Source organism: Choloepus didactylus, chromosome 6, assembly GCF_015220235.1.
Source record: "Choloepus didactylus isolate mChoDid1 chromosome 6, mChoDid1.pri, whole genome shotgun sequence".
Classification (NCBI taxonomy): Eukaryota; Metazoa; Chordata; class Mammalia; order Pilosa; family Megalonychidae; genus Choloepus; species Choloepus didactylus.
This window is the reverse complement of record NC_051312.1, coordinates 118,747,696-118,819,784: the sequence shown is the minus strand read 5'-3', so window position 1 is coordinate 118,819,784 and position 72,089 is coordinate 118,747,696. Positions and strand designations below refer to the sequence as shown.

At 37.4% G+C, this 72,089-nt stretch overlaps 1 protein-coding gene and 3 pseudogenes across 1 annotated transcript; 2 read left to right on the top strand and 2 right to left on the bottom strand.

Moving 5' to 3' along the window:
• Positions 1 to 25,331: 25,331 nt before the first annotated feature.
• LOC119537277 lies at positions 25,332 to 26,392 on the top strand (annotated as a pseudogene).
• Positions 26,393 to 35,613: 9,221 nt separating this feature from the next.
• On the bottom strand, positions 35,614 to 36,491 carry LOC119537276 (annotated as a pseudogene).
• Positions 36,492 to 36,776: 285 nt separating this feature from the next.
• LOC119535722 lies at positions 36,777 to 38,414 on the bottom strand (annotated as a pseudogene).
• Positions 38,415 to 48,785: 10,371 nt separating this feature from the next.
• On the top strand, positions 48,786 to 58,598 carry MMP13 (matrix metallopeptidase 13). The gene is made up of 10 exons (XM_037838935.1): positions 48,786 to 48,905; positions 48,994 to 49,235; positions 49,892 to 50,040; positions 50,219 to 50,344; positions 52,468 to 52,629; positions 54,057 to 54,174; positions 55,231 to 55,364; positions 56,046 to 56,205; positions 57,760 to 57,863; positions 58,498 to 58,598. Exons 1-10 carry the CDS (start codon positions 48,786 to 48,788, stop codon positions 58,596 to 58,598), a joined length of 1,416 nt encoding a protein of 471 aa, XP_037694863.1.
• Positions 58,599 to 72,089: the final 13,491 nt, after the last annotated feature.

The window sequence follows — 72,089 nt, the reverse complement described above, 5'->3', positions numbered from 1 at the left end:
GTGGGAAAGGCACCATTAGCTGTTTAGAAGACCAGGAAGAAATGGCTGGAAAATTGAGAAGGGGTCATGCTTGCCATGCAAAAGAGCTTGGACAATGTCCTAGAGATAATGGAGAGAGAGTGAAAGGTTCTAAACCAGGGAATGGCACAGAGAGATTTGTATTTTAGATAGTTTAGTCTCAGTCAGGGTCTTTGATGGAGAGGATAGATTTGAGAGAGGCAAGACTGGGGCAGGGGAGTTTGTAGATTAATGCTGTAGAGCAGACCAAGAAACGTTTAGGAGATAAAATTGACAGGCCTTGGTAACAGACTGAGTGTGAGTGCTGAGGGAGAGGGACAAGGTCAAGGATAACGGAGACTGTGTGTGTGCTGATGCTGCTCACCACCCAGGGAACACGTGGTTTCTTTCTTCTCCTAGTTGAAAAGAAACACGCCAAGCCTGAGGTGCCTTTGGACATTCAAATGAAGACGCATTAATTGCTCATCTTCTCACTCCCTTCAGGTCTTTACTCAAATGTCAACTTCTCAGTGAGAACTTCTTGGCTCACTACTCACATCAGCAACGACCCAGCCCCCGAGTCCCTTCCCACATTGTTTCCCTGTAGCACTTTTCACCATATAACATACAATTTATAGTTATTTATTTTTTGTTGTCTGCCTTCTCCCACCAAGATGTAAGCTACTCAGGATAAGATTTTTGCCTATTGTGATTACTACTGTTTTCCTAGTACCTAGAAGAATACCTGGTACATTGTAGGCATTCAATAAATACTTGAGAAATAAAATGAATGAATGAACAAATGTCAATGAGCATAGACAGTTGATCTTATGAGCTTTTCAAAGGCCCTTGTACAGCTACCCTAAGATACTGACTTCCTTGGGAGTATCTACTTCTTGTCACCTTTAATCCACTCTATGTGGCTCTTCCTTCCTTCTCTTCACTCTCAAAAATATCTTCTCATCTTGCTTTCCTGACTGGTTTCATAAATTTATAATGACTGTGGTCCTGATTCCTGGCAAAATCAAAACCTCTGAGACTCTAACCTATAGTTTTCTAAGTGTACAGACACTCTGGTCAACTCTTGGTTACTTTATTTTTCCACAGCTGAGCCATATTGGAGTTAAGTAAACAAAAAAGTATGCTGTTTGTTTGGAATCTGAGTAATTGGTTTGAATACTTTCCATCACATCCAAGGAGAGAAAAGAGTCTTTGAGTCAAAATGTGAAAACAATTTTAAATTACGCAAATCTAAATGGTGATATGATGTTTTGTTCTTTTTTTTTTAATCTTTACCTGTGCTTGTTTCTCTCATCTGTTTCAAAAATGAAAATGCTTTTTCCCAGAATGGATGCTTCTGTCTGTGCATTTGATTTCATTCCCTTGTGACCACTCTGTGACCCTCTTGATCCCTTGCCTAGACTGTTAAAATTGCTTTTGAACTGGGGTCCTCCAGTCTCTGCTCCCTCTTTAGCCAGTATGTGGACATTTCTGAAACATGACCCTGGTCACATAGCCCTAATGTATTGATCCCCTTGATTATGCAAAACCTTCTCTTTTTTCCCATTTTCTGTGGAGTAAAGTACAAAATCACTTAAATGTTATTCCATGTCCTTTATAATTCCACCCTACCTGCCTTTTTTTTTTTTTTTTTCTAGCTCTATCTCTTACTTTATGCCCTCCATACAACCCAGCATATGAGACAGGGTATTCTGGGATGTGAGAGACATTTTAACAAATCTATTTTCTTTTTTTTTAAATGCAGTGTTATTGAAATATATTCACATACCATACAAACCATCCATAGTGTGCAATCACTGCCTCACAGTATCATCACAAAGTTGTGCACACACCCCCATGATCAAACTTAGAACATTTTCAATACTCCAGAAAAGAAATAAAAATAAAAAAGAAAACCCTAATCTTCCTATACCCCTTATCCTCCCTATATTATTGACCCATGGTATTGGTGTGGTGCATTTGTTGCTGTTGATGAAAGAGTCTTAAAATATTACTGTTAACTATAGTCCATAGTTTGCAATAGGTACATTTTTCTGTATATACCCCTCTATTATTAACTCCTTATAATAGTGTTGTGCATCTGTTCTAGTTCATGAAAGAATTTTTTAATATTTGTATAGTTAATCATGGACATTGTCCACTATAGGATTCTCTGTTATACATTCCCAGGTTTTAATCTCCAACTTTCTTTCTTGTGACATACATGACTCTAAACTTCCCCTTTCCACACATTCACACACCATTCAGCATTAATTATTCTTGCAATAATGTGCTATCTCACCTCTGACAAGTCTATTTTCAAAATGATTATGTCATAATGCCAATTGCTGTTTGTTTGTTTTTAATCACCAGGTAAACTGTACAATGGATGTCTCTGCCCCTATTTCTGACACTTGTATCTCTAATTGAGTCTCCCCAAACTTCACCCCATCCTGAGCCAGGATGAAATGCATTTGCACATTTCTTGAAAATTTAAAACCTGAAAGGTGTTTGCTTTTTAGACCAAGCTAAACCTCCACCCCTATGCCAAATTGGTCCTATAAAATGACCCTATCCATACTGCCAGATGTTTGCTGTTCCCTTAGCTTATTGTGAATGCTCACGTTTGTACCTGTGTCGGATTTTGCCTTTGCCTCGCATTCCACCACCACTTTATCATTCCTTCCCTGGTACACCTGCTGTTCTGGTTTGCTAATGCTACCATTATGCAAGATACCAGAAATGAATAGACTTTTATGAAGGGGATTTATTAAGTTACAAATTTACAGTTCTAAGCCATAAAAGTGTCCATACAAAGGCATCAACAAGAGGATACCTTCACTGAAGAATGGCCGATGGCATCCGGAAAACCTCTGTCAGCTGGGAAGGCACGTGGCTCATATCAACTTGTCCTGGGTTGTGTTTCAGCTCCTGCATTTCAAAATGGCTTTCTCCAAAATGTCTCTGGGTTTGACTCTCTTAGCGTCTCCGGAACAAACTCTGGCTAGCATCTCTTAGCATCTCTAAGCATCAGTGTCAGCAAGCGTCTGGGCCTTGTGGCTCTTTTTAAAGGACTCCAGTAAACTGATCAAAACCCACACTGAATGGGCAGGGTCAAATCTATATGGAAACGTTCAATCAAGAGGTCACACCCTAACCAGAAAGATTAATAAATCTGCCCGCACAAGACTGCATTCAAGAATATGGCTTTTGGGGGGACATAATACATACCAACTGGCGCACCTATCCAAATCCTACTCATCTTTTAAACCCCAATTAAAAAGCCACCTTCTCTATACATCCTACTGCTCCCTCTAACTAGCATTAATTCCTTTCTCTTTTGGGTTTCTGAGGGGTGTTGTTCACACCAGATATCACAATCAGAGTGTTTGTGTATATATGCTTTTAGAAACGAATGACTGTTTTTCACTTCTGTTTGTCATGAGGAAAAATTTCCCCTAATCTTGCTGGCCTCTTACCCCTCCCCATATCTCTTCCTATAGAGGAATCACCTGGTTGATGAGTTGCAGCTTTGACCATGTTTCTTAACTGAGTGGAGTTAAACTATCAAGGTCCTGATATGGGATATTTGGTCTCTTTTCTCATTCCCTCCCCACTTTGACCAGTGAGAACCAACAACTGAGATAAGTGTGTCTACTTTGGAAACTCAACCTTTCCCTCTGTTGGGCTGTTTCAAGACCTATTCTAGGAGGTAAGGGAATAAACAGGTAATTTGGGTTTCACACTAAACTTTGTCCTTCAACCTAGTCTTCATTAGTAATAAAGTCGATGTATTAGTTATCTATTTCTGCCTGTTTTTAATTCTATTTCTCAGTTTGTTCAGAATTCTGATGGGGAGGAAGAGGCTATCTATTGGGTCCTTCAACCTTCTCTTCTCTACATTAATTATTAATCTTTTAGGGCTGAAAACCTGTCACATTCATCTTTGTATCTCTTACACACAATTCAGAAACCAGCACATTGCAGGTGCTCAATATGTGTTGCTTGGATTGAATTAAGCAAATGTGCAAGTAAGGACCTTCAGACTCTGCTAAAGCAGAGAAAGGAGGATTGTCCTGCTCAATGTAAAGGGCACCAGCAATTACTTGTATAATTTCTTGTATGCTTTTAGGATTAATTAGCATTAATGAGCCAAAGAGAGTTCCTCTAAAGCAGTGTCTCTGTGTGACGCAGTGAATGCCAAGTGGCCAACCTAAGACCTGAACTGTGGAGATCCCACACAACCCCGAAGGTCCCAGGTTTTGCCAACTTATGAGAACAAAAGTTGCCACATTAACATTAATATTTGAATCTCACCAGCACCTGGTTCCCACCTGTCACTAGGTATCCAGCCTCTTTACGTTATGTCATGTGTCCTCCATGTGGCCGGGCATCACATGTAATTTGGGACAAGTCTATTTTGTGTTCGTTTGATCTGTCCACCTCACAGGCACCTTAACCACTCTCTCTGCTGCCATCACCTTCCTTGAACTGCCTTAGTATTGTTGGGGATGCCAATGCCCGATGCTCCCCAAATCACTAATCCTTGAGTTGCCTTGAGTTGCTCCTGTGCTGCTGTTTGTCACCAGGGAAAGAGTATTGAGAGAATAGCTGAGGCCAGAAGACTGTCTGCACCTGGGAGGACGGTCACACCTGATGAAGGGGAGGAGGAAGGAGGAAGAAGGTGACCAGAGGCAAAGACCAAATTGATAACACTTTCTAGTGCATGTTTGGCAGAAATGTTCAAATATGTTCATTCTTCTAGCAAGTTGCTTTAAAGGATATTTATCAGAGATACTCATAAATATTTATGTGTATGGGTGTTTATTCCAACATCATTTTTATTAGTCACGTCCAGAGTGCAGTTCTGGTCAAATGATAGAGACAGGCCAGACTGCAGTGATAAGGGGGTCAGGAGGAAATGGAGGAAGTGAAATTGGAGACAGAAATGCGACAGTATCTTGAGAAGAATAGCAAAGGGCCCCAGTCATGAACAGAAGGGAAGCCAGCGTGACTAAGGGGTAGAATGGGTGAGGGCAAAGAGGTAGGTGGGGGTCAGACTGCACAGAGCTTCATAAACTGGGATGGAGGGTTGGGTTTTATTTTGGGTGAGATGGGAGATAATTTGTGGCTTTTAGCTAGGGATTGATATGATCTGATTTCCTGTTGAAGAAAAAAAAATTACTTGGGCTATTGTTTGAAGAATAATTTTTTTTTGGAGGGGGATGGAATCAGTGGCAAGCAGTTAGCAGGTTATTACAAAAGATTGACTAGCCAACAATCAGCTTAGGTTCTTTTTAAATACAATTTTATTGAGATATGTTCACACACCATTCCAACTACCCAAAGTATATAATCACTGGCTCACAGTATCATCACAAAGTTGTGCATATATCCCCATGATCAATTTTAGAATATTTTCATTACTCCAGAACAGAAATAAAAATAAAAAAGGAAACCCAAATCCTCCTATACCCCCATCCTCTCCCCATTATTGACCCATAGTATTGGTGTAGCCCATTTGTTACTGTCAGTGAAAGAGTATTAAAATATTAGTATTAACTATAGTCCATAGTTTGCAATAGGTACATTTTCCCCATATACTCCTCTGTTATTAACTTGTTGTAATAGTGCCATACATTTATTCTAGTTCATGAAAGAACTTTTTAATATTTGTACAGTTAATCACAGACATTGTCCACCACAAGAGTCACTGTGTTATATGTTCCCATGTTTAAACCTCCAACTTTCCTTCTGGTGACATACATGACTCTAAACTTCCCCTTTTCACCACATTCACACACTATTCAGCACTGTCAATTATTTTCACAATATCGTCATCAGCTTGGGATTTGTGACTTTTGTCCCCCCCCCCCCCAATTATACTAACAACATTGCATTAAGCATAAGGATTTATGTTTTCCCATATTTTAGGTTTTTTCCTTCAGAGAGAATTCCTAAGTGAAGATGAAAGAATAAAAGATATGATCATTTGCTTTCCTTTAAAAGTGGTCTGTACATTTCTTAACTTTGAGAAACCTTGTTTGTAGTGCTTTAAATAGTGCTTTCCAAAGGCTGTTAGCAATTTACCCCAGTGCCAGTAAAGTGTAAGAGCCTCCATGTCACCACATACCAGCCATCATTATGTTTACAAATACCACATAAGTTAAATTTTTGAATTTTTTTATTGTATGTTTCTCAACCATGTTTCCTCTCTAATATTTTTCTCTTTTTGTATTTTACTTATTTATCTATTGAGGTCTTATGCTTCTGGTATCACTTTGTATATGTTCTGTAAAAATAAGCATATCATCCCCTTTTCTATTCTGTTCACTGTTCATATTTTTCCTCAGTCTGTTTGCCTTTTTAGAAAATATGTGCTTATTTTGCATTTTTATGTCTTCAAATGTATTCTTTTCCATTATGATTTCTTCTTTTGCTTCTAGACTTATAGATTCTTTCTTTTTAAGAGGTCTGAATAAATCTTCTCTTCTTTTTTTCTAGCTTTTCTATTGTCATAGTCATCAGGAATTTCTTTTTAATGGTTCAAGAGTCTTTACAAGATTCCCTATAGGTAAATGAGAACTGTAATTTCTTGTTCTTACCAGAACGCTATAATTTTGAGCAGTTTCTAAAAATTGAGCAACACGCAGCCACTTCTAAAGGAAAAACTTATCTTGGATTCTTAATGATGACAAATTATTTTTATTGTTACTTACATTTATTCAAACTAACACTAGGTTTATATTCTGTAAGCCTACAGTTCTTTTACAGCTATAAAAGCAAAACAAATTTACAAAATATATACGTTCAAAAGTATAAACCCAACAAGTTTTAAATGAATCATGTGACAATCAGCGCAATTTTTCTGCGACTAGATCATGATTCCCACTGTGAGTATGGTCCTGACACTCTCAGTGTAGTGGTGGGATGTAGTTCTCCTACCACCCCAGAGCTTGCCTTCATACAACACTCAAGATGTCATTTAGTTTTTACTTGGCACATTAACTTCTCCTCTGTTCTTTTCTCGTTAATTGTCAATAATTTGTAAATACAACTGCAAACATGGGCCTGAAATCATACCACAGTTCTTGCTTATTAGGTGGTCATCTGAATAATCCAGAGTGGGCTTATGATGATTGATTTGATGATCATTAAAATGAAATCACAAAATAAAACATACTCATGGGAACCTTACAGACCCCTGAGGATATACACACAAACTACGAGCCATGCAGAGACCTCAGTTTGCCAAAAGTGTGATACTCAGTTGAGGTTTGCCTAGGAAATGGCTCTCGCTAACTCTTCCCTTTAAGTTAATGAACTGGATCATGAAACAGATATTTTTCTGGTGACCTCCCTCTTGTTTCCTTTTCTGCTTTATGGTTGACTTCTTCGTGTCTTATCTCCTTCTCGGAGAATCCTGAAGATGCTGAGATTGCTAGCCCAAAACCAGCTTCCTTGCTGCTACTGGTCACTAAAAATGTAAAATGTGAGCTGTGAATAGGGTTTAATACAATGCTCTCAGGACCCAGTGCAAAAGCATTTTTTTTAAAATAACATCAGTTCAGCCAAGGATGTGAGCTGGAAACAAACCAGTCAAAGACCAACAGGAAAGGATAGATTTGCATAAGCATTTGCTGAAAAAAAAAACAATCCCCAACGATGTAAATCTAGACTGCTGTGGTCTTACTTCCCAAAACATCCAGAGTAAGAACCGGAAAGCCAGCAAACCACTTCTCACGCTCTGTAATTTGGAAGAGGAGAGAACTAGATTGCACAGCACTTAGCATTTAGACACCTTTGCTCAACTGTATTATAAGCACATTTGTTTTCTTTGAATTTCTGGGAAAACTAGCATTCCTCTAAAATAAATGCAAGACTTCACTTGAACTTGAGCCAAAACAACAACTACTACTACAAAAAAATTATTTTTTAGAGAATTTATTCAAGGGTTCTTGTGGAAATAAGTACTGCCATCATTGAAATATTCTAAATTAATTTCACCAATGTTTCCTAATGGGTTGAGAAGACATCATCCATACTGATTTATCCTGTGTGCAGTGCCACATCCTGGAACACCCTAGGAAAAGAGAAGACTGCATGGGCACACTCAGTTTGTCTCTTCCCAAAGTAGCTTTGAAGTCAAGATAGTTCAATCAAATAGCCTTGATCATGAGGAGATGAGAGAGTACGTAGCATGGGAAAAGAAATCTAAACTTGAATGCTGGAAGATCTTATTACATTTTCTTAGTTTATTCTACATAAGTAAATATTACCATAAATATTATAAATAAAATCTTACTACATTTTCTTAGCTCTTGTTTTTACATGTGTAACTTGAGAAAATTGATAGCTAGCCTATGGATTATTATAATATTAACTGAAGTAAAATACTAAAGGGTTGCCTGACACACACATAAACATTAAAAAAGGCATATGCACACATACAATAATTACATTGAATCATTTAAAACTGCCAATATTAAACCATGTTTGACCTACAAAAAATGGCAATTTCATATGGTTTACCTAATATGTATATAAAGAATTATGGACAGTGGCAGAAAAGTAAGAAACACCACTCCTTTGGGCTAAAGAAAGCACATATCTATACTTTAAGGAATGATAAAAGACACCTGATCCAAAACATCATGCAGACTCTACCTGGGATAGAGGAAATGAAAGAGCACAGCAATAACTGTCCCTAGTGCATGTTTTAGAAAGGGCAGATTTTTAGGTTCTAATGAATTGGAATAGCTAGCAGTAAATACCTGAAACTATCAAACTACAACCCAGAACCCTTGAATCTTGAAAACAATTGTATAAAAATGTAGCTTATGAGGGGTGACAATGTGATTGGGAAAGCCATGTGGATCACACTCCCCTTTGTTCAGTGTATGGATGGATGAGTAGAAAAATGGGGGCAAAAAAAAAAAAAAAAGCACCCAGTGATCTTTTTTACTTTAATTGTTCTTTTTCACTTTAATTTTTATTCTTATTATTTGTGTGTGTGTGGTAATGAAAACGTTCAAAAATTAGTTTTGGTGATGGACGTACAACTATATGGTGTACTGTGAACAACTGATTGTATGCTTTGTATGACTGTATGGTATGTGAATATATCTAAAAAAATTGAATTATTTAAAAAAAAAAAAAAAGAAAGGGCAGAGCAAGCAAACTGAACTAGACATTAAGCCCATTTTGGCATATAGATGCTCTGCTAACATGAACTCTTCAAAAAAAGGACTTTATGCACTCAAAGAAAGAATATGCCCAACTTTTCAAGGCAATTTAAAGATATACCTTGATACTGTCTTGAAATTTATTTCGGTTTTTCTTTCCTTAATTAACTCTGAGGTATTGTCTAAAATTGATGCCAGGATGTGAGTCATAATGTTTTGCTCATTAGCCTTTATTTGCTCTCACAATGGAATGGGCTAGCCTTGAGACATGCAAGATTACAGATGTTTTTCAGCTTTTCAGACTTGCAGTGAGCAATGTTCTATTAATTTGCCACCCCCACGATCAGTCTCCTGGAAATGATTTGGCAAACCCAGGTTTTGTCTCCTGATTAATGGTCCAGATATTGACTTTTCAACTAGGTAACTTTCCTACCCAGTGGCTGGAAGGATGCATGTGGCTTTGTCCGGTAAGGAGACAAGGGTGACCAGTAACAGGAACTGGGTCAAAACGGTGAGGTCAGGTCAGAAGTGGTTTACTTATTGCACCCAGCAGCACTAGAATGAGGTCAGGAGATCTCGTAGTGGCTATATTGGATTTTTACCCTTTGGATTTAAAAAATAAAGGATGGGGGAACTCAAGAAATGTAACTTCATGGGGACCAGGGAGGGGACTGAACTGTCAGAGAGGAGAACTCAAGGGTGTTTTATACCTCTATTTCCATCAGCTTCATGGGTTCTGGAATTATGAGTTCAGGGAAACCCTCCGACAGTTTAGCAAACACAGAAATTTCATCAGGTTTCGTACCAGAGAAGCACAGACCCAATGCATTGCTCAATGTCTCTATGGCAAAAAAAAATTATATTCTGTGGTGTATGTAAAAGAGGAGAAGCAATAAATGGAGCAGAGCAGTGCCAATTTCAGTTGGTAGCACCATTGTGGCTTCCAGTAACCTAAAGAAAAATATTATTTTAAACCATTTCTCTAATGTGATGCACTTTCTTCAAAACGGAAACAGTGAAATATTTAACTCAATAACAATATTCTAGATCTTATAAGGGGATCTTTGGAACCTTTCTTTTTTAAATTAAATTCAGTTTTATTGAGATATATTCACACATCATACAGTCATCCATGGTGTACAATCAACTGTTCACAGTACCATCATATAGTTGTGCATTCATCACCCCAATCTATTTTTGAACATTTTCCTTATACCAGAAAGAATCAGAATAAGAATAAAAAATAAAAGTAAAAAAGAACACCCAAATCATTCCCCCCATCCCACCCTATTTTTCATTTAGTTTCTGTCCCCATTTGTCTACTCATCCATCCATACACTAGATAAAGGGAGTGCAATCCAGAAGAGGACCTTTATTTTTGCTTGTTTTTATCTTGGTTTTCTTCTAGCTAGTTTGTTGGTTATTTTATAGAAAATGGATCTGGGTTACCAAACTTCCTTATTTTGCCTTGGAATTTTTTTCTGCCCAAGCTTTAAGGAACTCTGCCCCAGTAACTATTTAGGACAGGTTTAGACATGTAGTATCTCTGTGATTTAACTTCTATGAACTTCAGTTTCCTCATCTGTTAGGAGGGGGTGATGAAAATAATAAAACCTAGTTAAGTATTGCTACAGAATTAAATGAGACTAGTCCAGTTACTAAATGGATGTTAGCAATCATTATCATCATTCTTCTCATTTAATTTCCAATTTAGTGATTACAATGCAGCACTGTTGCATGGGGATAGATTGAACAACAATAAAGGCCTTAATAGCAAACTGATTAATTTAAGTGATATCCTTTTGGGAATTATTTTTTGACTCTGCCTTTCCCTTTTTGCCTATCCTGTAGTGTCTTTCTATTCTAACAGGAATATTAGCCAACCCTAGTGGAAAACTGAAGCAGCTGCAATATTTTAAAGTAGTTAATGATTTGCTTAGTATGTACCATACCCATAGTGCCCTGTCCAGGAGCGACTCTTTACTCATTGGTTACATACTTTATATTGGCCACTCCAACGTCTCCCTGGCCAACTAACTTAACCAGGACCCTTGAGCCATCTGTAGGTTTGCCAGTGGCCAAAGATGGGCTTGCTGGAAAACTTTATGCAGGAGAGCACCTAATGAAACTATACTGGCAAGTATCTAAATGAAACAATGAAATTGTCTTGTATATCTCATGGAGAGAAAACGACACAATAGAGTAGCTGAAAAACCTAGAACTAAGAAGGTAATAAGCAGACACATTGGGGCTGTAGAAGACATAAATCAGCAGAATCCTGGGATAAGGAGAACCAGGAGAGTCATGAGTTGGCATAGGCAGTAGAGAGGTAAGCAGGAGCAGAGACACATACCAAGGAGAAAAGAGGCACAAGTGCTACAGTGTCCCTAGGCTAGTGACTGGCTTTGGTGAGGATATCACCAGTCTGGCTGTTGGACAACTAGAATTATCTTTGAATTAGAAAAGAAGTTCCAATTCTCTGCGAGGACTGGCTAGATGATTGTAGGTATGTTTCCAGGACTGGGGACCCCATGGATCCCTTCAAGTCTTCCCAGATAGTGACCACTTAGTCAATCTAGGTAACACTAGCCCCTATAGTGACCCATACCCCAAGTTCTGACTCTCCAACCGCTTTCTTTTTTTTTTTTTTTTTTTTTTTTTGGCTAGTAGATAATCTGCCAACATTTGCAGGTCTCTGTGTGCAAACATCCTGACAGCACTTATAATCACATTTCACATCTTCAGGCATCTTTCAGGTTGCCCTTTATTGCACATCTACCCAAGGGTCATGGCCGATGAAGAGAAAGGCCAAAGAGAAGACTCCTATGAATGTGTCAAACAAGAAAGAACATGATTTATCAACTCAAAAACAGCTTATCTCTGTGCACCTGCCACATATCCTATTTCCTGTAGGCAGAAGGCTCTTTGTCCTATTCTCTACCAGTCCAAGTCCCTTACCATACCCCTGCAAAGGTAACCAAAATTGACCACCTCCAGGAAGTGTTTCGCAGTTGACAGACTTCCACCTGATTACCTTGGCTATTGATTATTTCTATTGATTATTCTATAGGTATTGAATATACCTATATTAGAATGCAGTGAGAGAAATGTGACTTTCTAAAAGGGATTCTGGACACTTATATTTTCTCTTGTGTTGTATTTAAAAGATTACATCTTTTATTCCTTGAATAGCTCCTAAAACTTTAAGTACTATGCTTCATGCATAATTATGCTCAAAAATATTGACTAACCTTTAGTAATAACAAATAACAAATAACAACAGCAATAACTGACACTGATGATATTAATTATTGAGAAACTGTTATATATCAGGTAAGGTGCTGTTGCTTTACTTATTTTATCTCTAATCCTCATATGGATATGAAAGGAGGAAATTTTTCATTGCCAGTTTACAGTGGAGGAAAATCGAACTCAGAGAGGATAAATAATTTTACCAAAGTCACACAACTTTTAAATCACACCATCAAGATTAAACTCAGCCTTATCTAACTCCAAAGAAAATGCTCCTTTCCCCTATGCATTGATGGTTAAAATTTTCAGGCACTGTGTTACACTGAAGGAACTATACAATGTATCTCTATTACTACTATTGCTGATAGCTTGAAATATGAGTTTTAAAATTCTCTATTTTGTTTTGAAAATATTTTGCTTTTTTGAATGAAGATGTATCTTCTTTAATTGGTTTCTGAGGAAACAAAGAGCCATTTATTTGTTTACTTATTTTCTACAGCTCTCTCTCTCTCTCTCTCTCTCTCTCTCTCTCTCTCTCTCTCTTTCTCTCTCTCTTTGTGGTTGTGGAAAACCCAGTGGTGATTCATAGGTACAAAATCAGTTTCAAAGCTTTTACCAAAGGTATGCAGCACCTCCTCCCTGTCCCAAGGGCATGGTTCACAAATTCTCCGTATCATTTATGTTTTCATCTTATGTAAGCCCCAAATATTGTCAAAGTTGGAGCCAGAGAACATGACTCACATTATTTAATAACTCTTTGTATCTAAAAATCTTATCAATTTACAAGAAATTATAAACAGCTTCTTTCAATTATATATATTAATGTCGATAGTATAATAATATTTATATCACTAACATTTTAATTGAATAAAGCTACTTAAATTTAAATTGAATTTGGATCTAGATAATCTTTCTGTTTAATCCATCTGTCAACCAAGAAATGTTTGAGCAATGACTCTATAAATTTAAAAAATTTATTAAAAAATAATTTCAAATAGTATGTAATCCACAAAAAGACAGTTATAAATTATAAAGAGGTTAGATTCCCAGAGAACTCACAGAATTCTCCTAAGACAACTGAAAAGAAATCTCTAAAGCTTCCTTCTAATTAAATCCTGATCAGAGTGTCACTTATGTCATATTTTGTTGTACTTATTTCTTAGAGACTCAAATTTTTGTATACCAAGGAAAGCAATTGCATTTAAATTGAAGAGCTAAGAGCAGATAAATATGCTTTATAACAGGTAACCTAGGCTCTGCTGTCTGGGATGAGAGAGCAGTTACAAAGTTCCACCAGTGTTCTGCCATTTATCTTCTTACCATGTTTCTCCTGCTCTAGGATCCTTTACCCTAAAAGTCTTCTTCAGATCATGCAATTGAATATAGACCAGACCTATTCACAAGCAACTGAATAGTGCTCCAATGTTAATTGAGACGGAGAAACACAACTGCTAGGGAAAATAGTTAATCATATCTAATAATCTGTATATTTTCTTCCACCGAGAGACACCTATTTGAGAAATATAACCAAGACCAGAAGTTTTCCTAGTTAGTTTGGAGAACAAGCAGAAGGCCCTGTGTGATCTTACAGGATGGTTCCCTCAGGCCTGGCGTGTCCCTCTCCCCTCCCTCCCAGACCAGGCATCTAGATGTTGCTGACCAGGACTCCAGATGTTGCTGCAGACACATTTCCCTATGACAATTCTTACTCTTTGTTAAAATTATATAAATTTAATAAAAGTGGTAAAGTGCTACAAAACAAAGAATGGGAGGGTTAATTAGCACTTGAGAGATTTCAATAAATTTCTGTGATGAACCAAAGGACAATACTGGTGTTTCAATATTTATGTCATGAAATTCATAAAATTCTGTTTAATACTACATTTTATTTTTAAAAAGTATTTGTAACATTCCTACAACATATAGAACATGTAGAATTTATAGTATTAAGAAAATCATTGAAACTAAATGCTTAATGCATTTCAAATAATAAAATTTATAAATATTATAGAACATCAAATTTATAAACATTTATCAAATATGTATTATCATTCTATATAAGTTATCAGGTTAAATCATTAAAATAAGGTATTATTAAATAAGAAACAAAATACTCCCAAAAGTAAAGAAAATGTAATTGATCAAGGAAATTAAAAATAAAATAGTATTAGTAACTTCTTTTTAAAGCCTCTATTCTTAAAAAACATTGTGCTTCAAAGGTTTCATTACTAAGTCATGAAAACTGATATACTCCCCAGTACTAAAAAGCTTTTTCATCCTATACCCAAAATTTAAAAGCATAGTAACATAGTAAATTTAAGCATAGAGTTAATAACACCAGATATTTTCCTTTGATTCTTTTATCTTAAAATAATCCTGCCTTTTATTTGATAACTTTGAATATACCTTTTTAATTGACCTCCCCCATCTGGGACTGCAATCTTTTCACTGTAGTTTCTGTTTCAATGAAAGTGCTTTGTGTTCATTTTCATAGTCTTCAGTTTCATCATCTATAGATGGAGGTTTCTTATACAGAATTCCCTATGTTAATTGTAATACTGTCATGTGTGTAGCCTAAGTTTTTGGAAAATCCTCCAATTTGCTGTCATAACTCAATAATGTTTCCATCAATTATATGAGGTTAGTCATGAAGAAGAAGAAGAAAGTACTGAATTTTTCAAATGATTTACATTTTAAAATTTGTTAGATAAGATTCTAGGATATGTGTTACAATAACGTCACTCTCACTGCTTTCCAGTCTCTTTTCTTGCATTGGGGAGAAAGAGGTAGAATTCCAGCCAGTACACTGTGCAGCTCAAGGAAGGGGCAAGGCATGTGAATGCCATCCCTCACTTGGGAAGCAGAAAATAGATTGGGGATGGGGAAGTTACCCAGATCTCATCAGAAAGCTGTCTTTAGCTGCCACTGGTTTCTGGGAACCACTTCCTGACCTACTGTCTAGGTTTTGAGGGATTCACTTTGTACTTGGGATTATGGCCTGTCCTCATCCTTATCAAATGACCGGATCTATAAGAAGATAATGAATAATGAGGGAAAAGCTGGTTTGAAGTCATTTGATCTTGATACAACAAAATACCCTGGAAGCAAATGAAACATTCGGATGAATGTCCAAATGTTCACTAGTTATGCAATGTGCTTGTGTCTTCAGGCTGAAAGCACTCTGCAGTCAGCCAGGAACAGGCAGGTGTAGGGTTTTCCAAAATGTGTAAAGCCTTTGCTGTAATAGGAAAAAATGGATCAAATTTCAAATCCACTTCCTTGCTCAATCAGTTTCATCAATTGGTATATTTGTAAAAGAAGGGATCAGATCTGCCTAATCATTTACATTTTGTCAATGTATCGGACATTTTGGAAATAATTTATCCTTGTCACTTGAAGACTGCTAAATAATCTCAAAGTAAAACCAAAATATCTTGTCTGTCAACCAAGGTGATGTTACTATGCTTTTAAATTTTGGTTTTGGAAAAAATTGACACCTATCCTCAATAGTGCTTTATTGGGCAAATTTTTCATTTCCTATATCTGGATTATAGTACGCCACTTGGGATTGGCTCATGATTAAATTGGTCCTGGCAGCAAGGATTCCCAAATTGAGGCAAACTAAGAGTGAGGGTCCTTGGTTCATGAGATGTTGGGAAAATTCATCCTAGTCCTATAGCCCTGTCTGGTGCTGTACACATCTTCACCTAGGCATCTGGGACAGACGTAATTAGATTTCCTGCCACTCTCCAGTAAATGATAGTGAAAGCACTAGGATGGTAATTGTCCCTTTGATTGTTTCAGAATATACTCCATTTCCTTTCTAACCTACCTCCCTTCTTCCCTTTTCTCCTTCCTTCTTTTTCTATTCCCTTGCTTCTGTTTTTCATTCCATCCTTCCTCCCTCCCTCCCTCCTGCCCTCCCTCCCTTCTTTCCTTCCTTCTTTCTCAGAGGGCAAATTACAAGTTTGTGCTGCTCAGTCAGCTTAGTGAGGCTCAAATTATCTCCCGCCAAACCCCCACCCCTAAACGAGGGTGTCTGCAGATCCCTGAGCAACAGAAGCAGCCACGTTTGTGCCAATGGCCTTTCTATTCTGGAATCTGGCTATCTGATGGCCCTTACCAGTCACCAACTCTACTTTGATAGAACAAGATTCCCTCAGCAATGTGGAATTTCTTCTTGGAGAGGTAGCAGGACCCTCCTCTTGCTGTCTTCCTTATTTAGTACATTGTTTTCCCATTTAATGGGCATGATCATGTACTTTCTTTCTAGCACTATTTGGAAGTCTTGTATCAATTTTCCTTGACATCAACTCATATACAGAAGAGAAACTCCTAACTCCTGGAGAACAGACTCCAGCATACGCAGGCCTTCTTTGGTCCAGAAGCAAGTAGCCAACTGGATGTGAAACCCTAGACCTGACGAAGCAGACAAGGTGTGGATTTCCTGATGTAGTAGAATACAATTTGTTTCCCAAAGAAAATGAAGTAACCAACCAATAACGTCCTATTGGTAAAGAAGTTGCTCATAATTTTTCCTTTAAAATCTGCAGTGCTTGCAGATCATGTACTTTAGTGTTAGGCAGTTTGGAGTAATACACAATATCCTGGACTATCCTAGACATGTGGCTGAGATTCTATTCCCAGCACCAACTTCATGTGGTTTTGAGAAAGTTTCTCAATGTCTTTGAAACTGTTTTCCAACTGTAATAAAAAGAGATTGAATTAGATGATCTCAGAGGTCCTTTTGAGGTCCAAAAGTCTATCTAATCCCCAAATTGCATTCTTATGTACTCTAAACCAATCCTTATCTCTGTTACTTGAAGTCCTGAGTTAGTTAAATCTTTTCTAGGTGGCTTAAATTATCTTAGGAAAAATAAAGTTTTTAAAATTAGAAAACATGTAGAGAGCTAATAGTTTCAGGTTTTCCCTTGTATGATCATTTTTAATAAGAATTGATTTTTAAGGAAAAGTTAGAAACCATTGTCTCTTTTTTTTTGGGGGGGGGGTAATTAAATTCAGTTTTATTGAGATATATTCACATACCATACAATCATCCATGGTGTACAATCAACCGTTCACAGTACCATCATATAGTTATGTATTCATCACAATCTATTTCTGAACATTTTCCTTACATCAGAAAGAATCAGAATAAGAATAAAAAACAAAAGTAAAAAAGAACACCCAAATCATCCCCCCCATCCCACCCTATTTTTCATTTAGTTTCTGTCCCCATTTTTCTACTCATCTGTCCATACACTAGATAAAGGGAGTGTGATGACAAAATTTTCACAATCACACTGTCACCCCTTTGAAATCTACATTGTTATACAATTGTCTTCAGGAGTCCAGACTATTGGGTTGGAGTTTGATAGTTTCAGGTATTTACTTCTAACTATTCCAATACATCAAAACCTAAGAGGAGTTATCTATATAGTGCATAAGAATGTCCACTAGAATGACCTCTCGACTCCACTTGAAATCTCTCAGTCACTGAAACTTTATTTCGTTTCATTTTGCGTCCTCCTTTTGGTCAAGAAAAGAGTCTCAATCCCATGAAGCCAGGTCCAGATTCATCCCTGGGAGTCATATCCTGCGTTGCCAGGGAAATTTACACCCCTGGGAGTTGGGTCCCACGTAGGGGGAGGGCAGTGAGTTCACCTGCTGAGGTGGCTCGGTTAGAGAGAGAGAGGGCTATAGCTGAGCAACAAAGAGGTACTCAGGGGGAGACTCTAAGGCACAATTATATGCAAGTTCAGCCTCTCCTTTGCAGTCATGAGCTTCATAAGGTCAAGTCCCGTGATAGAGGGCTCAGCACATCAAACCGCCAGTTCTAATGTTTGTGACAACATCAACATCAGTCCAGGTGAGGAAGTCCAACACTCCTGCACTTTCCCCCAGCTCCTCAGGGGGGCCCTGTAAATATATTCTTATTCTCTGCCCAAATTACTTTGGGATGTGTCACTATTTCGCTCTAGCCTATATTAACCTACCATATCTCACTTCCTACTCAAAGTTCCATGTAATTGTGGTGTTTGAACAAACTGACTGTAGAGTTACACTGTTTAGAAAATATAGATCCTGCACCAAATAGACATCTCTTCCCTTGGTCTCACATGGAAGTTGAAGTTTTAAAACAGTCAGTTTACCCTTTGGCCCAAAACCATTGTCTCTTAACAGTAGTAGTCTGGCACAACAAATCATTTTCCTGTAAATTTGCAGCGTTCACAATCAACAAATATTGACCCATTAAGTAGAGCTGACCCTATCTCAAATGAGGTTCTAAATTACAAATTCAAATAAAGTGAAGGATTATGACATTAGATATTTCCACCAAGAAAGCTGTAGATAATTGCCTCAAGTCTGCCCTTTATTTGTATTCATTCATTTTATTTGTTTGTTCAACTATTCTGCACATTTTTACTGAGTGCCTAAAATGTGACAGGCATGGGTATAAACACTAGGGATATAAAGATGAATAAGTGACATTTTTGCTCTCAGTCTTAAGTACATCAGAAAGGTGTTTCTCTACTAGCAAACATCTTTTAAAGTAAAACCTCATTGATTTAAAGGCTACTAATGTAGAATTGTAAATATTTTCAATAGTGTTCATAAATCTTATTTAGCAAAATGTTGGAGTTTTACTTAAAAGACAAATCAAGTCAGAGAGCAGTAGCTAATTCTTTCTGAGACTTTATGAACTTACTGATTCCTTTACATGTTCTTAAAATAATATTTCTTTAATGTTGTGCCTCAAGATTCTGGGGCCACCAATTCAATCTTTCAGTTTATCATTTACTGGCATGTAGTATAGGCTTTTGTCAACTTATTAATTTTACTCAATGTTCTCTTAGTTTATATGCCTTACACTTAAATGCAATTAAAATGACATTCAAATATTTTATATTAAACTGAAATTTATACCCTTGTTTAAAATTATTAATGTCTTATAGTAGCCATTCAATCTTGAATGAGATTGCAGTTTAGATTAGAAACTGAAATATACCGTGGTGTACCTTGGATTTCTGAACCTTTAAGGAATCAAAGGGAATTGTCAAAAGAATAGATTTTTAAAAGTACAACAATCTTTCAAATGTCACATAAAGGGGCTTGCTTCAGTAATGCCTCTGTGTGTATGTATGTTAGGCAGAACAGTGAATTACACTCCAAATCTACCACCTGAAACTATAGACTGTGCCATCCAGCAGCATTCAAGATTTGGAGTGATGAGACACAACTTAATTTCACTAGAGTTTTTGGACACTTCTGACATCTGATCTTCTTTGGAAGCAGATGTAATAATGAAGAAATGATTTCTTTATTGAAGACTTTCTATTTTTGAATGCCCTCTATCAAAGTCACAGGTTTGTTATTGCTGTGACAATTTTCCCAGTTATTTTCTGAGTCGTTTCCCTTTTAGAACATGTAGATTTCTTCCCATTTAATGGACCCTTTGGACAGCCGGCTCATACCGTTCCTTCTGGCGAGAGTCTGGGAGGTGATGCCGCACTTTGATGATGTTAAACACTGGGCAAATGAGTTAAACACTGGACAAATGATTACAAAGGTAAAGGGGAATATTCAGCATCTAAGGAGGGAGGAGTTAGAATTGGTGAAATCATTGAGCTTGAAGAGTGGTCAAAATCATAGAAATCCCCCATTGGGGAGAAAATTGTTTTGTAAAATTTATGTATAGAGTGGTCAAAACATTGGGTTTCCCACCTCATATCCCCAAACAGCAATTAAGGCAACAAACAGAATCAACCAAAATGCTTTTTGAGTTCTCACAGGGTTAAGCTAATACCACAGGGATTGTGTGGTAACACTATAAGGTTTGACTTGACCCAGTTTCTTCCCCAGGGGTTGAAGAAAGTGTAACAGAGTTTACCAGTTGTTGAACATTTAAACTTCAGTGTGGTGAAAATAATCCATAGTGATTCATAAACAAAACATACTGTCCTATATCCAGATCTTTATTTCATGTTTTGCTGCTTTATATTATGATCCTACTCTTCACTGACATTTTGACTAAATATTATACTAGGAGTTGGGTAACATAGGTATTAGATATCTGTCTATAATCTCTAAACTTTTTTTTTTGAAAAAGAATCTGTCATGCTAATCCTGAGCTGGTGTAGGAAATATATCCCTCCTGATAACTTACTCAGCATTAGAAAGGCTTGCTTCCGAATTTCCCTAATTTGGGCAAATGTTGTGGAGTAGGACAGTGTATGTGTGTGTATCAACTACATACTAATATTTATGTTTATGAAGTTTTGCTAGAAGCCTTTGCTGAATCAAAAGGAATTACTATAATTGGCATATTTATCATTTTTATGTTTATGTTTGCTAAATTCTTAACAGTCTGAAGCCTCTGATTTTAATTTCCTTCGTGTATCTATTGCTTGAGAATCAGCGTTGTTCTCATAATCCCAAAATAAATTTTGGATCAATTCTATTTTCATTAGGTCAGAATTTAAACTTTGTAGCTCCCATACATTAAGCATTTATTATTTTTTACTGTAATAATAATATAAACAATAACAATAAGTAACCTCTGGTAAATTTATTGAGCTCTCACAATGTGCCAGGTGCTTTACACCCTTTAATTGAAAGTGTCCATGCTCCCAGGCTAGCATCAATCATTCTACTGCATTGTTGAGTTATATATTCTTAACATTTATCACTATCCGAAATTACCTTTTTTCAATGTCTATTTTCTCCTCCTTCTAGAAGTGGAGTCCTTTGTCTATATTGTTCTCTCTAGATCCCTTGGACCTGGAACAATAGTTAGCACTTGCTGGCTGCTTACTATGTAGATTAGCTATTGTGAGCTAGTGAAATATATTAGGTGCTGACTATGTGTCAGGCACATATGCTCTTCAATCATATGTCATTTAATCCTCTCATAACCTAAAAGGTAGGTCTGCGGTTACCTCCATTTGTGTATTTAAGATTTAGTGACTTTTTCCTACATTCTGCTCTAGCCACACTGACCTGGTTGTTGGCTTCCTCAAATATCCCAGACATATTCTTACCTCAGGGCCTTTGCACTTGCAGCTGTCCATAGCTGCATGGCTCGCTCCTTCCCCTCCCTCAGGTCTTTACTCAAATGCCACTCTCTCACCCTATATAAAGTGCAACCCCATCCCCTCCACACTCCTTATCCCTCTTCCCTGCTCTATTTCACTCCTTAGGAGAAGACTATGAATTTTTCTGGTTATTATTTATCTCTCACTACTAGGAAGTTAGCTCTATGTGGACGATGATTTTTTTTTCTTAAACTATCCATTTTGAAATAATTTCAACTTATAGGACAATTGCAAAAATAAAACAAATCCATACAGAGAACTCCAACACCCCCTTCCCCCAGATAATCAGATCCACCAATTTTAACATTTTGCCACATTTGCTGTATCATTCTATCTACCTATCCATCATCCATCCATCATCTATCTATCAATCATCTATCTATCATCTATCTATCATCTATCTATCTATCTATACATCTATCTATCTAATTTTCCAAACATTTGTGAGTAGGTTATATACATTATGCTCCTTTAATGAATGATTCTCCCATGAACATTTCCTAAGAACAAGGATATTCACTTATGTTGCCAACTTAAGTACAGTTATCAAATTCAAGAACCTTAACATTGATACAAAGCTTACAATCTAAACTCCAATTTTTTCATACTTCCCAATAATGTCCTTTTGGACATTTTCACCTCCATTATTAGACCCAGTCTGGGATCATTGTCTCATTAGTTGCTTTTTTAAAAAAAATTGTGAAACATATATGCAACATAAACTTCACCATCTCAGCCATTCTCAAACATACCATTCAATGGGATTAATCACATTCACAATATTGTGGTACCCTCACCACCATTCATTATGAGAACTTTCCCATCACCCTAAAAAGAAACCTTGCACCCGTGCAATGATTGCTGATTGTGGACCAGGATTTTTGATGTACTTTGTTCACTGTTATGTCTCCAGTGCCTAGAACAGTTATAGGTGCATGGTTGGCTCTTAATAAATATTTATTAGATGAATGAATGAATGAATGAATGGTCACTCTGCCCATTAAGTCACGGAGCCCAAATTTAAATGCGGGTCTGTCTGAACCACCCAAGGCCTCATCACTCATTCACTGTGCCTTCATTCACAGTGTTAAACATGCCCCCTTGTCAGGCCTGGTAGTGTTGATCTCCTAAACCCCAACAGGTCCCTCCTGTTGATAAATGCATGCCTCTCTAATGCCTTTTCTTATGCATATTTCGATAGATTGTATGGAACTAAATTTACTTTTTCCTATTGCAGACAACTGTGGCTTTGGGATGGTCTCTCATCTTCAGTTGATATGATCTAATTATGTTATCTTGCTTTTTTAAAAATTAGATTTTTCTGGCATGACCATCCCCTGTTCCCTTGAAGAAAATTTCTTATTAATGCATTCATTTTGGTCTGATCTTCCCATCCAGATTTTGCAGCTTATGAAGACCCCATGAAAGATCCTATATACCTGTTCAGAGGTGAATGACTTCTTTTATTCTTGTCAGAAAGGAGGGCTCCTTGGTGATTGTGTGTGCACATGCTTTCCCCATCTGTCAGTGCATACTCTTAGAGCTAGTTCAGTGTCACTAACTAAATGGACAGCCCAACTATGCTCTCTGTTTTAGTTAGGGTACCCCTTGTCATATTTGGAATTCCATTGTTAGACATTTGCTTCTTTGGAGTATGAAGGCTTGTCATTCTTTCAATAATAATAAGTATTCTCAGGAAGAGCAAGGCCTATTTTAATGTGTTTTGCAATTGATTGTTACTCTGAAACAATGGGGAGGTGAAGAGTCAGGAGGTAGTGCTTGCAAGGAGACAGACAGCTAAGGTGGAAGGGGTAGGTGGAAAGGAAGTTGATCAAAAGATAAAAGAGAATATGTCATGCCTCACACTAGAGTGTCAGCTCTTCAGGAGAAGGGATTTTTGTCTGTTTTGGTTACTGCTTTATCCCCAGAACCAAGAGCAGTGCCTAGGGCTAAATTAATAAGCAAATGAATGAAGGAGTGAGTGAATAAATGACTATAACAGCCCTATTTATAACTTTTAGTATAATTTAGTGAATGATATAATTAATAACAATTTATGGAGCCATAGAGTGAGTCTTTCTTTTTAATGAGAGTTGTAAGTTTAAAGGAAAATCAAGCATAAAATACAGAGTTTCCTTATACCACCCTACTATTAAGAGCCTGCATTAGTGTGGTGCATTTGTTACAACAGATGAAAACCATTTATATAATTATACTATTAACTATAGACCATGGTTCACTTTGGGGTTCACTGTTTGTGTTGTTCAGACCTATGTTTTTTTTTTAAATTTGTATTCTAGAAACATATATAAAACTAAAACTTCTCCCTTTTAACCACATTCAAATATACATTAATTGCTGTTAATTATATTCACAATATTGTAGTACCATCACCACCATCCATTACCAAAACTTTTCCATCAATTCAAATACAATTTAAGCATCAACTCCCCATTTCTGGTCCCTGGTAAAGAATAATCTAGTTTCTGGCTCTCTGAGTTTGCTTATTGTAATTATTTCATATCAATGAGATCATACAATATTTGTCATTTTATGTCTGGCTTATTTCACTCAGCATGATGTCTTCATGGTTTATCTATGTTGTCGCATGTATCAGGACTTCATTCCTTTTCATGGCTGAATCATATTCCATTGTGTGTGTATACTACATTTTGTTTATCCATTCATCAGTTGATAAACACTTGGGTTGCCTCCATCTTTTAGCAATTGTGACTAATGCCACTATGAACATTGGTGTACAAATGTCTGAGTCCCTGCTTTCAATTCTTTGGGGTATACACCTGGAAGTGGGATTACCAGGTCTTTTGATAGGTCTATACTTAACTTTCTGAGGAATCACCAGACTGTCTTCCACAAAGGCTGCACCCTCTTACATTCCCACCAGCAATGAATGAGCATTCCTATTTCTCCACATCCTCTTCAACACTTTTTATATTTCAGTTTTTAAATAGCAGCCATTCTAGTGGGTATGAAATAGTATCTCACTGTGGTTTTGATTTGTGTTTCTCTACTGGCTAATAATGCTTAGCATCTTTTCATCTGCCATTTGAATATCTTCTTTGGGGAAATTTCTATTCAATTCTTTTGCCCGTTTTGTCTTTTTATTGTTGAGTTGTAGGATTTCTTATTATATTCTGGATATTAAACCCTTATCAGATATGTGGTTTCCAAACATTTTCTTTCTCCCATTGCACAGTTTGCCTTTTTTACTTTCATGATAAAGTCCTTTGAAGCACAAAGTTTTTCTTTAATTTTGTTGAGGCCCCATTTATCTATTTTTTCTTTTGTTGCTCATGCTTTGAGTATAAAGTTTAAGAAACCATTGCCTAACACAAGGTCCTGAAGAGCCTTCCCTACATTTTCTTATAGGAATTTTATTTTTTGGTTCTTATGCTTAGGTCTTTTATACATTTTGAGTTGATTTTTGTGTATGGGGTGAGATAAGAGTCCACCATCATTCTTTTGCATATGGGCAGTTTTCCCAGCACCATTTGTTGAAAAGACTATTCTCTCCCAATTGAGTTGATATAGGAGCCTTGTCAAAAATAAGTTGGTGCTCCCTCCTGGCCTCCATCTCAGCCCACATCCCAATCCCAGGGGGTGTCAGTCATGTGGTTTTTATGATCGCATGGTCACAAGATGAAGGCTGTATAGGTTAGTTGTATAGTCATTGTAGAAGATCAAGGCTACTGGATTAATTCAACAATTTCATCTTTCTGCCCTCTGAAAGCACTGAGAATAGTATCTCTGCATCAGTTTTTACTAGAGCCAACCACCTGTCATGCCTGGAACAGGGATCGTACCCAGATTGCTCTTAGCCCCAATAACCACGAAGTCCACATCTATAAGAAGAATGGGAGCCAGTGGGTGAAAGCTTACTAACTCAAGGGGTTATGAACTCACAGGTAATGACTGGGCTCCTAAGAGTGACCACATTGTCACTTGCTGGGCAGATCACAATGCTTATGTCTGGTGTCAGGTTGGCTTCTGGTATCTGGAAGCCAACCCCGATGATCCTGAGAATTAATCATGCAGCCACTTTTGTGAAGTGGTCCCCACTAGAGAACAAATTTGCTGTGAGAAGTGGAGCATGACTCATTTCTGTTTGTTACCTCGAGTCTGAAATGACTGGTGGGTAAGCAAGCACATTAAAAAGCCTATTTGTATCATGGTCCTCAGCTTGGATTGGCATCCCAACAATGTTTTGCTGGCAGCAGGATCCTGTGACTTCAAATGCAGAGTGTTTTCTGCCTACATTAAAGACATGAATGAAAAGCCAGCCAGTAAGCTGTGATACAGCAAGATGCCTTTGGCCAGCTGAAGGCAGAGTTTGGTGGCAGTGGCATTGGTGGCTGGGTCCATGGGGTCAGCATCTCTGCCAGTGGACACTGCCTTACCTGGGTCAGCCACAACAGCACTGTGTCTGTTGCTGATGCCTCAAAAAGTTTGCAGGTTTCAACTCTGAAAATGGAGTTCCTGCCACTCCTAAGTGTATCATTTATCTCTGAGAACAGTGTCATAGCTGCTGGCCATGACTGCTGCCCAGTGCTCTTTACCATTACCGTGGCTGCTTGATGTTTGTCTCCAAACTAGACCTTCCAAAACAGAATATTCAGCACAACATGCCTGCCATTGAATGCTTCCACAACATGGACAAAGGGAACTGAGGTCTGCAATACAGCCTTGGAGACACTGCACCAGAATAACGCCACTCAAGTGTCTATTTATGAGGTGGACAAGCAAGACCATCACAGAGTTTGCACTACTGGCATTGATGGAGCCGTGACAATTTAGGATTTCAAGACTTTAGAGAAAGGTCTTCTATCCAGGAACTTTGAATAATGTGAAGCTGAGTGAACCTTCAGGATCTAACAGCAGATTTTGTTTTTGTTTTTGTTTTTTGCTGTGTCATTCCATTCTTGACCAAAGATTCTTTTTAAGTAGTTTATTATGGAAAATTGTCACACTAACTTAAAGGAAGGGGTGGGGAGGTATGTAAATGGTCTGCTAGAAAATTAAATAAAAATAATGAATGTGAAAAAAAAATCAGTTGGCTATAAATGTGAGGGTTGATTTCCTAACTCCCAGTTTGATTCCATTGGTCTATAAGTATGTCTTTGTGCCACTACCATGCTGTTTTAATTACTGTGGCTTTGTAATAAGTTGTAAAATTGGGAAGTATTAGTCTCCCAATTTCATTCTTCTTTTTCAAAATGGCTTTTTTTCAAGATGGGCTCTTCCATTTCTGCAAAGAAGACTATTAGAATTTTATTAGGATTGCATTGCTTTGGGTAGAATAGAACTGCTATCTTAGCAATATTTAGTCTTCCAATCCATGAACATGGAATATCCTTCTATTTATTTAGGTCTTCTGTGATTTCTTTTAGCAATGTTTTGTAGTTTTCCATGTACAAGTCCTTTGCATCCTTGATTAGATTTTTTCCTAGATATCTGAGTCTTTTAGTTGCTATTGTAAATGGAATTTTTTTTGCTAATTTTTTTCTTTTGATTGTTCATTACTAGTATATAGTAACACTACTGATTTTTACATGTTGATCTTGTACCCTGCCATGTTGCTGAATTAGTTTATTAACTATAGTAGCTTTATTGTGGATTTTTCAGGATTTCCTGTATATAGGACCATGTCATTTGCAAACAGGCACATTTTCACTTCTTCCTTCCCAAGTTGGATGCCTTTCATTTCTTTCTTTTGCCTAATTGCCCTAGCTAGAACTTCCAATACAATATTGAGTAACAGTGGTGATAGTGGGCATCCTTGTCTTGTTCTTGATCTTAAAGGGAAAAAATTCAGTCTTTCACCACTGGGTATGATGTCAGCAGTAGGTTTCTCATATATGTCCCTTATCATGTTGAAGAAGTTTCTTTCTAAGTTTTCTAAGTTTTTTTTTTCCCTCAAGAAGGGTGCTGGATTTTATCAAATGTCTTTTCTGCATCAATCAAGATGATCATGTGGGTTTTTTTTCCCCTTCATTTTGTTATTGTGGTGTATTACGTTAATTAATTTTCTTATGTTGAACCTCCCTTGTATCCCAGGGATAAATCCCACTCGATCATGTTGTATAATTCTTTTAATATGCTGTTCGACTCAGTTTGCTGGCATCTTGTTGAGGATTTTTGCATCTACATTTATAAGGGATATTGGTCTGTAATTTTCTTTTCTTGTAATATTCTCTCTTGGTATGAGGGTAATGTTGGCCTCACAGAATGAGTTAGGGAGGGTTCCCTTCTTGCTTTAGTTTCCTGGGATGCTCAAGCAAATACCATTCAATGGGTTGGTTAAACAATGGGAATTTATTAGCTCATATTTTTGAGGCTAAGAGAAAGTCCAAATCAAGGCATCATTAGGGCTTTCTAGGCTTTCGTCTTGAAGACTGGAATTCTTGGGCTGGTTGCTAGCTGTCCGTAGTCCTTGGCTCCTCTGTCACATGGCAATGCACATGGCAGTCCCTCCTGCTTCTCTGTTCTCTTCCAGGTTCCATTGAATTTCAGCCTCTTGCTTCCTGTGGCATTTTCCTCTCTGTCTGAATTTCATTCTGCTTATAAAGGACTCCAGTAATAGGATTAAGACCCATCCTGATTGGCTAACACCACACCTTAACTGAAGCAACCTCATCAAAAGGTCCTACTTACAATGGGTTCAGCACAGGAATGGATTAAGTTTAAGAACATGTGTTTCTGGTGTACAACAGTTCCAAACCACCACACTCCTCTTCAATTCTATTCGAAGAGTTTGAGCAGGATTGGTGTTAATTCTTCTTGGAATGTTTGATAAAATTCACCAGTGAAGCCTTCTGGTCCAGGGCTTTTCCTTGTTGGTAGCTTTTTATTTTATTTTAGCTTTATTGAACAACTCATAAATCAGGCAGCATCCCATTCAGAAAGTAAAAGGGAGCTCCAAGGAGGGAGTGGAAAGGGGAAGCTCATATAGGGCAAATACCAAAGCAAATGAGAAATGTTCTGTTTGGCTGACATTAAGGTTCCATTTTACATAGGGGGGTCTTACAAAGTGGGGAGTAGATATGCATCAATTAGTATGGTATGCTTGTCCATTCTGATAAACTGTCTCTGCTAGATTGAAACTGGTTTTATCACCAGGTTTCACTTATCTGCACTTCTGTAGGTTGCTCTCCTTTTTCTCAGAAAGCCCTTGCAGGTCAAGTCCTTTTTTGGAGTGGGATCTTGTCTTGGCAACTCCCAACGCAGACAACCATTTTATTTTACTTACCAGGGTCCCCTTTTTAGTCATTTTCCCAATGATCGCATTGGAAATATGACTAAAACACTTCAGTCACACCACTGATTCCTTTTCTTGTCAGGCAGTTGAGTAGGCTTGGTCAGTTGTTTTGTTCTATTTTTCCTTACCATTTTTCAGTTTGTTTCCTTTCTCGATTACAGTGAGGTTTATTGGGTGGCTGTTCAGTTACATTTAAGACCCTTAGAGGAATGTAGACCTGGCATCGTGGGACGGAGAACATCTTCTTGACCAAAAGGGGGATGTGAAAGGAAATGAAATAAGCTTCAGTAGCAGAGAGATTCCAAAAGGAGCCGAGAGGTCACTCTGGTGGGCACTCTTACGCACAATTTAGACAACCCTTTTTAGGTTCTAAAGAATTGGGGTAGCTGGTGGTAGATACCTGAAACTATCAAACTACAACCCAGAACCCATGAATCTCGAAGACAGTTGTATAAAAATGTAGCTTATGAGGGGTGACAATGGGATTGGGAAAGCCAATAAGGACCACACTCCACTTTGTCTAGTTTATGGATGGATGAGTAGAAAAATAGGAGAAGGAAACAAACAAACAAACAGACAAAGGTACCCAGTGTTCTTTTTTACTTCAATTGCTCTTTTTCACTTTAATTATTATTCTTATTATTTTTGTGTGTGTGCTAATGAAGGTGTCAGGGATTGATTTAGGTGATGAATGTACAACTATGTAATGGTACTGTGAACAATCGAATGTACAATTTGTTTTGTATGACTGCGTGGTATGTGAATATATGTCAATAAAATGAAGATTAAAAAAAAAAAAGACCCTTGGAATGGGGTTACTTACTCATTTGAATGAGAGATGGGTGCAGTCCTCTCTCCAAATCAGGGTGAATATTTTTTTCTCGTTTTTCTCTTTTTTTTTCCTTTTTTTTTCTCAGCCACTGAAACTTTATTTTGTTTCATTTGTGTCTATTTATTTTTAGTCTCAGTCTACTACAGACAGTCCCATTTCTATCTCATTTTCCTTTTGATTAGCTATCTTAAGAGCAACCGTCTGTTTCAAGGGTGACCAGGAATTTTAACAGAATCATATAACACTATTTGTACACAAAATAAAACCATATGATTGCTAATCACAATTAAAAACATAAATCCAAAGTGTACTAGTTTGTCTCCATATTCCATTAAATCAAGAACTTAAGTCAGGAAATGGATCTGACCATTGAAATGTTTAAGCTTGTCTAATATTTTAAAAACTTAACTTGGTCCTTTAAAATATTCAGGTTATCACTGTGCCATACTTATTGACATAAATGCAACATTTTTCCTGAACAGTCAGGATATCTAGAGCCCGTCTGTTTTGGAGGAACACTGGAATGCTTAGCTATCAACTCCAGCCTGGAAGATCTGAAGAACATTTAGAGTGGTATTACAGCTGTTTCATAACCTTAGATGTATTGATAACTGCTCTCTCCAAGTCATGTGTTCCTAGGGAAGGTATGGTGGTGTGCATGACAGAGTGGAACCCTGTATTACGGGAGGTCAATGGATTGAGAGTGTCAGCCCTCTTTTGTCAGTTTGAGGCCCAATGTACAAAAGATCCTAAGCTAACTTCCCAACTGGCACTTAGAGTGCAACATATGCAAGATCACAGGATCCAGTCCTATTTACAGGCAGGTAACAAAATCATTCAGTTATCTGCAGATTTATAGAGGAGAAACACAATAGCTCAGAAAATGAACAGAAGCAGACTCTGATAGGAGGTTATAGTTTTCTATTGAAACATAAAATTTCTTTCTACAGTCATCTCTTTTTGATTAAAGATAACCTCAAAAAGATTATTCTTGATCATCAAATAAGGTTGCTTTCATTAGATCTGGCCGATTATTTACTTACGCGCAGCAAGAAGGATGATTTGCCATAAAGGCCTTTTAAAGTTTTCTTCACTGGTAGTTTTCATGAGGAACCTACCACTGGACTTTTAAAAGCCTCTCCAGGCTAGGAAGCCAAGCCAAGAACTCAACACAAGATTTCAACTGCAGTACCTAGAGATTTGGGTGAATTCTTCTTTCTCAAAGTCCCCAAAGTATCATATGGTTCTATGGTTCCTATGCTTGCCAGAAAATTACATTCTTTCCTTATATGTAAGGCTGAGAACTCTGGAGCCAAGTACCTGACAGGTTTTTTCAAGAGGGTTTTGTAAGCATTGGCTCCAGCAAGTCAACCTTAGTTCCTTTAAAGTCTCTGATCATTTCTGATTAAATGAGCATCATTCTCAACATAACATTCCAGACAAATCCTTGATTATATAAAAAGTGTCTCTAATTAAGCCCTGTTAACAAGAAGGACATTTGTCAGCATACTGATTGAAAATAATTATATTGCCATGAAAGTAAGAATATTCAATAAGAGTTTCTGAATTCTGGAAGGATCAGGCAGGGAAAAAAAATGAATGTTTTATGAATGATAGATCACTTAAGGGAAAAGAGTAAGGGATTCCTTTTATCTAGAAAATAGAACATTAAAACATCAGCAATAATCCAAACAAAACTATGATCACTGTTTATCAGTTCATCCAATCTTAGGTAATTAATCCTTATTCATCATATCTTGTGTTAGCAATCTCATGAATCCATCATCTTCTTCACTAGAATTCTGGAGATCTTGATTATAGATCCAGTGGTATGGTCTCAAAGACATCTAAGCAACATCATTGGAAGCCCGTGCCCCAGAGCACCTGGCATAGTCATTTCCATGGGTCTGTGAGACAGCGCTTTTTGTTGAAGACAAAGCCCTCTGGCCTGTAAGACAATTGCAAGTGCTTTCAGGGAAGCATCAGAATAGAAGCTATCTGAGAGAGAAGGTAAGGTGGTTAGAGAACTCAAAAGGGGTTCGAGGGCGACTTTGCCTGTCTTTCTTGCCTCCAGAGACACCAGCATTTGCCTTCAATCCCATCTTCATCACCAAAATGATAACAGAAAAACTTTTCATGCAATTTAGAATCTCATGGCTTTACTGAGTGACTCATAAATCAAGCAGCCCCCCTTTCAGAAAGTAGCAGGGAGGTCCCATTGGTAGGTTTTTGATTACTGATTCATTCTCTTGCTAGTTATTGATTTGTTGAGCTCTTCTATTTCTTCTTGAGCCAGGAATTTGTCCATTTCATCTAGGTTATCTAATTTGTTGGTGTACAATTGTTGATGGTATCCTCTTATAGTGCTAGATATTCCTATGGTGTTGGTATTAAGATCTCCCTTTTCATTTGTGATTTTAGTTATTTGTGTCCTCTCTTTTCTCCTTTGTCAGTATAGCTAAAGGTTTGTCAATTTTATTGATCTTTTCAAAGAATCAACTTTTGGTTTTGTTGACTCTATTTATTATTATTATTATTATTATTATTATTATTATTATTTTCTGTATCATTTATCTCCATTCCAATCTTTGTTATTTCTTTCCTCTGCTTTCTTTTGGTTTAGTTGCTCTTCTTTTTCTATATCCTCCAATTTTGAAGTTATGTCTCTGATTTGAGATCTTTCTTCTTTTTTAATGTAAGTATTTAGAGCTATAAGTTTCCCTTTCAGCACTACTTTGCTGCATCCCCCAAATTTCGGTATGTTGTGTTTTCATTTTCATTCACCTCAAGATATTCCTAATGTCCCTTATGATTTCTTCTATGACCCATTGGTTTTCAAAAGTGTTGTTTATGTTCCGCATATTTGCGAATTTTCCATTTATCCCTGTTATTAATTTCTAGCTTCATTCCACTGTGGTTGGAGAAGATACAATGTATTATTTCAAATTTTTTGAATTTATTGAGACTTTTGTGACCTAACATATGGCCTATCAAAGAGAATTAGCCATATGCACTAGAGAAGAATGTATATTCTGCTGCTGTTGGATAAAGTGTTGTATATATGTCTGTTAGGTCTAGCTGGTTTAGAATATTGTTCAAGTCTTCAAGTTCCTTTTCATTCTTCTGTCTAGATGTTCTATCTACTAACAAAAATGGGGTATTGAAATCTTCTACTATTAATGAACCATCAAATCTGTCTATATTTGCTTCATATATTTTGGGGCTCTGCTGTTAGTTGCATATATATCAGTTATAGCTTCTTGTTGAATTGATCCCTTTATCAATATATAATGGCCTTCTTTGTTGCTTATAACAGCTTTGTACCAAACCTGTGGATTATGCTATGATTTATTGTGTTTAAGTAGGTTAGGTGGGACATTCTTACACCTTATTCTACTGTGTAACCATGAGTAAATGTTTAAATCCAAGCTGAGTTCTCTTTTTTCTTTCTAGCCCATCCCCACCAAAACTTCTTTGAAAAAGGGGACAATCTGGGTTGTTGGTAATGAATAATAAAAATGAAAACAAGCGAGAGAAATGAAAGAAATGTTTCACAGGATTATAGGCAAAAAAGAAATCAGAAACTACAATGAAGTAGCCATTAGAGATTGTTTACAAAATCATTGCTTTGTTGAGTTTCACATTCAAATAATTTATGTTTAAGAAAAATAAAGGTAATACTAAGGGTCATTGACAACATTGATAATTTATAATACTCTATATGAAACTAAAACCCTGATCTTAATTGTTCTTTGATTTATAAAATTTTAATAATTCCACCCCAACTCAAATGGTCAATTGTACGTGTTATTTCTAAACGAGCCACTTCCAAATGGTTATTCATGAACATTTTGGTTTTCTCTTGGATGATGTTTTGAACTTAGAAACTGATGATGACTTGTGTTTTAAAAAGTCCCATATTGCTTATGTCTGAGTCAGCAGTAGATAGACATACTTAATTCACTCCAAACAGTTGTTTGCTCATTCTACAGGTTTTCAAATTTCCCAGTGATTTGACAGACTTGTTGGAATCGTTTTTAAATACCACCTCAGTCCCATTGTGTTAAAGGTGACATTTGAAACCACAAGTCAGTTCACTAGTAGCAACCAGAAGTCCTGGCTTTTCATTTTAGCAATTAACAACCTAGGATAAGGACTTGTGTTGACAAGCAGTTTGCTAACACATTACAATGTATGACGCATCTTGGTCATTGTCTAAAATCACTTCTCCGTGAGCAACAGTGTATGGATCAGCAGTCTGAATATTCTCTTAAGGAACCAATGTCTGTTTTAATCTTGTGGGGAATTTTTCTTTATCCCTACCAAGAAAATTACAGAATATGTATCAGCAAGTTCTATTTTTTTTTCTGTTTTTTTCTTTTGCACTGTTTATGTTCTTAAATGGAATGAGAAATCAGTAAAATACTAGTGCTACTTGATAATGAGCATTGTTTTTAAAGTTGAAAAACAGTGGCATTTATTTATTTTATTTTCTCATTTAAAATGCTTTATTGGGGAGGAGTAATATTTTTTAATAGTCTTAAGGAAAGGCTCACACCTCATCCTTTGTTCCATCTCCATAATGACTAGGACAGCATCCTGCACGGTTAACGCTCAATCAATATTCATTGATTTGATAATTTAAAAGACTACTTCTAAAACGGTAACATTTCTACAAATATATAATAAAAAATCGCCTATTTGATTCTTTTTTTCTCTCATTTTCAAACAAATATTATTTGTTTTTAAGCTTCTTCAAAGAATTCTTTTTTTAATTCAGTTTTTTTTTTTTAACATATAATAGCATTTTTATTAGCCTGGAGAAAATAAGTGAGATTGGGTCAAAAATAATCACCACGCATTTACAAAACAATTAGTATTCTGTTTGCAGTTCAGAGACAACTAATATTTATTGAGCACCTCCTATTTTCCAGGATCAAAAACATATTACCTTATGAATTCTCAAATCCATCCTACAAGGTAGATAATAGTATTTTTTATTTTATGAATGAGAAAACTAAGACTCAGCCTAATAGGAACTTATAAGCAATAGGACAACCATAGGCTGTCCTGTTTAATTATATTGACTGCCAGTTTTAAGAGAACATACCACCTGTTTTTCACATCTGTGTTACTATCACTAAGTTTTTCTGTTTACATTCATTTTTCTTAAATTCTTGTGGATGTAAGCAGTATTTTTATTTATATCACTGTCACTTCTCTTTCCTACTTGTCTCCCTAAGGTCTTCATCACATATGTATAATTTCTTGCTTATAAATTCCATTAAGATAAGTAGACATGAGAATGTATAGTATTAGGTACTACAGTATCATTCTGGAATTTAACAATGACCAAACACAAACTTTTAAAAAGCTATACCCATTAAGAAAAAGATACAAACTATGATTTCTAAAGAATATATATAGATGTATATATATGTTTTTAACCTCATTTTCATCTTTTTGGTTTATAAATATAGCATTATGAGAACAGAATGTGAAGAAGCTTAAATGTCTGTAATAAGATGGAAAAATCACATATAAGGTATTGAAATATATATCCTTTAAGAACAGGGCTAAGTAGTTCCTTATTTTTGTTCAACTGAATAAAATTATAAAAGGAGTGTTTTCCTTTATTGTAGAGATGTATAAATAGCCAAAAGGTCAAACCCAGAATTCAGTAAATATTTAGGCTATTCCAATAGTTACTAATATTGAATTCTAGCCAAGTTCTAGTAATATGTAAGTATAGATTATCTTATAGAAAACCTGTTCTGTTAAAGGTATCCTCATAGAAAGGAAAAGAACTATAAAGAAATGGACTACATCAGAGATCTACTAAATGCCCTTAATTACAGATTAGGGACCAAGGCTCAAGCTTGATAAGTAACTTGTCTAAGTCACATGCCAATGGTAGAACCAGGTCTGATTCCTGAGCATGGCTCTTATTCTGGGCTTTTTTTTTGGGGGGGGGGGGGGTACCAAATGACTTTATTTGAAGGAATGGTACAAGTGAAAGAACTTGGATGTTGGTACAACTTATAGAAAAGGTAAAGGTAAACCCAACATGCATGCAACTGCCATGGTGACCATGGAAGTCACCCTGTGGCTCTGGGGAAGGCGGCATAAGGCTTAGCTCTCATCATCACTGTTTCCCAGAGTGTGCTTGTCAAAGAGATACTCTGCCAAGCCAGAATCCAGGGCCCCTATCTTGCGCAAGTTGGTTACGTAGTCACCCAATTCTTTGATGGACTTTACCTGCTCATTCAGGTAATGGGTCTCAAGGAAGTCACACAAGTAGGCGTCGTTTTTGTCTAGTGGCCAGTTTGTGCAGGTCCAGTAGTGACTGATTCACCTTTTTTTCCAAGAGTAATGCACACTCCATTGCATTCAGCCCACTCTCCCAGTCGTCTCGTTCTGGTTTCATGATATCCTGAAGGAAGATTCGGCCACCGCATTGGTTTTGCAGCTTCGTAAGTGTCCCCGCATGTTCCCTCTCCTCATGAGATTGGTGAAGAAAATATTTGGCAAAGTTCTTCAAAGCCACATCATCACGGTCAAAGTAGTAGGACATCGACAGGTAGACGTGAGAGGCGTAGAGCTCCAGGTTGATCTGGCGGTTGATGGCGGCCTCTGAGTCCTGGTTGTATTTCTGGCGCACCTGCAGCGGGGGACGTAGTCGTCTTGGCGAGCGGTTGAGGAGAGGAGGAGGCTGAGGCTGCGCGGCGCTGGATCGGTGGCAGAGGGCTGCTCCGAGTGGTGGGCCGACGGGGCGAGCGCCGGCTTCCAGTGCAGCACTGTTGAAGCGGGAAACCACGGCGACTCTCCGCGAAGACGTCTGGCGCTTGGGCTCTTTTTTTTTTTTTTTTTTTTTTTTAACCACATCATAGTGTTTTCTCATTTTGACTTAATCATATTACTTACTATATTTTAACTTTATTTTGGAAAATTATCAAGGAATAAAACTTTTCTCTACAGCTCAACAATTCTCAAAAATGAGCATTGCAAGAACAGAATGTAGTTCAGAGCATTAGAGCATTTTTATAGCTTCATTAAAAGGAGAAATTTATAGAGGAAAAAGTTCACATTACATACAGCTTTAGTTTGGCTGCAAAAAGCTTAGTTGTAGCTTTAAAACTTTATATCATAGTAACTCCATATGTTGTGAAATGGTTTTCTATAAGCTTGACATTTTCTTCAGACAGCAAATTTTCCTGTTTTAGCTGCCTTATAAGAGCTTCCAAAGACTTCAATCTTCCTAGAGTTTGCTGCTCTTGTAGCTCAAGAAGTGTTATTTTTGAATGTAGCTTAGAAATTTTTGCCATAGATATTGCTTATTTATGTCTTGTCTGCAATAAGAATGTTCAATTTGTAAAACTTCTGTTCCATAGTCTATATCCTTATATAAGGAGTCTTTAATGTCCTTGTCTTCCATTTCCACAGTTTCTTGTTGGGCAGGTATAAAAGAATTAACTGGAGGTCTAGGATTTTCAGTGGGTACAAAAATGGCAATAACAGATTCCTTATTTGTGTTCAAGTCTCCAACTGTTTGAGTAATTGTGCTGAATAAAACTGGATTTTCCTGTGCTGACTTTATTTCCACAGAGTTATCTGTAAAATTTGGATTAGCAAAATGACTGGTAGCTGTTTCAAGCACTTCTTGAGTTTTCAAAGACTGATGAATACCTTTTGAATTTGCAGTTGCCAAAGTAATAGTTGTGGAATTTAGACTGTCAAAAGATCTGTGAAAGACACCTACATCTATATCTTGGTTAACTGATGTTTCCAAAGTAGATTGTGGTTTTTCAATATCTTGGTTAACCAGGTTAAGAGTTAATATGTTATTTTGTATATTTTCTGATTTTGGAGCTGTTGGCTATGCCAAGACAGTTGAATCAAGTAATTTTGCACATTCAGGGAGCACATTCTTGTTACCAGTATTTTTCATAGGCTCATATGATGTAAATGATTCTTCTTTGTTACCCTCCAATTTTTTCTTCTGAGACTTTTTATTGGAAGGGTCTTTTCCCTAGAAAATAATATTTTCAAATTCTAAAAAGGATGCCCTTTCTAGGCTTATTATCTTATTAATTAATGCTGATTATTTAATTGTAACTCTTAGCTATGCACTGGCCAACTAGGTTAATTCAGTTAAAAAATATGTTCTAAATATATAAAAACACAAATATACCTTAAAGTGCTCTTTAAAAAGCACTAAGCATATTCAATATATGAGGGAAGAATTTCAGACCATTCAAAAGACCACTAAAAAAATCCTTGTTCATTAAGTTATATTAATAACTTGTGTATGTGTTATCTTTTGTTTACTTGTTTTAAGCGTTGCTTCATAACAGCTTAATTAAAATGGTTTAAAAAGATTGTCACTGTTTTACAATTCTCTCAAGAATCTGTTTTTACAGCAATTATCTTTCCCTCTCACCCCTTCCACCTGATCACCTGCCTGGCAATATGCCACTATGCTCAATACCTGATTGTCTGCAATACCTGATTGTCTTCTGGCAAAGCAAATATTGTTGGAATTGCAGTTTGTTTCAAATATCGAATACCCCACCTGATGTCATGAGAGTCAGGAGTAAAATGGTCACTACATAGGAACTGGTATTTACTGGGAACCCATGAGTCACGTTTCATATTCTTTAACCATTTTTCAAGTCTTTCTTTGTCATGCAGAGGAAATGGGTAAAAACTCAGCTTCCAGTTTTTATCGTTTCTTACTGGCGATTCTTACAGCAAATCGCCACGCAGTAGCGGGGCATCGCTCAGGTGACCCCAGGCGAATAGTACTCAGCAATGGACACAGACCAGACGCTCACTGAGGCAGGGCGGTGAGTCCAAGCAGCCAAGCCACAGCGCCTGCACTCAAGACTGCCGAGGGGAAAACTTAATGCAGTTTTATTGAGATATATTCACATAAGATACAATCATACACAGTGTACAATCAGTTGTTCACAGTATCATATAGTTGTTGCATTCATCACCCAATCAATTTTTGAACATTTTCATTACTAAAAAAAAAAGAATAAAACTAAAAGTAAAAAAGAACACCTAAAATCCCATCCCCCCTGTCCCCCCCCCCATTTTCATTAATTTTTGTCCCCATTTTTATACTCATCTGTCCATACACTGGGTAAAGGGAGAGTAAGCTGCAAGGTTTTCACAATCACACAGTCACACCATGTCACTGTGTAAGCTATACAGTTACACAATTGTCGTCAACAATCAAGGCTACTATAGGGAATCTAGAGATAGTCAGAAGCTAGTGAAGGGGGAATGATAATATAATATATATAGATATAATGAGGACAAATTTAATGGTTTGGGAATGGTTGGGTGTGACTATGGTTCATTAATGGAATTATAACTATCAGTGATGCATTAAAGATGAACATGTTTGTAAATGGTTGTTTAAAGGTGTGTAACCCACAGAGCAGCACCACAAACCTAAAGAAGTGGTAGCATAATATACTTATAAGGTGTGACACTGGGGCAGAGGGTTAACAACAGAGTGGTATGGAAAAACTACCCATTACATATTAAAGTCTATATTTAATAGGAATATCTTACCAACACTACACTAATACGAGGGATGAATAATTAGCAGCTGATAAGAGCTCTGGGATGTATTATGTTATGATAAATGTTTAAAGTTGAGAGAGATAATGCTTGTACAACTAAGTGAAGATAAACTGACCATTTATGTCGGGATAGAATATATATTAAGTGAAATCAGGAACCCACTACTTAATAAATCAAGCCCTCGACTTGAGGCTTGCTCTTGTGAAATTTAGGGTCGTAAATGGGAGGCTGAGCCCTGCTATAATTATGCCTAAGAGGCACCTACAGGGAACCTCTTTTGTTGCTCAGATGTGGCCTCTCTCTGTAAGCCCAAATCAGCAAATACATTCGTTAACCTACCCGCCCCCCCACACACACAAGGAACATAACTCCCAGGGGAATGAATCTCCCTGGTGACATGGGACATGACTCCCAGGAATGAGCCTGGCTCTGGCAGCAAGGGATTGAAAATGCCTACTTGACCAAAAGGGGGAATAAAAAAAGAAAGGTAACAAGCTGAGGTCACAGTGACTGAGAGATCCCAAATAGAGTCTAAATGCTATCCTGGAGGTTTCTCTTATGCAAGCTCCAGATAGACAACCCAAATGGCCACAGTATGCCATGTCCTTACCAAAAGTAGTCCCCAAATACCTAGGCCCCTACCTGAGATTCTACAAAAGATTCACTCACTAAGTTTTTTTTTTAATAATTCAATTTTATTAAGATATATTCACATACCATATAATTATCTAAAGAGTACAATCAGTTGTTCATAGTACCATCATATATTTGTGCATTCATCACCCCAATCTATTTTTGAATATTTTCCTTGTACCAGAAAAAGTGAAAATAAGAATAAAAATAAAAATAAAAATAAAAAAATGAAAAAGAACACCCAAATCATCCACCCTATTTTTCATTTAGTTTTTTTGTCCCCATTTTTCTACTCATCCATCTGTACACTGGATAAAGGGAGTGTGATCCACAACACTTTCACAATCACACTGTCACCCCTTGTAAACTACATTGCTATACAATCGTCTTCAAGGGTCAAGGCTACTGGGTTGCGGTTTGATAGTTTCAGGTATTTGTTTCTGGCTATTCCTAAAAAGCATTATCTATATAGTGCATAAGAATGCCCACCAGAGTGATCTCTTGGCTCCATTTGAAATCTCTCAGACACTGAAACTTTATTTTGTTTCATTTAGCTTCCCCCTTTTGGTCAAGAAGTCTTTCTCAATCCCAGGATGTCAGGTCCAGGCTCATCCCCAGGAGTCATGTCACACATAGGGGGGAGGGCAGTGAAGTTTACCTGCTGAGTGGGCTTAGAGAGAGAAAGGCAACATCTGAGCAAAAAAGAGGTTCTCTGGGGGTGACTCTTAGGCACAATTATAAGTAGGCTTAGCCTCTCCTTTGAAGTAACAAGCTTCATAAGGGCAAGCCCCAAGATCGAGGGCTCAGCCTCTGAAAATTGGTCGTCCCCAAAGCTTGTGAGAATATCAGTAATTCCCCACGTGGGGAAGTTTAATATTCCTGTATTTTTCCCCGGTTCCTCAGGGGGGGCCCTGCCAATACATTTTTATTCTCTGCCCAAATTACTTTGAGATGTATTGAGATTTCACATTGACCTGTACAAACCTACCTGATCTCACTTCCTATTTGAAGTTCTATGTAATTATGGTGTTTAAATAAACTGACAATGAAAGATAAATTATTTAGGGTGCTGCAGAAAATATAGATCCTGCACCATATAAACATCTCTTCTCTTCCTTCCTTATTATCTAATGAGACTTTAAAAGATAAACAACATTTATTGGGAGAAACAAATGCTTTTCAATGAACTAATGTCCTATGAGCATATGTAGCTGAATCAAACTTTTGGATAATTTTTCACTAAATTTCAAAACTGAATACTGTACATGGAAGAGGCTTAAAATAAATGTTATTGCTTGCATTGTTGATTGAGCCCAAATCTAATCTTGAATTCATCATAAATGATCTATTTTAAGGGAATAGTTGGCTGTAGTGCTCTCAAATGATTGGTTACATTTTATAGGCTTTTCTGTTTTATTGTGTTTTTGTTTTTCTGGTACTTGCTAACTTAGATTATAACATTTACCTGCATGTTGGGATACCCCTCCCTCTTCACCCTAAATCTATATTCATGCTCCTTCTTTTTGTCTTCCTATGTTCCTGACCTGAGCTTAGTTTTCTTTCTGACTCATTATCGCTTTCATCCATTTGTAGTGTAAGTCATTTATTTTAACAAAGGCCAATAAATCTGAAGATCATGACCTATATTGTTCTACTCATTTGTATCTGCAGGGAACCAAAGTCAACACTTTGATTTCATGGTATTAAAAGTGTGAAGCTCAGACATAGGGAACTGGTGGTTTGATGGGTTGAGCCCTCTACTGTAGGTTTTACCCTTGGGAAGACAATTGCTGCAAAGGAGAGGCTAGGCCTCCCTATAATTGTGCCTAACAGCCTCCTCCCGAATGCCTCTTTGTTGCTCAGATGTGGCCCTCTCTCTCTAGCTAAGCCAACTTGAAAGGTGAAATCACTGCCCTCCCCCCGACGTGGGATCAGACACCCAGGAGAATGAATCTCCCTGGCAATGTGGAATATGACTCCCGGGGAGGAATGTAGACCTGGCATCATGGGATGGAGAACATCTTGACCAAAAGGGGGATGTGCAAGGAAATGAAATAAGCTTCAGTAGCAGAGAGATTCCAAAAGGAGCCGAGAGGTCACTCTGATGGGCACTCTTATGCACAATTTAGACAACCCTTTTTAGGTTCTAAAGAATTGGGGTAGCTGGTGGTGGATACCTGAAACTATTAAACTACAACCCAGAACCCATGAATCTCGAAGACAATTGTATAAAAATGTAGCTTATGAGGGGTGACAATGGGATTGGGAAAGCCATAAGGACCACACTCCACTTTGTCTAGTTTATGGATGGATGAGTAGAAAAATAGGGGAAGGAAACAAACAAACAAACAGACAAAGGTACCCAGTGTTCTTTTTTACTTCAATTGCTCTTTTTCACTTTAATTATTATTCTTATTATTTTTGTGTGTGTGCTAATGAAGGTGTCAGGGATTGATTTAGGTGATGAATGTACAACTATGTAATGGTACTGTGAACAATTGAATGTGCGATTTGTTTTGTATGACTGCGTGGTATGTGAATATATCTCAATAAAATGAAGATTTAAAAAAATAAATAAATAAAAGTGTGAAGCTCTCATATTATTGTTAAATTTGTACCCAATCTTTACACCTTTTTGGGTAAAATTGATCCAGAACTATAAAAGGAAGGTGTCTCAGTTTGCTCCTGGCCTCCTGAATGAGAAAGTACACTGAGACAGGTGCTCCCTGCTGTGTTGCCACACCTTGATATCATACCCAATTGGAGCCATGTTTGTGTTCAGTTTGGCAGGTATGGAGGGAAGTGCTATCCCATAAAATGCCATCTCTATTCTCTAAAGTCAATCTCTTCCACAAAGCATGCTAAAACATCTTGGTGCAGAGACAAGCATTATAGCTTGGCAATATATTTTAGTTTTGACTAGCTCCTTCAAAAGTCAAGGAAGGGGAGATGGAGAAGATGGCAGCATAGAGAGGAGTGGAAGTTAGTTAGTCCCCCTGGAACAACTAATAAGCAACCAGGAACAACTAGTAAATAATCTGGAATAACTGTGAGGGGACAAATGTGACTGTCCACTCATCATACAGCACCTGAATTGGGAGGAGTACCCAAGAGCGCAGCATAAAATACGTAAGTAAAAACTGCAGATCCGAGCCGGGAGCCCCCTCCCCCCATGGCCCGAACTGCAAAGCCTCATGGTGCTAGAGAGCAGTTCTCACTGAGCAAGTGAATACAGCTCAGCTGAGTTCCCTCTGAGGTTTTAATTAACAAACGTGGACTGCTCAATACAAGCTATGAATCCCCAACAAGCAGACAGAGGCTTTTGGTGATGACTGACCTTGGAGAGCTGGAAGGTGGCTGTGAATTGGCCCTGAAGGGCTTTTTGTCCCTTTTTTGGCTCAGTGGAGAAAGCCTTGGCCATTTTCAGTTCCCAGCACTCAGACCCAGACAAGGTTGGAGATAGCACAGGCAGAGAGACTATTCAAATGCTAATGACCTCTCCCTAGTGGGGCATATCTTCCCTAAGAGGAGAAGGTGATACCAAGCTCTACTGCCTGCCCTCCATTCAAAACTGGACCCCAGAGCCTGGGGAAAACAGCCACAGACCACACCTCCCTACACCAGTCTGGAGCTACAGGCTGACAGGTGCCACCTCCTAGGCAGAAAATCACAGTGACTTGAGGCCTCACAAGGTGTACCAATCTTCTCAGACACACCCTTAGAGAGATGTGATACTATTGCCTCATTCTGAGACCTGAGCCCTTTCTGATGTAGGAAAACCCGATTGGGGTAACCAAGGAAACCAGATACCTAGACAACAGAAAACTACAACCTACACTAAGAAAAATGAAGTTATGGCCCAGTGAAAGAAAAAACTTACACTTCAACTGAGATACAGGAATTTAAACAACTAATACTAAATCAATTCAAAAAGATTAGGGAAGATACGGTGTGCTGGTTTGAATGTATTATGTCCCCCAGAAAAAGCCATATTCTTTGATGCAATCTTGTGGGGCAGATGTTTTAGTGCTGATTAGACTGGAATCTTTTGAGTATTTCCATGGAGATGTGACCCACACAACTGTAGGTGATAACTCAAATGAGACAACTTCCATGGAAGTGTGGCCCTGCCGATTCAGCATGGGCCTTGATTACTGGAGCACTATATAAGCTCAGACAGAAGGAGCAAGCTTGCTACAACCAAGAGGGACACTTTGAAGAAAGCAGAGGGGCTGCAGATGAGAGACACTTTGAAGACGGCAGTTGAAAGCAGACTCTTGCTCTGGAGAAGCTAAGAGAGGACAAACACCCCAAGAGCAACTGAGAGTGACATTTTGCAGAGGAGCTGTGGCCTAGAGAGGAACATCCTGGGAGAAAGCCATTTTGGAACCAGAACTTGGAGCAGACACCAGCCATGTGCCTTCCCAGCTAACAGAGGTTTTCTGGACACCATTGGCCATCCTCCAGTGAAGGTACCCAGTTGCTGATGTGTTAGCTTGGACACTTTATGGCCTTAAGACTATAACTGTGTAACCAAATAAACCCCCTTTTATAAAGGCCAATCCATCTCTGGCGTTTTGCATTTCAGCAGCTTTAGCAAACTAGAACATATGGCAAAAGAGATGAAGTGTATAATGAAAACACTGGGCGTACATAAGGTAGAAATCAAAAGTTCAAAAAACCAACTGACAGAATCTGTGGAAATGAAAGGCACAACAGAGATCTCAAGAGGCAGAAGAAAACACTCAGGAACTGGAGAACAAGGCAACTGAAAGCCTACAGACAAAAGAACAGATAGAGAAAAGGATGGAAAAATATGAACAATGTCTCTGGGAACTTAAGGACAAAATTAAATGCAGGAGTGTACATGCCATGGGTGTCCCAGAAGGAGAAGAGAAGGAAAAGGGGGCAGAAGCAATAATAGAGGAAATAATCAATGAAAATTTCCCATCTCTTATGAAAGGTGTAAAACTATGGATCCAAGAAGCACAGCATCCCCCAAACAGAATAGATCTGAATAGTCCTACACCAAGACACTTAATAATCAGATTATCAAACATCAACGATAAAGAGAGAATCCTGAAAGCAGCAAGAGAAAAGCGATCCATCACATACAAAAGAAGCTTGATAAGACTAAATACGGATTTCTCAATACAAACCATGGAGGCAAGAAGGAAGTGGGGTGATATATTTAAGATACTGAAAGACAAAAATCACCAACCAAGAACCCTATATCCAGCAAAACTGTCCTTCAAATATGATGGAGAGCTTAAAATATTCTCTGACAAACAATGACAGAGTTTGTGAACCAGATACCTGCTCTACAGGAAACACTAAAGGGAGCACTACAGACCAAAAGGAAAAGACAGGAGTGAGAGATTTGGAAAACAACTTTGGGAGATAGTAGCACAGCAATGTAAGTACACTGAACAAAGATGACTGTGATTATGGTTGAAAGAGGAAGGTTAGGATCATGTGGGACACCAGAACGAAAGATGAAAGATAAAGACTGGGTCTGTATAATTCAGTGAAACCTAGGGTGCTCAATGATTGTGATAAAAGGTACAAATATGTTTTTATATGAGGTAGAACAAATGAATGTCAACATTGCAAGGTGTTAAAAATAGGGTGGGATTGGGGAGAAAATACAATAAATGCAAACGAGAGAGTATAATTAACAGAAACATTGTATTATGCTTCCTTTAATGTAACAAAGGCAATATACCAAAGCTAAATGCATATGGTGGGGGGTTGGGAAATAGGGGAAGAGTATGGGACTCCTGGCATTAGTGATGTTGTCTGACTCTTTATTCTACCTTAGTTTAATGCTATCTTTCCTTTTGTTGCTGTCTAGCTGTCCTGTGTTTTTTTCTCTCTCTCTTCCTTTTCTCTTTTTCTTTTGTCTCTGTACCTTCTTTGACTCTTCCTCCTTCTTTGTGGAAGAAATGGAGATGTCCTTATACAGATAGTGGCAATGGTGCTGTATACATAAATACGTGGCTATATAGGGAACCAACAATTGTTTACTTAGGATGGAATGTATGGTGTGTGAACAAAGACCATCCTAAAAAAAAAAAAATGGGTTGATGAAGAAACCTTGAGGGCACTATATTGAGTGAAATAAGACAGACACAAAGGGACAAATATTGCAGGGCCTCACGGATATGAACTAATTATAATATGTAAACTCATAGACATGAAATATAAGTTACCAGGATATAGAATGAGGCTAAAGAATGGGGAGCAGTTGCTTATTATGAGCAGAACATTCAACTAGGGTGAACTTAAACATTTGGAAATGGACAGGGGTGATGGTAGCATGTAATGAGAATAATTAACAGTGCTAAAAGGTGCATGAATGTGGTGGAAAGGGTAAGCTCAGAGTCATGTATGTCACCAGTAGGAAAGTTGGAGGTTAAAAGATGGGAATCTATAAAACAATGAATCTTGTGGTGGACAATGCCCATGATTGTGTACAAATATTAGAAATCTTTCTCATGAACTGGAACAAATGTATGACACTATAACTAGAAGGTAATAATAGAGAGGCATATAGAAAAAATATAAACCTATTGAAAGCTATATACTACAGTTAGGAGTATTTTAACATTCTTTCATCAACAGTAACAAATGTACTATATGAAAACTATGAATCAATAATGGAGGGGGGTGGTTAGGGGTATGGGAGGATTTGAGTTTCCTTTTTTTTCCCTTTATTTCTTTTCTGGAGTAATGAAAATGTTCTAAAAATTGAAAAAAAATTAATTGTGGTGATGGATGCACAGTTGTATGATGGTACCATGGGCAACTGATTGTACACTTTGGATCTTTGGATAGTTGTATGGTATATGAACAATCTCAATAAAAACTAAAAAAAAAAAAAAAAGTCAAGGAAGAATTTTTAATCCACCAAAGTCCTTGAATGAGGATGTTCCCCTTCACTCTTTGTACAAGTTCACTTTTTAAAAATACATATTGTATTCTAAATACATTGTATACTAAATTAAATCAACCCTTGCATTAACTTGTACAGATGGTGTTAGAAGATCATTTTTCTTTTCCTGGGTAAGAATTAATCATGGTAAATGTGCATCTGGAGTTGTAGCTATGATAAAGATTGTGATTTTTATTTCACAGATCAAAACCTGACCTTGAAATGCTTTTATACAGTGCTCTAATTGCAACTATGATACTAAAGTCATTTCTTAAAACAAAATGGAATATGTCAAATTTTATATATAATTTTTCAAGTTCCGTATGCTTCCAGATTTTTATAACTAGAAGATAATGAGATGGGATAACAGATGCGGTTTATATTTACACATATTTTTCTCAATATTTAGCCCATATTTCTCACCCTATGAATGGTTCTGGAATTGCTTGTCATGTAAAATCATCATGGTCTATGAGTTTGCAATATTGCTGTCTGTGTTGTTTCATCTAATCCATTGCTTAGTGTGTTTTCCCATGAGTAATTATATCATGGTTAATATGGTATAATATGGCAGTATTTTCAGAGAGCTTTTTATTTGGGGATTTTGGGGGTTGTTTTGTGGTTTGGGTTTTCTTTTTTTTTTTCCCATGAACTAACTTACTCTATCATGATAGAATTGCTTTTTTATGGCCTGTGATTTTTTTTTTTAAGTGAAATTTGGCTTTGTGTGATTATACTATTACACCAGTCATGAGTGTCTTACTTGTACTGTATCATATTCCATACTCATTTAATTCTTAATAAACTGTTCATTTGTTAAAAAAAAGTGAAGATCTAAAAGGAATAATAAAATAGAAACCCCTTGGACTATTTTCCTGAGTTCTTGGACCAAGGGAACGTCTATTGTTCAAGCATAAAAATAAAAATTGAGAAACTTGAAATTGGCACGTGTTTATCAACAGTCCTCATTTTCCTGGGTGCTCCCAGAGGTGTGAGGACCAAGCAGCTCTGTTTTTGAGAAAATATCTGAGAATGGCATGGGGTAGAAGCAATATTGGATGGTGGCTACGAATATGGAATCTTGAGTCAACTGGCCTGGCTTCAAATCTTGGTTCTGCTATTTATTAACTGCATGACCTTAAGCAAGTTATTAGCTTCTCTGTGCTTCAAATTATTCATCTGTAAAATGGAAAATAAGTCTTACAATAGTACTTACTTCATAAGGCTGTTGTAAGGATTAAATGAGATAATGCCTTATAAGCCTAGCATGTAATGGTCCCCTATGTGTGTTAGCCATTATAGTTGTTGGATTCCTATAGAATTCTACTTCTGCCTGGTCCTGTGGGAAATTTGTCCAGGACTTCATATTAGTTGAGAGGTCAAAACAGTTCTTTAACTTCCAACCTAAGAACTCAGTCCTGTGAATATGCTGTAGCACCTCGGAGCCACCAAGCTTAGTTTTAGTCCAATTCCATGACCTCAGGCAGACACAATATTTCCCTCTGTGGTTGCTTTAGAGAGAAAGCAGTTTACAGCCTACCAGTTTGTAAACATCCCAGAAGTTTTTAGCAGGACTAAGTTTCTCTTTATGGGAACAAATGCTCCATATTGATATTCTTATTATTTGAAAAAATAAAAGTAGCTGCTTCCCTACAGGGAGAAAAAATTTGCCAAGTAAAGTGAAAAATTTACTACCCTCTGCTTCTTCCCACAATATCCGTAAATATGCTGAGGGCATATTTATTTTGCTAGATGGGTTTTGAAATGGATGAAACTAGAGATGTCCTCATTTTATATTTCCCTCAAGTTCCACCACAAACCAACACTCCTTGGGAGAAAAAAAAAAAAAGTCACCGTGTAAGCATGTTTACCTTCCACGGAGTAGGAAGTTGAAACATATCTGTAGATGATGACTCACTATTGTAGGCCTATAAAAGTTAAGGTCCCCGAGAGAAGACACAGCCTCCAGGCATAACCATTCAAGATGCACCCAGGTGTCCTGACCGCCTTCCTCTTCTTGAGCTGGACTCATTGTTGGTCCCTGCCCCTTCCCAATGATGAGGATTCTGACAGCGTGTCTGAGGAAGACCTCCAGTTTGCAGAGGTAGAGTATCTTGTGAATCCCCACGGTGTAGAATATTTCATAAATGCCTTTCTGGTTTAAAAGCAGGCTATTTGGGTCTCTTTTCTAGCACTACTTGAAATCCTACTACAATCCTCTGAATCTTGCTGGAATCCTTAAGAAAACTGCAACAAGCTCAGTGGTTGACAGGCTCCGACAAATGCAGGCTTTCTTCGGCTTGGAGGTGACTGGCAAGCTTGACGATAACACCTTAGATATCATGAAAAAACCAAGATGTGGGGTCCCTGATGTGGGGGAATACAATGTTTTCCCTCGAACCCTCAAATGGTCTAAACTGAATTTAACCTACAGGTAAATCATAGGCTGTCCTTCTTTAATATTTATCAGTTTTTAAAACAGCATAAAATGTTCCATTTTTTTAGTATTAAATATCTATTATTTAAGTAGACAAGTATTTAACTGGAAGTTAAGTCCAGGAGTAACTTTAATACTGTCAATGAGAAAGTCTCATCACATCTTTTATTAAGTTAATTCCTCATTAGTTTTCAGTGGAAATCTCAAAGTGTTTCTTTTAGAAATGAAATCAAAACAGAAGTAAGAGCAGGCTGAAGAAAATCTGCAAATGTAGTACACGAGGAGTACTTATTAAACAGTGCTAAAGATGGAGAGTTTCACTCTTTCTAGGAACTTTACAGAGCTATTTAATTTCTTTGGCCAAATCAATGTTAGGTTACAAAATAAGTTCTGTTAAGGATCTGAATATTTTAAATTTAAGATGCCAAATGGCCAGATATTTGGAGATACCCAAAGGTCTGATTGAATTCATCACTTCTTATCTCAGCATAGCATTAAAATTAATCAATTCTTCGAAATAGTGGACCTCTAGTGGAACTTTTAAAGAAGCCATTGCATTTTGAGTTAAAAAAAAAAATCCTATCCCAAGAATAGCTATTTTAAAATAACTTTCACCTTCCAAAAATTTAATTGAAACTTTCTCTTTTGAATAGGATTGTGAATTATACCCCAGATATGACTCATTCTGAAGTTGAGAAGGCATTCAGAAAAGCCTTCAAAGTTTGGTCTGATGTGACACCTCTGAATTTTACCAGACTTCACGATGGCACTGCTGATATCATGATTTCTTTTGGAACTAAAGGTAAAAAAGCAGAAATAGTTTTGAAACATATACTTCTTGATCTTTAATTGGCTTCATTTTTTTTTATTCTTCTTTCAGTCACTCATTACTTTTTGCACCATTCAAAAAAATTCACCAAGCACCTGTGCTAGGCACTAGAGGGTATAATCAGATTCCTAACTCTTGCTTCTGTGTGTAGAACATGGCGACTTCTACCCATTTGATGGACCTTCTGGTCTGCTGGCTCACGCTTTCCCTCCTGGGCCCAATTATGGAGGTGATGCCCATTTTGATGATGATGAAACCTGGACAAGTAGTTCCAAAGGTAATAGTTTTTTATAAAGCTATAAGAATGTAATAATCCAATTTATGGATTATTAGATTAGACTAGACAATGAAACCTTTGCTAAGAAATTAAGAAGTATAAAAGTGAATTATATTTGGTTACGTTTTCTTTAAAAAAATCAACATTTATATTTCATACTTGTTATGATTCTGTTAAGTGGCATTCCTATATAAATCAATGTGAAGCATGAAAAAATGTGGAAAATGAGCAAAAATCACTTAATTTATCATTGTCACTTGAGGACTACTAACTAGTCTCAAAATAAAACCAAAATGTTTTGTCTGTCAACCACGGTGATGTTACCATGCATTATCTTTTGGCATGCTGAGGAAGTACAATTAATTACAAATCTATAGTTAAAGCTATAAATGTTGGATCTGTAGGTCATAAATTAGTAGAGTGTGGGTTGAAATAGTTTTTTCCTTAATAAAAAAAATAAAGATACAAGTTAAGTGAATTTCTGATCCCTAGTATATGTGTTACATATTTCAAACATGTCTATATTACTCATTTTGTAAACAGCAATCTAAGACATATGGATAGTCTGACTCTAAACAGCATGAGGCAGACCAGATGAAGATTATATTTACAAGAGCAAAATGAGACTGAGTGTTTAATGAATTGAGTTAGTAGTTGAGTCTCCAAGGCTCAGAAGAATTGAGAGTGTTAATTTAGGAAGAAAAGCCAAATAGATTGTTCCAACAGAACTTAATTTTGGAGCTATATTGACCCTTAGTTGTGACAATTGGAGGTAGTCTCTATAGACAGCTGATTTTAATGATTCACTTAAATAAAAACAATTATTTTTCCAAAGAGTAAAATGGGACTGTCAATGATCAGTGCCTCAACTTTTGAGTTGATTCTGTCTTTGGAGGGAAACGTGAGAAGTTTTATGTATTTATGTTCTGAATGTATCAGAGGTGAGGACAGTTTTGGAAGAAAGGATAACATCTAATATTGTTAAGATGGAGTCACAGTAAGCCTCAGTTTTAGTTTCCTGCATAAATTCTGGGTTTGAAATATTTCGTTAAAATGAGTCAAAACATCCACAAATCAGCCTGGATTAAGTTTTTCAGCTGAAGGCCAAGAATAATGTCCATTGTTAAGCATTTCAATGACCAATTACTTCTCACTCAGATTATGTGCACTTTGAATGCCCTTATTATCTGCACAATTTAGTAAATTGGTTATATGTTTCTTAATACACAGGCTATGATGACAAAGGATATTTGAGGTCAAATGGAAACCACTGACTCCAGCTTTGGCATGTTCTAAGCAGAACTAACAATTGTTATTGTCTTACTCATATTATTTTTTCCTTTAATTTTTTATTTTCTTTTTTTCCCATTTAAAATACCAGTATTAGGAGGCTCAAAAATTGGTAGAAGGAATGACTAGAGGAAACAATGAAAATGCAGTGACACAGTGTTCTATACTAGAGGAAAGTTGGCCAGTCATGCCGAGTTTCTGTTTCTCTAGACTCTAAAGATATTCTGGAAAAAACTACCAGGATGGAATTTGTTTAGTGCATCCTCCATACTTGGCCATCATCCCTTTGGATGCTGCCCCCTGTTTGAATGATGTTCCAGGCAGCATCTAGCTATGTACCACCTGGTGTGACTTTCTCACCCTTCATTTAAGGTCATCACTGACCATTTGCCTCACCTGACCTTGAGGAGACAAAAAAAAAAAAAAAAAATCAAGATTATTAATGTCTTCATAGTAAATCCTTATGAATTACTAATTATTTGAGAGCAATCTGTCGACATTTTAATTGTGTAGTCAGGTATAAACAAAGAGAATGTAAATTAGTTGCCAGGATTTAAATCAAGACTTTGAATCTTCCTTCAAGCAACTAAACATTATTTTTTAATCAGTTTTATTGAGATCTATTCACATACCATACAGTCATCCACAGTGTACAATCAGTTGTTCACAGTACCATCGTATAGTTGTGCTTCACCACGTTAGTTTTTTAAAAATGAGTAAGATAGTCAAGAAAGAGAAAAGGTGACACACCGAAATGATAAAGAAAATGATATTCTTCATTAACCGGTAATTGCAGTGCATTGTTTTCTCACTATTTCCTTGTTTTCTTACAGGCTACAACTTATTTCTTGTTGCTGCCCATGAGTTTGGCCACTCTTTGGGGCTCGACCACTCCAAGGACCCGGGAGCACTCATGTTTCCCATCTACACCTACACAGGCAAAAGCCACTTTATGCTTCCCGACGATGACGTACAAGGGATCCAGTATCTCTACGGTAACACTCAGTTTGCTCTTTTAAAAACAGTATAGATACGTCCATTTTATTTCTAAATTACTAATGAATTTGCCATTGTCAATACTGCTCTCCTGGTTTTATTATTAAAAGCTGGGGAAATATACCCCTTTTTTCCTTCCAAATCAATCTGCTCAAGTAGAAAATATTCCATTCTTCAAAGTTTTTGCAGAATATAATTCCTTGTATTTGTATATTATGCATTGTAAGGTACATTTGATACCCTCAAAACACCTCTTAGATTAAAAAAAAGGAAAATATTTTATTCCTCATTTAACCGATAAAGAAACTAAGACTCAGAGAGTTTTAATAGTGTTCCTGTAGTCACACAACTGATGGTAAAAATGAGATATTAACCAGCTTTTATAAACTCTGAGTATCCTTTCAACCTCTCCAATTTGCCACCGTCAAAACTGCTCAAGTGGCCTGTGGTAGTTTTTAAGCAGCATTTACAGTGACCAGAACTTCTTTCCAAATTTTCAATTATATTTACAAAATAATTAAATCTCTACCCACACAAGCAAGATTATCCGCCATGAATAGAGTTACAGCTACAATGCACAGTTCATCAGTGTCAACATTGCTGGAGCATGTAGCTCAGAAAACATGCTCCTGCCACCCCAACCCATTATTTCTCCCTCTGGATTTAAATCTACTATAGCAGCTAGCACAGGTAGCTGCATGCACTCAAGGATGGCAAAGGGAATTTGCCAATTTATTTTGCAATTCTTATCATTTCCACCATATTGTGACTGAGTGACTGAAGATAAAACTAATATGAATTAAAAAGAGAAAAAGCAGTGTAGAATTATTATGGGGCACTGCATCCCTTCTGCTCTGTTGTGAACTGGTGGAAAGCTAACAAACACGTGGCAAGTCACATCGAGTTGCTGGAGGCCTGGCTGGTCACTGAGATACACCGTGCAAGCTGGTGAACAGTGTTAGCAGGTGCTGACAGCTGGTAAAATAGGCAAGCAAAGGAGCAGAAGTGAAGCTCCCAGAGGAAAGATGGGCCTTCAGAAATGGCTTGAAGGAGAACGTATTTCTCAAGAGCAGTCTCTCAACAGGTTATGCCACGCATAGGGAAGACTTCCTCAATGGTTTTTGCTCCCCTCACTCCCACCACCCATGTTTCTGCCATCATCCTCAGAAAACCTGAATTTATAGTTAAGATGAAACTCGAGGGGTCCTGAAGGATGAAAGGAGAAGGGGACGTCCAATTTGCAAGACCTTAGTAAACCTGGAGGGAGGAAGGAAGTAGGATGGCAGGGTATTTTACTTTCCTTATGTAGGAGCCTCGGAACTTACTGCCCTCCCTGGAAAGAATCTTCGCCTACTCTCTCTTAGGAGGATCAGCTCGTGGTGCAGGTGATCCGCAGTAACTTCTTTCATTCACTCCATGGCTGCAGGTGCAGGAGATGAGGATCCCAATCCCAAGCATCCCAAAACTCCAGACAAATGTGATCCCTCCTTATCCCTTGATGCCATTACCACTCTCCGAGGAGAAACAATGATCTTTAAAGACAGGTACCCTTGGGATTCTTTCATAAAACAGACATGTTAAAAAACATTTGTAAAGCCATGTCTGAGAACTGCCAAGATATCTGGTCAAACTGCCAAAGTTGAAGTTAATGATGAAAATAATAGGCCTTTGGGCAGTTCCTTTACATATTTTAGATCAGTAAATGAATGCTGGAGGAATGTTTTACTTTGCAGTGGATAGTCATGGTCTTGTGCATTTCTTTTTTTATCTTTTGTTGTAGTCTTTCCTTAAAAGATAACCAAGTAGTTATGCATTATTTTTCTGTAAACCTACAACTTCTCTAAGAAAAAAAAGATAACAAAGTAAACCTAAAAATCAAAATTATGTAAGAGACAGATAAGTATTGAAAGTAATTACCATATCAGTAGACCATTACTCATAATGTCCACATGAATTCCTTTTGGTACAGAAAAATTTTGGTTCTAGATGCATATGGAATGGGAGAGGAAATGCTTTAAAGAACGTAAAACTATAGAGAATGAAAAATGTAATATTAATTTTTAATTCCTACATTGTTCTAATATCCTTATTCATTGTTCATTCATTCATTCATTCGTTCATCAATTACTTGCTCTCTCATCTGTGACCCAATAGCATTCCCATACACCCTATTATAACTTTAATTACATTGTGCTCCAGGTGTTCTCACAGTTCAGTTTCCTCAGGCCAGGAAATCAGAGAAGACCTAGTTGGTACAACTCATATTTTATTTCCAGAACCCTACAAGGAGACTGGCACATCATGTTCACTACTGCCCTTAGCAAGTTGCCTTATACAAGATGGGCAAAATTGAACAGAACTTGGTCTCAACCTACAAAAGACTCAGAGCCTTTTTAAACTTTAAAGTTAAGAGAACAACTTCTAACTGGCACTTAAAGGGAAATGGACTTATTTTCCATTTCACAGATGATAGGGAATGGGTAGGTCTAACTTCTTCTGCCATGATGTGGAGAGAGATGTCTAGATGCATAGAAATATTCCACTTTAAAAATAAGAATGTGTTTACTTTCTGTAAACCTGTATTTTCACTTTTGTGTTAGATTCTTCTGGCGCCTGCACCCTCAGCAGGTTGAAGCGGAGTTGTTTTTAACAAAATCGTTTTGGCCAGAACTACCCAACCGTATTGATGCAGCGTATGAACATCCCTCTCGTGATCTTGTCTTCGTCTTTAGAGGTAAGACTTCTGCAGGTGAGCTTCCCCCAAATCCAAGGGCAGGCAGAGGTGAACCTGATGCTACCACAGACTTAGGAAAATGGCTACTAAATTTAGCTAAATTAAGAACCAAGGAAAATTGAAACCATTCTACCAAATGCCCCCCAAATATATATTATAATCTCTATTATATTCTACTTGTTCCCTGACCTAAAATCATGGACAATTTCCAAATTGCTGCTTCATCTTCATGATTATGATTTATGATGACCACTTTACATTCTATTGATGTTGTTTCTATTGTTTGAATGTTATGATTAATACTAAAGTGAAATTACTTTTCAAAGCAAGAAATAGATTTCTATCTGGTGTGAAATTTGAGTTTTCAGTCTAATTTACTATTCCTACTGGGCTGTTTATTCAGGCAGAAATGTTAATGTATTTTTCTACCTAGCTCCAAACTTAATACTCAGAGATAATAAACTTCCAAATTACTTATGATATTTAGCTAGCTGTACTCAGAATTAGGAAATCAGGATTTTAAAGGGATTTAAATGGTTGAAATAATGTTCCATATTTCTATATTTTATAAGCATGATGACCACACCCATTTTATTTCTATTGTGTAAATGAGTCTTTCTTTGTTAAAGTGAATGTCTACACATGTGAGTCCTAATAAAACTGTTCTTTCACTTATTCTAGGCAGAAAATTTTGGGCTCTTAATGGCTATGACATTTTAGAGGGCTATCCCCAAAAAATATCTGAACTGGGATTTCCAAAAGAGGTTAAAAAGATAAGTGCAGCTGTCCACTTTGAAGATACTGGCAAGACTCTCTTCTTCTCAGGAAACCAGGTGTGGAGGTATGGAGACCATAGTTATTGACTCATATGTGTCATGGAAGCAAAGTGAGTCTCTAACATCTCTCACTACTGCAGATTATTATCTTTTGTATTACTTTTAAATGTGAAATCACTTATTATTTTCTGTTCCATGTCAGCTCCTTCAGGCAGGTATTTAAATGTCTCAAGTCTTCTTACGCACACACATGCACACACACACACACACACATAATGCCCACCTCTTCTCAGCCACTCTCTTCTTTCTTAGCCATTTGTTGTTCACCAACCATGGTAAAACCATCTCTTTTACTTTGACATATTCATTCTTTCTAATCTTTCTCCTGGATTCTCATTCTTGTTATCTTTTCCTAATTCACATGTGGCCACATCTGCTAGGGACTTAGTTTGTGAAGTCTTCCCCACTCTGAAGGACAATTGGCACTGGAATATCTGAAAGTGTACAAATTAAGGTAACTTTGACAATGGCAACATTTAGGAGCCTGGTTGCATGTATATATTTGGGGATGGGAATATCTCATAGTTGCCCAACACCCAAAATATCTAAAATGAAAGCTTTACCTCAACTCCACACACACACACACACACACATACACACTCACACATCCCTGACTGTCCTCTTTGCCTTTTGACTCCTTTATATTGATAATGACATTCATGACTCTAAAAATTACTGCCAAACTACTGTTCCAGTTTCTAAACCCTTATATGAAGTTTATGGTTCCACCAAGATAGATTGCTTACAATATCTCAAATATTGTACTTTTACAATACTTAAATCTTCCCTTATGCAACATTCTTTGCTTAGAAGATCTTTTCCAACATCTCTCCCTCTTGAAATTCTATCCATTGTTTAATGTCCATTAGAAATACTATTTCTGCCAAGTCTTTTCTGATCACCCCATCCACAGATTATCTCCCCTTCCCCTGTACTCCCATGAAATTTCTTGTTGACTCTCTCTTGATGCTTAGCTTCTATTGCCTGGTGTGGTATTTATGAACATACCTCAAGGATATAAAACACTCTCATGGGTAACAATAGCACACTATAGGAGTCTGTTCTCCTAAGTTATTTCAGACTGGTTGGCCAGGGTGTGGTAGTGGGCAAAGGAGGAGGAGTATGTAGTCTGGAATACCCATGTTCCTTTTCTACCTTTGGTACCACTGTACTTCCTGATAACCTTTAAGTACATAAATTAAACCTTATATATTTTTGAACCCATTATTGCACTTAGCAAGTTGCTTGCACATTGTGGATGATGAATAGATAATTTTTCAATGAATAAGAGTGCTCTAAGAGTGCATTCTCAAAGGCATTCTTTTATAATAGATAAATAATTTTGAAATGGAAATGAGCTTGTAACTAACTTTACAAAGACTGCCTTGAGGCAACTCAACAAATATCAAGTATCAACTAGATACTCAGTATATAATTCATAACTTTAAAAAGATACCGTATTTTTTAAATGGACTTAGAGTCTTAAACTCTTGCCAATTTTGAGAAGGGCCATTATATTCATTGTACTTACAGAGTTGTTTTTTTTTTTTATTAAATAGGTATGATGATACTAACCATATTATGGATAAAGACTACCCAAGACTAATAGAAGAGGACTTCCCAGGAATTGGTGATAAAGTGGATGCTGTCTATGAGAAAAATGGTAACTACTTCCATTGCATTGACCTTAATGGAGGGTTTCCGTAGCCCCTCAAAACTCTTTCTCTTTTAAAGAATCATTACAAAAGACTTAGATGCAATAATAAATGTATGGCACTTAAGGAATTAATAACTTTTGCATGATCATTTAACTAAACAATAACCCAAAACTAACATGCTTAGAATAAATGAGAATTTTATTTCATGATTGCTAATTGTATCAATGAAAGAATGCCAAAACTTAAACACTACCTTAAATTAAGCTTAAAGATACTAAGATGCAAAGAATATTGGCAGAATTCAGATTGGAGGTGGAGTGGGGGATTGATTTATGTATGAACACATCCAACTGTTATGACTATAAAATGTTTTTTGTTTTTTTTTAATGAAAAGGGAAATTATCCCTAACCTACAACAGAATACACTAACATCAGTAATTCAAGCATCAAAGCTAGAACTCATGGCAAGATAACAATTAGTTCCAGGCTGGGAACTTTCATATCTTTCTTTTTTAAACCATAAGTAATATCTTAAAGTATTAGGAAGGCTTAAAAAGATAAAGTTTGGAAAGTTAATGTTATCAGAAGTAAACCTTGATATTTTCAAACTGAAATGTTCTTTATGGTCTTTTCTCCTAGGTTATATCTATTTTTTCAGTGGACCTATACAGTTTGAATACAGCATCTGGAGTAATCAAATTGTTCGTGTCATGCCAACAAATTCCCTATTGTGGTGTTAAGTGTCTTTAAAATTTTTTTAAATCCTGGAGATCATTGGGGAAAATACTTGCAGAGGTATGGAGGAAGGAGGACAGATATCAGGGTAAAGCTTAGTTCTGTGAACAAGCGTCAGTAAGTTATCTTTGAATATGTAGTGTCTATATGGCTAAGCGTGGCTGGAACCACTTTGAAGAATTTTTAAGTAATGAAATTTAGTGTCTCTGAGGATCACCTGATACTACCGTGCTATTCAGAAGCAACAGTTGACAGTATTTCCCACCCCAAAAATGGGACACGTGGCCTGTCAAAAGGAGTTAAGATAATCTTTGAATATATTTATAGGGAAACCTTGCAAAGGCATAAAAATAAATCCTATTTATATAATTATCAAATCATCTTCACTTAAAAAGTCTAAAATAGTATGAAAATGGAATTTTTTAGGAACATATGGTAACCATACATGAAAGAAGGCAAACCAATGGGAAATGTCCGTAATAAATACATTGCAAATACCTTTCCAAAGAAATAAATCATTTGGGTCTTGTTCATGCCCCTCTCCACACAGGCACTCAAGGAAATATCAAAGTTATAAAGGATAGGAAAAAAAGACTATTGGTGAGGGGAGTAGACTTGGCCTTAGTTTAAATTTCACTTTTGACAGTGACTCAAGGGCTGCTGTTAAATAAGTAAGTAGCTCTTTGTGTATTTATAGAAGATAAAGGAAGAAGAGCTCTCTTATTATTAAAATGTTTCTGATCTTTTGATAGTCTCCAGTAAATAATTAAAGCTGTTACCAAAATAATCCAAGGCCACAGCAATACTTTTTTTTGTAAATCATTTGGTTATTTAAAAGACTGAAAGTAGCATTTTAACACCATTTTATCTAGATAATTATTTTAATTGTCCAGTTTGCCTTGAATATATAAAGTATTTTTTGAATAAAATACATCTTATAAATTGGAAGTATACATGTTAAAACAGAGACATCCAAAATAAAGAGAACAATTTACTGGATTGTGAGCCCCTTGAGGGTATAGGGTTGTATGGTGTTTTTTTTTCTCTTTTTGATTTTTCATGCATTTTTCACAGTGTATTAATTATATTTGCAAAATGTATTAGCAAGTGTTTGTATTGTTTATAATAAAAAGATATTTTCAACAGACATAGTTTTAATGTATATTTTGTCTTGAAGTGTAAATTTAAGCTTTCTTCACTCAAAGTCCATTTAAATTTTTCCTTTTTCTTGCCAATATTTCTTGGTGAATATAGTTCACTCATTGTTTTTCTTTTTGTAAGAAGACTAAGTCAAAAATAGGGAATAGGAAGTTAGACTTAAAATGCACAGAGTTCCTATTTGGAACAATGGATATGTTTTGATCATGGATGGTGGTGATGGTAGCACTACATTGTGAATATGTAATTAACAGTTCTAAAGTATATATCTGAATGTGGTTAAAAGGGGAAATGTTAGGTTGTATATATGGTAATAGAATGATTTTTTTAATCTATGGAAAAAATTTAGAATTATTACTATTATTGTTATTATTATTGCTATGTTAGCAAAACTCGTGATAGAGTTTGGTCACCTCGTAATGATGAACCTCTTCTTGGGCCTGCCTCTCTAGATCCAGCCCACACACCGCTCAGACTCTTCTTTGCTGAGAGTATTTTTGGCAAAGACGTGAAAACAGTAATACATCTGGAGTCAGGCAACTGAGTTCTGATCATATAGCTAGATAGCAGAAAGAGCTACCATACCTATCTAACATAATTAAGACTTGGTCACAGAAAACACCTTGATTTTAAAGATTCAACACGAGGCTATGAGAGTTTCAATAGTCCCACTAGGTGGCGCCAGCAACACCCTTTTTAAAATGTGGAAAAGTTCAGATAATTTGAATAAATCACAAAATTAGTGCTTTGTTGTTTAACGTACAGATGAAGAACTGGGTCAAATCGCTGATTGTTTAATTCCCGAGTTTATGCCACTGACTTCCAAATAAAGTTTAACAAAGAAGGAATTCAAGAATAGCTGGTGTCCCTGTCATCGCTTCAACTACACAGCTTCTTTCACGGAGGTGGGAGTGGGCAGGGTTTGGTGTCCTGTCAAGCCCGGACCTCTGGCCTGCCCCGTGGAGCTGGGACTCGTGAGTCATCACAGGTCTGGGAGACAAACTCCCGTGTGAATCTCAAAATGCGCACTATACACAGCAAACAAATGCAGCGTTCCAAAATGAAACCAACTTAGCACTGTTCTGGCAGCAAAACGGAAGAAAACCCCAAACCATCTGGCTTGAAAAATTGTGTTTTCTAAATTTAAAAATGGGTAATTATCTCTTACTTGGGAACAAGGTCAAGTTTAGAGGAAGAGGAGGCTTAAGATTTTCAAAGTTCCTTTCTCACACAGCTCAGTTTTCCTAATTTTTGGACTTTCATAACTGCCTGATAGTCCAGAATGTGTGAAATGCTAATTTAGGATTTCTTGGCCTTGTTCTACCTCAGTGGTCACAAAGCACCCAAACTGAACTGCAGCTAGTAATGGACTTTGGAAAATCAAAATTGTGCTAAGTTTACAACAACATGACCATTTTTGTAAGAATTTATCAGGATGGTTTACTTGATGTCAAAATTATACCCTAAAATTATATGCTAAAAAAAGAGAACTTTCTCATTCATATATGAGCCTGAACAGGTCAGATTCTGTTATATTAATGCTATTTTAATTATATAAATGCGTGTGTGTATGGATATATGTGTATATATAGAAAGGTATAGATATACATATATATGTTTCTTTATTCAAAATTCATTATAGCCTAACTCTAGCATAAGTCATTCAATAATGTTACCACGCATCAACTGGAATTGGGCAAGGAACCATAAAAAATACTTGCTGTCCAGAGACTTCTCCAAGTCTCATAGTCTTGGTTATGATGAGATTCGATTCATGTTATTCAAAATCTACCTGTGCTTTACCAGATATCCCACTGTCATAGCTTTAAGCTGAAATAAAGGACATTATCCAAGCATCTTTAGCTATGTCCCCATCTGCTGAGCCAAAGAGATTTAAAATCAGTAACTAGAAGTGTCTCTTGGTTTGCATGTTAATGTCTACATACACCAGTAACCTTTTCTTGACAAGCTTCCCTTTTCTTTAATAGACTGGGCACTAAAAGGTAGTATAGTACATGTCACAAGCAAAACAGTTCACTGACCCTTCACATTCTATCTGAAAAGCAGTGTTGCCTCGTGGGTTAAAGGCATGGCCTTTCTGGGTTGTCTACTTTAACCAGCCTGTGCCTCGGCTCCACAGGTATCCAGGGGTTTTTTTTTGGCTTTGCTTCTAAAGCAACACACAAAAAAAGGAATTCTGTGAGAGCTGTGAGTGGCTCTGAGAACACAGGTGTAGTGTGTATGCTTGTTCTGGCTCCATTTCTGGCAAACTCTGGGTTGGATCATTTTGAGCTGAGCAGAGGGACTGGGCTACAGCCACAATTCCCTCCATGCCCACTTTTCCAAATTTATTTTTCATACCTTTTCCCTTAAAAAATAAGATACCTCCTAAATAGTTGTATTTCCAGTTTCGCAGGGAACATTCTAACCTGATTTATGGTTTGAATAACAGCAAGATAAAATAAAGGCCAAGATAGCAGGGTAATGAAACAAAATATTGGGCAATGTTAGGGTATATTTTGCTGTTACGGTAATGGAAGAAAACTAATTAGGCAGCAAACCACACTGGAATATGTGGGATTAAACAGGATATGAACTAAAAAACCAGAGTTACTTCACTAGAATTGCATTATACACTCTGTATATGTAATATGCTTTTGCTTGATTTTTACATTTAAATTCAGCATATTTCCTGAAATCTTCCATGGCAGATTGGGGCAGGGGGTGAGGGTGTGTGGCAATATTTTATGTCCTTTGTTTACTGAAGATTAAAAAAAATAGGGTAGAAAGGAATAACCTGAAATCATTCATGGAAAGCACTTACCAGACTACTTGTCACATAGTAAGTGCTCAATAAATAATATGTGCTACTTCAACATTCTTGAGGATGGTGGTAGGGATCATGGGTGGTTGAGGTGGTGAGGTAGGGGGTTTAACTAAGTCAGAGACATGGATCATACCCTCAGAAACAGTTGCTGAAATCATTTTTTCAGGTTTATAGCTGTAGTACTTAAGCACTTCTTCTGTGCATAAAACATAAGAGCCACTTCTCTTCAGTTTGAGTAAAATGATTGTTTATATATCTTCCCTGTCTCTTGAGGCTATAAATTCTATTTTTAATAGCCCAAGAAGGATCTCACTGGAATTAAAACAAAAACAAAAAACATTAACTATCCATTTCTTTGCAGCAAATAAGTCCTACCTCCCTTTGGTTCTAGGTAAACAGGATTTTTCTTACATGGGTGGTAGCTTCAAAATGCTCCTCTACCAACTGTGAAGACCATCTAGTCAAATATTGAACTATAAAGGCTAGTGAAGGGGAATGTGGTAGCTTAGACAATAAGAAAGAGTACCTAACCAATGATTATTATTGTCCATGGAATACATTCTAAGGCTTCTTGCAGGAAACAGTTTTTCTTTACTGGATGTCTTTCTTAGGCTAGTTTTAAAGTTTATCTCTATATCCTGAGCATGTCCAAAGGCAAAGGAAAATTTTCTCCGGCAGTTTCTAAACTGCAAGGAAGTTTAGCCAGTCACTAAGGACTTCTCCCAAGGAAAGGTAAGAACCAGGTGGGGTTCCCGAGGCACTGTACTCTGGGGTAAGGCCCATCTGAGGTTAAAATCTGCTGGATCCTCAGGATAAACATAGAAAGAAACTGTCAATGTCCAGCACTTTCCTAAACCAATTTCTTCCCATAGTTATGCAACTTAACCTAGTCATATGACCCAGTCAGCTGAAGCACAAGGTAGTCATTTTTTCCAACCACGTTATTGACTTTATTCTGTTTTAAATCCATTCTGAAGATTCATATTGAAGCTGAGAACACCAAATCCTCTGGACCTTAGCCCATTGTTTCAAAACCACGTGGAGGAGATGAGGTCATTGCCTAGAAAGTACATCCACGTGGCCACACCCTTGGGTTACAGCGTTACTAGCTGTATCACCCTACCTGGAGGATATCAGTAGCCACCTATCTCTTTGTCAAACAGCAACCTGATAGTTGATGCTATCAGCTTCCAATTCTTCCTCCTTGGGAAAAGCAAGAAGATAATTTAAGGTGTTCCCTTTGGTCATATAATTATTGATGGTTCTTTACTTAGTGAAGAAAGAATTAAGACTCTAGACCCAGGGGGTAAAAACACACTCTATGGAAGCATAGTATTATACCAGCTGGATACCTGTTACTGAACATGAAATCCTGGTAATCAGAATTGAGTCACCCTGGAGAAGGCTCGCGGCATATGCCCCCAAGACTAATTCTCATAGTTGGAGACCTCAAACGGGGTGGCAACCTACCATTGCTAAGACTGTCTTCGAAATTTCTTAGAAAAAAATTTAACTGTTAGGGTGTTTGTTCATCACTTTGTCATCCACTAATTATAGTAATACTATGTATGCAGCAGACTAATTCTGCTCACTGAATTTGTTAGTGTATTTCTCAGTAAGGAACCAAAATTCGGTTCAGGTGCAAAACTGGGCCAAGCCACCCAAGTCAAAAGTTTAGGTAAAAAGTGCTGGGACATATTAAGTCAATCATGTGAATTGATTTGTAGGTTAGAGTTACAAAATATCAGGTTATATGATCTATGTAATTTTGCAAGTCAGGGTCAAACAACTTTCCCATAGCAGAGAAGATAAATACAGTTCCTGACCACTGGGAAAATCATTGTGGGGTAGGAATGGGGTGCAGAATAACAGATCCTGAAATTGATTTATCCTCTTTCCTCACCCTCAATGAAAGTATAAAAAATTCCAGTGATTTCCTAGGTAGCTGCTCTCTGGGATAGTATAGTTCTATTGTAAATCTCAGATAATCACTGAATTAAGGAAAATAAAGTTTCGATGTCTGGTGGTGACAGAGGACAGCAGATCTTGATATGCCATCCATGGGTGGCAGTCCCCATGGGCTGTCCCTGCAGCCCTGGCCATGGTGAGGAGGAGGTGACTAGGATGACGTCACTCATAGCCAAGGGCCAGCGGTATAACCTTGCGTAAATCTTGCAGTCACTCTGCTTCAGGGTTAGTCATGTTGACTGCAAACCTTCCCAGGTTCGTGGTCTTAGTATGACTCAGAAAAACTCTTGTGTATCAAAAACTACACAGCGGTCCAGAAGGCTTGCCCAGCATGAGCTGGGAATTACAAAGGTCAAGGAGAAAGGGAAGAGGTAGGGTAGGAAATGAGGAACTTTGGAATAAGAGCATAGAAAGACAATATCCTTGGCATCTACTTAGCCTTCTACAAAAATGCTGTGCCCAGAGGGTGTTTGGGTAACACGCCAACCCAAAATAGGACACAAATTAAATAATATAGAAGTGGAATATGCTGTCTGGAGTGTGTGTGTCTCTGTGTGTGTGTATTCACGCACATGTGCATGTGTGCCCATCAGGGGGAGACATTACAACCACCTCATCCTATATTTTCCTGCAGTGTTGGCCCCAGTAAGTCATACTCAACCCTGAAGCAGGAGGACTGGAAGATGCACAGCCCAAGGCCATGAGAAGGTTCAGATCTTCTGCGACCCCAGAGGTGCACATCGAATCCCCTCTTTGGAGATGCCTAGAATTTTTTCAGTCGTTTCGCACAACAGCACAATAGTCCAATGCCTTTAATGTGATGCTGCATTACAGCAACAACAAAAGACCAAGAATGCTCTAGCATTTTCAAGGTGGGCAAGCCACCTAACTCTGTGTTTTGCATCCTCTGCAGTAAAATGAGAATAGTAATACCTGCCTTGTCTACCTCGCAGGGTTGTTATAAGGGTCACATAAAATAAATAACATCTTTAAAAGAAGAAAATGATAACGTGATGTAAAACTATGAAGCACTGTTAGTGATTCATAGATCCCAGTTCCCTCCCTCCTTCCCCCCCTCCCTCCTTCCAACATTCCTTATAAGCCCCTGAGACTAAGGGCTAAGGCCTATGCAATGGGGGAGGGGTTGGTTCCCATCACTGGGAATTATTACTTAAATAATTTCATCTTGAACAAACCAGCTTATATTTTCCCACATTTAAATCCAAGGGATCATCAAATAATGAATACTAACAGGTAGAAATGAATGGAAGCATAAGTTAATATATTGAGTTTAGAGTGGATTTATTATAAATAGAAAATTATCTTTCACATTTTCCAGACTGAGAAATATTTTGTACTTCCTTTAGTCTTCAGTAGTCCTTCAAAAGCTGTTTCCTGTTAGTGACTTCTGAATTGAGATCTCTCAGGTGTAGGGCAAATAAATTTAGGCAAAGACTTCTCCCATTATGTGATGGCTAAGCCAGTACAGACCTGACAGAATCTTCAGCCTGGAGCAAGCTCGATCCTGTATTTCATTTGTGGTTTTTTAAATGACTGATTTGTGGGAAAACGACCGCTGATTATACTATAAACACGTCTTATTAGGGAGGAGAGCTTTAAACAAACGAATGCTTTATTAGTAACCAGACATTATTGCTCTACTCACACATTTCTTTTGTCCTTTTGCTGGTGGTATGTGTTATTTATTCACCATCCTGGAAAATCTGTTTTGCCAGTAAGCTCCAGTTCCAGTCAGTGTAATTGTAACATGATCCAGAAGATTCAGAGGAAGTTGATAAGAGGCATAAATGCTCCTAGTCCAGTGTCCAAGACTGCTCCCATTCCAGCTGGCTAACATTGATTGAGTGTCCCTCAGTTTCTCCTGAAGCCTAGCTAAACAAATAGTATGGGTGGGAAGTCCCTAGCCTACCAGCAATCATGAAGCTGCATGGGTTTGAATGCCTGAACAAGAGGGCCTAGCAAAGGCCTCCCCAGCCTTCTAAACCTTCCAGATGCAACTGAAAGGCCACTTGTCCATGAACCTTCTTTGCAGCTTAACTTGGGTTCTCCCTCTTCTGGAATCGCCTAGTACGTTACTCATATGTTTCTAATGGCATTTGTATTCTCCACTAACTTGGAGATGTGTTGAGGACTGGGAACATGTCTTGTGCTTAGAGCTGTGTCTTTTTCATAGATGTTTCCAAATAAATATTAGCCAAATTGAATTGAAGGCTAGCATAGATGTGGAACTATAGGGATCTACATCACACACAAGTTCTATGATTGTGCCAACGTTTCTGAATGAGCAAATTCTGTGACAGAAATGTAATCTTTTCATTATTGCCACATTTAATACTAAACTCCTGGCTTAATCAATTAAACAGCTAATTAGTATATTACATTCTCACAGAACTTCATACTATCCCTAGTCATTCCTATTTCTTCTACTAGACAATAAACTACTTGAAGGTAGGGGCGTCACTTATTTCTCTCTGACGGTTGATGATTCTGTGCTGCCAAGCACATGTTGGTGGCTCAGAGTATAATTTCTGAACTGCACTTTCAGGTTCGTAATTCACCCCTCAAATCCTTGTTATTTGGCTTCAACCTAAAACATCACCACGCTATGGAGACTGTACTTTTTAAGGTCTCTAGGACAGTCTTGCTTTTCTTTTTCGTTGTTTGTTTGTTTGTTTAGAGATCAAGCATAAGAGTTTTTATTCCTCACATCTTTGACTGTTGTTCTTGTTGTTTCAGGGGCCGACACCCCCTTCCCTCCACATTTTGAAGGTCACAGCTCCCTTGGCCTCTGGGAGGCTGCACTTTCCAGGTGTTTCTCTTATCTCTATTCCTTCTGGAATCTCTCTTCTTTCCCATAAATGTTCCCTAAGTTTCTCTCTTAGGTTCTTTTTTTTCCTTTTACCTTGCTCTCTTGCTCTTAAACCTGTACCTCTAGCCCAATCTTGATGCGAATTTCCAGGACCTTTGCACCTCTCCATTCACATGTCTTGCTGGGGTGCAGCTGCTGTGGAAACAGTTTGGCGGTTCCTCAGAAAGTTAAACAAAATCACCATACGATGCAGCAACCCCACTTCCAGGTATATACCCTAAAGAATTGAAAGCAGGGACTCAGATATTTATACACCAATGTTCATAGCGGCTTTATTCACAATAGCCAAAAGTTGGAAGCAACCCAAGTGTCTACCAAATGATGAATGGGTAAACAAAATGTGGTATGTACAGACAATATGGAATATTATTCAGCCATAAAAAGGAATGAAGTTCTTAAACATTTGGAAACAGACAGAAGTGAGGGTAGCACACTATAGTGAGAATAATTAACAGTGCTGAATGGTGTGTGAATGTGGTGGGAAGGGGAAGTTTAGAGTCATTTACATCACTAGAAAGAAAATTGGAGGTTAAAATATGGGAACGTATAGCACAGTGAATCTTGTGGTGGACAATGTCCACGATAAACTGTACAAATATAAAAAAGTTATTTCATGAACTAGAGCAGATGGTGTAACAATATTATAAGGAATTAATAATGGAGAGGTAGATGGGAAAAATGTACCTATTGCAAACTATGGACTATAGTTAACAATAATATTTTACGACTCTTTCATAACAGTAACAAATGATCCACACCAATACCATGGGTCAATAATATGGGGGGGGGGGGCGGTAAGGAGTATGGGAAGATTAGGGTTTTCTTTTTTATTTTTATTTCTTTTCTGGAGTAATGAAAATGTTCTAAATTTGATCATGGGGCTCTATGCACAACTATGTGATGATACTGTGAACCAGTGATTATATACTTCAGATGGTTTCTATGCTGTGTGAATAAATCTCAATAAAATTGCATTAAAAGAAAAAAAGGAATGAAGTTCTAATACATCATACAGCATGGATGACCCTTCAAGACATCATGTTGAGTGAAATAAGCCAGACACAAAAGGGCAGATTTCGTATGATCTCACTTATATGAAATACCTATAATATGTAAATTCATAGAGACCAAAAGTAGATTACAGGTTACTGGGGTGGGGGTAGAAGGGAGAATGGGGAGTTAATGCTTAATATGCACAGAGTTTCTGTTTGGGGTGATAGAAAAGTTTTGGTAATGGATGTTGCTGATGATGCACAACATTGTGTATGCAAACAATGCCACTGAATTTTATACTTTAAAGAGGTTAAAATGGGAAATTTTATGTTGTAGATGTGACAGCAATAAAAAAGGAAACGTTATGCTGGCACACCACACTTCACAACAAGAGGAATCATGATTTGGCCTCAGCCTGCTTCTCTCACCACTTATGACTGATCTCATTTATTCACCACCCTTCAGCCACACTGGTGCCTTTTTTATTCTTCAAACTTCAAACCAGTACTTTCCTCAGGATCTTTACAATTGCTATTCCCCTAAAACCCACATCCTCTGGTTTCTCACACAGCTAGTTCCTTCTTACTCTTACCACTCAGTGCCAGTCCACCTACCAGCTCTCACAGCACCCTGTTCAATTTCCTCCATAGTATGTATCGTTGGAAGAATTTATCTCTTTCATTTGTTTGTTTAGAATGTAGTTTCTGTGAGGACAGAGCCTGAGCCTATCTGATGAACACTGTAGCCTTAGCACCTAGCACAAGACCAGGCACTGTTGGGGAAATATAAGTAAAAACAAAATCTCCCAACACAGAAAACCCCTCCATAAAGGTAGAAGAGAAAGAAAATATATATATATTTTTTTTTATTGAAAAAAGCATTAAAACAGAATTTGATTCATCACAGGCAATCTGCTAAAGAGATTGCAAAGACAGAAAGAAAACTCAGCCTTTTTGTGTAGCAAAGTGGATACAACCCATTGCATACATGTTCATAAGATCCTTATGACTAGAGGTAAGTTTGCAGTTTGGAGCCAAAGGCCACCTGAAGTTATGCTCATCCCTACCAGGAAACTGGGAGATAAGGAGGCAATCTTCCTTGGTGATTACATTTCCAAGAAGTGGCCCAGGTCCCTGAGGAAACATTCTTTAATTGTGAAATCTGCAAGTGGTCTACTTAACCTTTAAAGAAAAAATTTACATTTCAAAAGGACAGAGAAAAAACTTACACATTTTCTGAAGTAACAGCTGAAAAAGTTATAGGGAGAAAGTCTCTTTCTCTTTTTGCTCCAGGGAAAAAAAATCATTGTTTTTTTTAATTTTTTTTTATTTTTTGCTTTTTATTTACTCTTATAACATTAGACATTCCATTAATGAACCTGGGGTTTAGTCTTAGGTCTGTTCTGACCAGCTGTGTGCCATTGGGCAATTCACTTTCCTCTTTGGATAGCAGTTTCCTCATCTGTAAAAGATGGAGCCCTGGTTTTCAATCCATATTCCAGGGACCATCAAGGAGGTTCCCTTAGGTGTAGGGCTGGAGGAGGGGGTAGTAATGAGGGGAAGCTAAGGGGGAAGTCTCTGTCTGGCATACTCTTCTACCCAATCTCACCACCTCAAGAAGAGTTTTATTTTTATTTGCTATACATATTGGACTTTCTCTTAAGATTTCACTCGAAGGAAGGCTTTCATATTAAAATAAAATAAATATATATGTATATAAAATTTTAGAATCTTCAATTCTGATTACTGTAAGTCACCCTACATCTTCACATGACTGTGTCCAAAGTGGAATTCATCCTTCCTGTCCTTCCATAAGCTAGTTGAATTTCCTTATTACTATTTTTGGTATTGTCACACAAATTCAAAACCTCAGGGTTATTTTGACAGTTCCTTCTTCCTCCCCTCCTCCATCCAGCCAGTTGCCCAATTATTCTAAATGCTGTCCTCATCTACCCCACATTTGCATTCCTACTGCTTTGCCCTAGACCAGGCCAGACCTGACAACCTCTCATAATAGCCTCCAGACTGTTCTCCCTGCATCCTGTGCTGCCAATCCTTTTCCCACACAATTACGAACTGATCTTTCTAAACAACATTCTAGCAGTCAGTCTTTGGTCAAAACCTTCAGTGGCTTCTCAATTGCCTACTAAGTGAATCTAAATGCCTTTCCCTGGAGCCTGTTCTGGGTACAGCACTATTCATGTCTACCATGTCCACAGTCCTCTCATAGCTCCATGTTCAGGGGTTGCCATGCCCTGTGACATAGGATCCTGCTGTCCTGGCCAAAGCATCTGGCCAGACATCTAGAGCCTGGGCAGTGACCTCTAAGTCAATCTGACAAGAGAGCTCTGCTAACAAGTATACTGTATTGGGTAACAGGTGATTGACTAATCAGACACTTTCCCCTGAGAAACGTGAATGCAAAACAAGAAAATCCACAGATACTAGGGTAGAAGAGAAACAGAGAAGAGAAACAGAGAATCCACAGACACTAAAGTGAAGAGAAACAGAGAAGAGCTATTGGGCAGAAATCATGAGGCAGAAAAATTTATGAGTGGGCACAAACCATCATACGGAGAGGAGAGCAGAGGGACTTCTCTCATAGAAGGAGGAGAAGTGGAAATGGGGAATGAGAGAGGGGACTCTCCTGGATGGATGCCTGTTGGATATTCTACCTTCTCTATGAAGCCTCCTTCATCACACTAGACAAACACAGCACTTAGCACCTCTTGGCTTTTATTCCACTTTGTATCTTCCAGGGCTCTTGGAATACACCGAATAGAATCCCACTCTGGCTAGGGATTCTGGGTAGTTCACAGAATTGAAAGAACAGCTAAATTCCTAGAGAGCAGGGCAGACAGGATCCAGCAGAGTCCTCGTATCTCAAGAGCAAGAATCCAGGCTTTCTCTGCACACTGCCACTGAAATGGTTCTGTCCAACTACTTCCATTATATATTACTTTACTCAAGAGTCAAACTCTAGAACATAATTAATGGCACTGAATTATATGTTTGAATGTGGTTAAAAGGGGAAATTTTAAGTTGCATATATGTTACTAGAGTTAAAATTTTAAAAAAAAAGAAAGTCAAACTCTAGGAACAAGCTGGTTTTCTCAGCTTAAGATGCTTGGCCACCCTTGGTGGGGATGGGAGGCACTCATCATGAACTGGACTAAGAGTTTCTCAAAGCAAAAAAGTGATACGGATGAACAAACAAAACAAACCAAAAATAGATGTGCAATACATGCCTTACCCTATTTCATGATTATTTGCTGGAATTGTCTTTATCTCCATCTTGAGAGAGGCAAGTAAAACATTATCCTCTTGAGGGTAGTGTTCATTCATTATTCTTACATGATTCTTTAATAATCATAGTATCATTATTAAAGATTAACATTTACTGTACATAGACAGTGAGTTGGGAAGAACTAGAGAAAAGCTGAGAGGCAAAATGGAGTTAAAAAAACAACAAAGAAAAGAAAGCCTGAAAAAAAATTATGACTCAATGCAACAGGCCAACCTCAGTGACCCTCGACTAAGTGACACGCCAGCTTGCAGAAAATAAATGAGAGAATGACTATGAGGACTTTCTGTAGTTTGAAGATGCTGTGCAAAGAGAAACATGGTTATTTTTACTCTAGTACATTGAACAGATTGAAAT

Coding starts and splice junctions, on each gene's coding strand:
- MMP13 (XM_037838935.1), top strand. CDS start 48,786: ATGCACCCAGGTGTCCTGACCGCCTTCCTCTTCTTGAGCTGGACTCAT. Junction 52,630..54,056: donor AGGGATCCAGTATCTCTACG/GTAACACTCAGT, acceptor CCATGGCTGCAG/GTGCAGGAGATGAGGATCCC. Junction 54,175..55,230: donor ACAATGATCTTTAAAGACAG/GTACCCTTGGGA, acceptor CTTTTGTGTTAG/ATTCTTCTGGCGCCTGCACC.